This window comes from Chlamydotis macqueenii, chromosome 1, assembly GCF_036417535.1.
Source record: "Chlamydotis macqueenii isolate bChlMac1 chromosome 1, bChlMac1.mat, whole genome shotgun sequence".
In the NCBI taxonomy this organism is placed as follows: domain Eukaryota; kingdom Metazoa; phylum Chordata; class Aves; order Otidiformes; family Otididae; genus Chlamydotis; species Chlamydotis macqueenii.
Genome location: NC_141556.1, coordinates 38,060,219 through 38,132,307, shown reverse-complemented (window position 1 = coordinate 38,132,307; position 72,089 = coordinate 38,060,219). Strand labels below are relative to the sequence as shown.

At 40.7% G+C, this 72,089-nt stretch overlaps 1 protein-coding gene across 1 annotated transcript; it reads right to left on the bottom strand.

Annotated features, from left to right (window-relative positions):
* Window positions 1–38,082: 38,082 nt before the first annotated feature.
* CAND1 (cullin associated and neddylation dissociated 1) lies at window positions 38,083–65,382 on the bottom strand. Its single transcript, XM_086748895.1, has 15 exons — window positions 65,120–65,382; window positions 61,004–61,147; window positions 50,829–50,983; window positions 48,911–49,034; window positions 48,234–48,490; window positions 48,034–48,139; window positions 47,373–47,518; window positions 46,007–46,299; window positions 45,164–45,305; window positions 43,040–44,533; window positions 42,180–42,275; window positions 40,251–40,420; window positions 39,990–40,154; window positions 39,654–39,761; window positions 38,083–38,638 (listed from the first exon to the last, which is right to left on the bottom strand). Exons 1-15 carry the CDS (start codon window positions 65,185–65,187, stop codon window positions 38,414–38,416), a joined length of 3,693 nt encoding a protein of 1,230 aa, XP_086605021.1. The 5' UTR covers window positions 65,188–65,382; the 3' UTR covers window positions 38,083–38,413.
* Between the last annotated feature and the right edge of the window lie 6,707 nt (window positions 65,383–72,089).

The following is a 72,089-nucleotide window of genomic DNA, read 5'->3' as shown; positions in this document are numbered from 1 at the left end:
ACCAAGATCAAGGGAAGAGAAGGAAATAAAGAAGACAGATTTCCCTCCTAGCAGTCAGGAAAAGGAAAGAGATCAGCAATAGCTCACATCCTGCCTTCGTTTACCTCTTATCCTGTGGCTGTTGCCACAAAGAGATGCTTCACTGGGATTAGGTTACTGCGTCTCCTCTTTATTTAAACCTGGTGGACCCCTCCAGGATGAAGTGATGTAAGAACGGCTGGATTTGGTCTTGTGGTCTCCAGTGAAAAGTATTGCTGTGCATCACCCGAAATGTCCTCACAGTGCTCTTAGAGACTGCATCTTCACCAGCAGTACTGGCATTTTACCCCACATGGTTGTGTGATGAGGGTCTCCCTGGTGATGGGGCCTCCATCCAGACCTTTGAGGAGAAAACAATTGACTCCACTGACAAAGGTCAAAACCAGGTCTGGTGAGTGTTGCATACGCCTCTTACTGGAATTCCACGGTGAGTAAAAACCATCGACTTCTGTGAATTTTACCCCAAAATACAGGCAATTTTATGACGTTCATTTGTCTGACATGTTGTCCGTTTCTGTTGTCCTCTGCAGTTCAGACTACCACACTTGCCTGGTATCGTTTCTTCTCCACAGCTACCCCGTGTGATCCTGAGAGGCCATTAAGATGCCAGAGATACCAGTGTGAAATGAAGAGGGCTGACGTCTCTTCCAGCACGACTTCATGCACGCCCATAGCCCAGGGAATTGAGCTACACTAGGGAAGCATCTAAGATTTTAAGTTCGAGCTGCGTCCCCTTAGTGTCACAGACATGCTCTTTTTGCTTTCACAGCGAGTGACAAGTTGAAATGCCTGCCCTCAGGCATGTGACAACAACATGGGACACTATGAAAAGCTAAGCTCCTTCTGAAACCACGGCAATGATTTCGTTAAGTTAAAATCTCCAAGGACTCGTTTAAGCAGACACAGTAGTGAGAATGACAAAAGCCGTTATGCAGGAGACGTGCTGTGGACAGTAAATACAGCCAGAGCTAGGCAGGTGGTGGATATAGCATGGATTAAAACATTTGTGATGTCCTGTGCCAGGTCACCTTCCTCCTGCCACAGACCTTGGGGTATGTCCTTGAGCCTCTGCATGTGTTTTACAAATAGCTTTGCAGTGACTGATGTGCTCAGGCTTTCCTTCTGGGTCTAAAGCATCCCTGCATTTCAGCCATTTCTTTGTTGTTTGCTGCCTCCAACAGGATTACGGGGAAATTTTCCTCCATCGGTCACAAAAGGCTCACCACAATACAAGCAGCTGCTTTGATGCTCACAGAGGAGGGCGGAATGGTCCTGAGAAACAAGGAAGAGGTTGCAGAGAAGTCAGCTAGGAGTTAGCACAACTCCAGATTTAAAACTCTCTCTCTTTTCACAGTTGTTTAAGTATTAATGAAACTGCTGTTTAAAGGTTTATGAATAACAACAGTTTTGTTTAAAAAAAAAATAAAAATCAGTTGCTTTTTTGAAAATAAAGCAAGATGATACTTTCGTTCCTCCAAGGTCATTCTTGGAGGTTTTTATCTCTATGAAAGGGCAGAGAAAATAAGAGGAGATTGCTGTGGGCCACCTCTCAAGCCAAACCCTCAGGCGCTAAGCCATTTCCATATTCTTAGACACCTGCTAGCACAGGATCTCTGAACCCCAAGTGCAAAGTCTTGGTCGTAAGGTTCACTAGGACTAGTGAAACCTGAGCCTAAGTCCGAAATCTCAAGAAAGGTCAACCAGATTGCTGAGTGCTAGAAAAATACGAGAACACTGCTTGACTTGGAGGAGCGCAACTGCCAAACACAAGTTCAAGCACGAACGGGTTAACAAATGTGTGTGTGCTTGCACATATGCACACACGTGAAAGGGCAGGGACATGGGATACCCATTGTTCTTCTTGCGAGAAACAAGGCAAAGAGATAAAATTGAAGGGGATTTCTCAGAAGTGGAATATGAGCAGCAGTACAGAGTGGTCCCTGGATGGATGCGACCAGCTGCGAGCCTCAGCCTGAATCGCAACCATCCCCACCTCCCAGCAGCACAGCTCCCTGGCCTGCAAGACCCATCAGTCACTGCAATGATTTTCTTTCCAAAAAGGTGTTACATGAAGAAAAACAAAATCAGCAAGGGAATCTGAAAGGACTTCTTCATTTCTGCGTTTAACTCTGATTTTTCCATTGTGTAAGCAAGATTGAGCCTGGGGAGACACGCTGATCTCAGTATTAAGGTGCCTGAGAGCTGTGTGTTTATACAAAGCTGTATTTAGATTAAAACTTTATGACCTCTTAACATACACCAGTCTAAAAATAACATTAAGCACATGGTTTTTATCACACTTAAAGCTGTTGCAACAAATTCCTTTCCATCCAACATCACACCCAGCTGCTTGCTGTTATGTTGCGTAGTAACGATATTCAGCAAAAACAAAAATCACTTTTGGTCAAAGGAGATGGGGAATGAAAGGTCCAAAAGCTCCATGAAGTCCTTGAAGGAGGATACATAGCTGATGCTGTGGCATTTACCCTGCTGAGGGAGACACAGGAAAGAGGCAGATGCAAACTAGAACCCTGATACCCAGTCAGAGAATGGCATGGGAACACTCTGCCCTGAGGATTAGCAAACTTTTTTTTTTTAGTCCTTGGTGCAGCACAAGGCTGCACCCTGTTCCAGTCTGCTCCACTCAGCCAATGAAGTGAGATAAAGACAAGTGCATCAAGCGACCTCCAGCCTGGCCGTGCTCTGGTCCATCTTGCTGGGAGCTGGGAACCAGCAGAGGAGCCCTTATTTCAGGCTACAGTGTGCCTGGGATTTCTGGGACAAGGACATGAGTGAAGAGCAGAAGGAAGAAGAGCAGGTTCTGTCTACATGAGCAACTGAAGCAGCATGAGATTACATTAGTGCAATGAAGAATCAGTCCCCAGACACAAAAGCATCAAACCCTTGGAAATAACATGTCTATGACGAGCCCTGATGGCTGGCCTATGTTCTCAGTGTCATCCAGCTCATGCCCCTGACGCTGGTCACCTCCAACCTTTCAAACTCAGTTTTTCCTGTGTGGAAAAAGGGATTGACTCAGAGATCAGACACTCCAAAATGCCTCCAGTGACATGAACTTCAGCATCCAACCTACTTATTCGAAACCAAACCAACACTCCTCTTCAGCTAATAGGAGCAGAAAAACACTGTTCCTCACATCTTTCTGTTCAGCTTAGAGGCGACAGCACATGCATTTGGCACTTTGTCAGTCAAGCGATAAAAATAAGGAGTTTATAAAGATAACGCTGACGCAAATGCTGGCAGCACTACTGGGCATCCCTGTAAGACACATGAAGACCATGACCTGTTACTGCGATTGAACCCACCCTGGTGAAGGCAATGGCTGCTTATGCCCACATGTGAGGCACATTAGTGCAATCTTTGTGCTACTATCAGCTTTGAAGCCCACTGACAATATATTTGATCTTTGTCTATCCTAGGTTAGAAGCTAAACAGAAGCAGGTACCTAAAGGCTTGTGAGAGTGGAGGCTTAGTTACACCTCATTGCTGCCAAGGCAAAACTCCCAACATTAAGTCAGAGGTGGTTTTATACCTTTTCTGCATTTCTGAACATCACTGGTGCCACTCACAGTCCTCAAATAACCATTTAGAAACCAGCAGGTGAAAGTCAAGTAGCATCCTCCTTGCTGATGAAGAATTCTCTCTGTCCTCTATCAACACTGAGCTGAAATGTAATCATCAGGGCACGCTTCCCAGCATCCACACTGGAGTGCTCCTGGGAGATGTCCTGATTTTCCCCACCTGCCTGCTGCAGAAGAGCAGCTACCAGTATTGCAATGCATACGTTTTGAAGGCAATAAATACTACTCAATCAGCTACAGATGTAGCTGCTCTTCTATTCAGTTGGGTACCAGGCTGCTTTGTGTCCCTCCCTGTGTCGGTGCACCCAGGGTAGCACTCTGTGTGCTGCAGCAAAAGCAAACCTCTACCCACAGGGAAGTGGTCACTGCAGCCGCTGCCCCACGACGGCATAGAGGAGAGTTGCTGGAGGAAGAGACCGCCAAGGCAGGTGCACACAGAGAATTTGTTTCATTCATTCAGTCCAGAATTTGCTCCATCCTTCCCTCAGCATCTCTTAATCTCAGCTCCACATTGTTCCTGGCCATCCAACTTGCTCCACTTCATCTCCCTCCATTTCCTTTCCATGTTGCACATCTCTTTGTCTACCTTCACCTTCCCAGAAAAAGCCAGGGAAATAACCCAGCCTTTGCCGCTGTCCTGTGATCCACCTCACTTGGCTGCATCTCCCCACCCCAGCGTACAGTTTGTTGTTGCAAGGGCTACAGGACAGGAACTGTCTGCTGCGCTCTGCTTTTACAGTGGGGTGCATGCCCAGCCGCTCCTATTGTTGTACACAGAATAGGCTTTTGCCAGTGCTGGGGCTGGATTAGTGGCTTTGGAAACATCATTTGGGACAGTCAGCTTTTTTTTTTTTTTTTTTTTTCAGTCCAAAGGAATTCCAGCCCACCCATCCAAAGATCCAGTTTGTTGCACAGCTTCCCACACCGACCAAAGGCAGTCGCCGATTCCTGGGCCGTGTGAGTGGAAGATGTGCTGGAAACTACATGCTCTTTTTGCATCTGATTTTGTGTTTCCCGAGGAAAAAATCACTGATTTTGGTCATTTCTGTACATATGCAGAGAGGGCAGGACAATTCAATGAAGGGCCTCAAAACCACTCAGAGATCAGGCACAGCTGCTGCCTGCTCAGGAGCTGTTTCAACTTCTACCTACGAAGCTTTCAGTGTGGTTTTGTCCAGTGTGCCATCACCACCCGAGGGCCCAGCAGGATCCGGGGAAGCGGAGGAGGGAGCTGGGCTTTAGGGGCTGAGACAGTGCTCAGAGGCCAATGAGAGCGGCCCTGGGTCCAGCTGCTGTGAGGGCTGGGCATCAGATCCTGCCCACCTCACATGCGGGCCAAGAGTCTCGTTCCAGGAGCGGCTGAAGGTGGATCGGGCTGACTACAGAAATCCTTACAACCTCCATTTATTTAGTCTATTGTTTGTTAGGTTTTTTTCTCTGTGAATTCAGTTTTGTTTTCCTAATGAACTGCATGGTGCTTTCTCTTCCCTCACACTTCTGGGAGCAGATAACACTGGGGGTCTCCCAGTGCAGCAGAGACCAATGGCATGGCCGGGGGATTTGCCCAGTGCTGGGTTGGTGGCAAGGTGAGGCCCTTCCATGCCTCCGGCACTGTGGGGCTGCAGAGAGGTGCCCTCAACCTCACGGGTGCTCTGACGCAAGTGGTTGTGACAAAAAGCTGCAGTGAGCCATGGACCACTGCAGGGTGCCGGGGTGTTGCTCCCACGAGGGGTTTCAGCTGCGCGGTTTTGTGGCCCAGCCCTTGGTGTGTGCCATTTTCTGGTCCCCAGATTCTCAGTGAGATGCAGGTGGCTGCTTCTCATCCTGTCCGGCCCAACATGGCGGATAGGTGCCCTCACCTGTGACCATCCCACGGCTTAAATGGCAAACCTCTCGGTGATGAACAATGGCAGAAAAATAAGTCACAGAGCTCCCTGTGCTTTCAACGGATCTTTCAATGGAATAAAGGCTCTGGGCGTTTGCTGTAACCTCCCAGCACTTTTTGCTCTCTACAAAGGGGGGAAGAAGTGACTCCGCTGAAGTCCAGGCTCTTCCTCTTTAGTCAAGCTAAAGAGGTCAAACCATGAGGCAGAGGCCTGGGTATTAGCTCTCTCCCTGCTCTTTAAACATGACAAGTATCTGCTGCATCTTGAACATGTTTTCAAACCAAGGGAGAAATTTCTCCAGTGCTGTTTTCTCAAGTTAAATAACAAGGCTAAAGATGGAGACTGCCTGTCCCCTGTATTCCTCGGGTTCCTGTGCTGGAGCTATAACAACATTTGAAAGGAACATGCCAAATCTTTTATGGTCCACAGCAGCAGCAGTTCAGCAAGTGACTCCAAGGGACAGACCCACTGAAGATGCTCCTGATTCATGCACCTTTGCCGTGGCCAAACCATTTCCAAAGCAAACCAGGAGCATCCCTGCAAGACATCTGAGGGGGCAATGCTCATCTCCCACATCAAGGAGGAACCTGGCAAGGTCCCCTCACCCCAGCCGGACACACCTCGGCCTTGCACCACTCGCAGGCAGGTGGCCACACACCGTGCAGAGCAGGTGATCCTTCACCCACTCCATGCTGTACTGCAAAGCTAGGGATGCAACTTGGGGCTAGATCTCAAAACTAGGATCTGACTATACTCTTGGTTCCCTCAGGGCCCCTGTGTGCCCATAGCTCCCAGCCAGTGCCCAGCAAGAGGGCACCTGCCTCCATAGCCTCAAGGATGACACTGAAGAGAACAGGGATCTCCATTCTCTCCCAGTGCCAGAGCTGCTGCCATGCCCATGATCTTCCTCCACCCTCTCTTCTTGCTGCCCTTCAGACCCTTCAAGTCTCATGCACAAGGTGTCTTTCTCACCCCACGTCTGCTTGTAGCACAGACTGTCTCACATGTCTGTAGGGCAGTGCCACACTGCACCTTTAGATCTACAACCCAGTATCTCATGCACCAGTGACCAGTCCCACCTGTGATTCACTCGCTTGCTGAACCAGCCACATGGGGTTCCAAAATTGGAAAGAAGTTGTCAAACTTGGAAAGCAGATGATTTTCTACCACTGAAAATGCCCTTGCTCAGCGGTGCCTGTAGGATCAGCTGTCCTGTGACCCGGGAGCTCTGAGGGGTGTTAGTAGGCTCCCAACCTGTATTAGATTGCCGTCTGCAAGATGGACACCTCCCTGCTGAGAGCCTGAGCTGCACCCATCAGCTCAGTTCACACCAGCCACAAACAGCCCCCCCGGGAGCACAGATTTGCCATCACTTGACCTGGTTTCTAATCACCAGTCTGCGTTTGAAACACTCAGTAGGTTTTATTTCCTATGGAAACAAAACCAATTTGACTTTGTAAGACAGTACATGCCAGTGCAATACCGTACCTACCTCCTCTAATTAGGAGACATATTCAGAAACGGGGTGAAGCAAATGAGAACAGCAATTAGCTGAGAAACAACTTGAGTTGTTCTCTCAATTCCCCACGCACTGGGCTGAAATTGTATTCTGGCTTCCTACAAAATTACATGTACCACATCAAAAGTAAACAATCTAATATTCTGATTGTGTTTTTAGATAAACATCACGGTTATAAATCATTTTAATTAGTATATTAAAAAGAAGCAAATACCACATTAACTTTTCATTACCTTTTTAATGTCCCCCATGGATAACGCAATTCATTTACGGGTATAACAGCGACTTCTACTGTAGGTACACAGAGGGATGAAATAGTGTAGCTTTGGGGGTGGTTAAAGTGTTTTAGGATAAGAAATGGCTATAACTTGTTGATGCACTGCTTGTAAAAATAAAGGTTATGCACTCTAACAAAGAAGACTGGGACGGAAACATGGATAATTTGATCCATTAATTAAAAATAAGAGTTTTCTTAATTGCTTCCCCGATGCAGAAAAGGTTCTTACTCAAAGAAAAAGTGAACAGTAGAAAACTCTGAGGGAAGTCAACTTTTCTTGACAAGCTGTTAATCTAAAGACTCTCCTGTTACAGTCACATAATCAAATACATCCAAGAAAATCACAGTTAAAGCAAACTAAGCATCCCAATGGGTGGCAACTTCTTAGGCAATAGTAATTCAACTGCTTTCAGAAGTGTGGCCGTATGCTTTGGTAAAGAACAGAAACATCGGGGGAAAATAATGAAGTTCTGTAACTCAGCAGAATTTCAACATTGCCTTCAAATGTGGTCAGGCTTTGGGTGGTGTTGCCAGCCCTCTCTTTTAGGGAAAAGTCCCTCTTTAGAGCATTTGGTTGATAGTAATAGCCCAAACCCAGAAAATTTTGGTTATCTGAGCAAAATCAGTACGAAGCTTCCATTTCTGTGAAACGATGTAAGCAAATAATCCCACGAAGCCTTCCTACAACAGTATATCTGTTGTTTCTGATCTTACATAATTTCTTTATGTCTTGCTCTAAAATTTATATTGTAATATTTGTACAGGCAATAGGATTTCACACAGAGCGTTGCGGTAGCTGAATCAAATAATGGCAATGGTGAAGAAAATAAACTCTTTCACTGTATCCTAATTTATTACGCTTGACTGAAATGGTTTAGAGCCATCTCCGAGCTACACAGCCAGTAATTCTCTGCTTCACGGACAAGACATATTTTCCTAGACGTAAGCTAAATTATTTATATAATGTGTAGAGCATATGAACCATCCATTACCTGATACCTCTGAAACAATAGGATGGAAAGCAGCCAGCATTAATTGATCGTCCAACTGTCCAGTTACTCTGTGTGTGCAATTTATGTCAGATGCTATATAATCACACTTTGAAACATTTTCCAGAAATAAATCTTCCCTGTAGAGGGAGGCGGTTGTCTTTGGAAAAACTATTTATGCGCAGTGGTTTGCCAGCTGCAGCACTTGGGTAGGAATGTAGCCAAGCGCTCGTCCCCACCGAAGAACAGGGCTGGCGTCGGCGTACAAACACACCTGACGGAAGGGCTGGGTTAACTGCGTAATTTTTCTAAGACAGGTTTCTGGGACGTGTCAGAGGCGGTTTGGCTTGGCTTAGAGGAATCAGTTATTAAAATTACAGATAGCTTCCAAACCAATGGTTTGAAAACCGCCTTTGTTGGGCTTCTCCGCTACAGCTCCTGGCTCAGCAGGGCTTGGCAGGCAGGTTGGCTTGCTGGTCTGCTCCCCAGACCTGCTCCAGCTGAGCAGGAGCTTGCATGTCTGAACCAGACACCCTGGAAGAGGAACAACTCCAGGCCAAACAAAATAGCAAGGGCAGGGTGTCCCTATGCACCAGTGTAGCCAGGCCTCGGCCCTTACACTGAGCCACAGTGGCTGGTCCATGGCATCGTCTTGTGTGAATGTCATCCATGGTAAAATCAGCTCCAGTGGCATCAAAGCATCACCTTCCTATCCTGAGTCAGCATGGGAAATTTCATCTCATGCCAACAGAGTGATTAATCAATTAATCAAATAAGTTATTGTGGCAAATGAAAATGTTGAAAAACTATTTTTCTTCCTCGGATTAGGCCATCAGTTCTGAGAAACTTTCTGCTTTATCAGTTTTCTTGTCTCCTTTCAACTATGTGCCACTTATGAATGCTTGGGAAACCTTTCATACCTGTATCTGAACTTTCTACTCCACCAAAGCAAATATATTTGCATCAAAGACAAGCTGCCTCTTAAGTTTGCAGCCTTCAGTTCTCTTTTTTTTTTTATTTCACAGGAATTTTTCCTTTGGAAAAGTCAGCGTTGGAGCATTCTTCAAGCTATAAGGTGATGAAATGCTCTGCACTGTGCAAACTGGGGCAACAGATCAACCTTGTATGTTTTAATGGGCACTTACAGCACATCCACAGAAAGTTTCTGTTTTATCTGCTAGGATATTTGCACATAGTGGTTTTTTACTGCATATGGATGAATGCAGAAAAATCTAATTTGTTAAAACCAGAGTATAAACCTTCAGTTAGCCTCAGCAGGAGTGCCTGTGGGGGACACAGAAACTCTGTAATGCATGAAAAATAATTGCCTTTCTTCATCTTTTCCTTGCTGCTCCGCAAGATCCTGGTAACAGGTCGCCTTGATAGGGTGAACAATTCACAGCTAAGTCTTTGCAATGACAAACTTGTCTTTCCACGTGTGCTGCTAATCCCAGTTTGGGGAGCAGAGCCAGTCTGGGCAGCAAAGCTTCCTAATGCGAATCTTTTGGGATGCTCCACTGCCACCTACATAGGCAGAGCCAGCTGGCATGCACAGCCCCTGTTGCTCTGGGAGGGATTTCTTTCATTACCAGTGTCTCCCACAGTTGCTCTGTCCCTTTCTTCCATTTTCAAACCAGCCCACCTTTTTCTTTCTTCCTGCCTCTCTCTTTTCCTTGTTTTCCCAAGTCTTTCCATGGCTGTGTTTTTCATCTCTTTCCTCATCTAAACTTTCATTCTGTTCACTTCTTCCTTTATTCTCCTAAAAATCACTCTATGCCATGTACATCTGATCACCAGGAGAGGAGCTGACGGTGGCAAGACCATTATGCTCCTTCAAGACCTCTCCTCCACTGATTCTTCTTCCCCATAAAGATAATTTAAGTCCTACAGGAAATTATGATTATGGAGGTTATGGGTAAAATACAATGGTATCCCTTTTCCCTTTGTGTTAACATAGACAGGGGTTTCAACTTAGTAGGTGTTTTGCTAAAACGCAGGAAGATCTCTACCTTTTCTGGATTTCCCAAAGTAGAAAAGAATGCATTACACAAAATTACAGTCCCACAGCTCCAATGATACACACTTCAATATCGTTGTTAATAAGAAGTGCCACTCAAATCAGTACCTGGAGTCTGAAGAGTTTTACAGTGAACATGAGATCAGACCTGTCTATGCAGACATGTCTAAATACTTGAGCTCCCTCTCCCCCTCAGCGTGATTTAAAATGCTCAGGTTTCCATACGAATTTACCGTGCATGGAGCTCGCCCTGGTGGCAGGCAATATTCTGGAGTTAGTTCACTTCCCCTCCTTCTACCATCTCCATGGCAGACTGTTTGTCAAGTCTTCTCGTGATGGTTAAAAACAGAGGTGAAATACCTACAGCTGATGACCTGTTATTTTTTAACAGAAGGGATCAGACTCTGGTCTGAATCCTAATAGCAAATCATTGATTCAGCTGCGATTTTCACTCACTGTTGAAATACAAGTTGAGGCTCATGTGGCAGTGGTGGAGACCAAGAAAAGCCACCAGCTGAATCCTCTCCGTGTGCGGGAACAAGAACTGCAGCCAATTTTCCCACTGAGTAAACCTAACCAGCAGCCACCCTGGGACATAGGAGTCCTTCACAAAAGGCAGGTGGAGACTCAGCTCTCTGCTGAGCTGGGTGCAGGGAAGCTGCCAATACAGGCCCAGCTTTCCAGCCAGCCCCAGCAATGTGCAGGCCACCTTCACAGCGTGCTTTCACCGCTCCCACTCTGAGAAGACAAAGATCAGCGCTGGTTAAATCCCTTCTATGTGAGGGAAATCCTATCCAGTTTCCAATCCAGATATTCTATATGTGGTGGTCTGGACATGTCTGGGATCTTCTAATTGATTTGTTCCTGCAAGTGCTGAGAGAGCACAGAGGGTTCAACTGAAAGCCAGGCTCCTGTCTGTACCCAAAAGCAGATTTTGCACTTGAATTGCCCTGCAGACATGGTGAGACCTTTTGGTCTGAGTGAGGAAGTGGGATGTGGGGATCCGCCTGCCGTGTCCCTTCCTGGACACGACAGGCAGATCATGCACCTTCCCTCCACTTCCAGCAGTAGTACTGTGTGTGCATCCTCCTCTTGGCAGGGTCACAGGTGCAAATCCAGAAGTCTCCTGGAGAAGAAACCAGAGTGCGTGTTCACCATGGCACCAACAAGAAAGAGGAGGAAGGGTTTGTTCTTCATCCCTTTGCTTAGACCTGTCTTTTCCTGTCTCCTCACACAGTCCTGGAGAGCTCCAGAAAGTCATGAGAAGTGGATGCTTAACCACATAAGCTACATTTGATCCCAGATTCTTTCTAATTTTTTTTTTTCTTCACACTCCTTTCTACAGCAGAGGAATTTCTGTACTTTAACAGAGCCTCTTTATCTTTGCAGGAGAGCCCAACTATCTAACTGGCAAAATATAGGGCCATTACAAAGCAGGAGAATAACTGCTTGACTGCTTATCTCAATGATAATTTACTCTCTAACTAAAGAGGCATATAGCTGCGAGATGGGAATTTATTTGCAGTTCATGCCTGACCTTTTTAATGTGTGGTAAAATCATGTTATGGAACTGTTCGAAAATTTATTGTCCCCATTTAGCAACACTGACATTTTGTGATTATTGACTCTGGAAGATCTACTGGCACTGTCAGGCAGAGAAAGTTCAGAAATTGCTTCCAGGGAACAACAAAACCCTGATTTTTAAAGTGCTGAACACTAACAGATCCTCTTTATTGCATATTTTTAACATCCACAAAAAAATGAAAAACAAGCTGCAAAGCAAAGCTGAAAAAGGAAAGGAGAAAAATACTCTTGATTAAATGCAAATCAGAACAGGGCTTCACTCCCAGCTGGCTGAAGTCAATAGTAAAAAGCATCATTACTTCAAAGCGAAGATGATGAGGTCCAGGGATGCTCCAAGACCAGTTCTGTGACAGTTGGGACTGGCAGCAGGTGGAAAATAGCTCAGAGTGGTCCAGCTGACAGTGGAGCAGCCACGCATGAGCCCCAAACTTGTGGAGGGAGCTGCAGGCGAGGACCCTCAGCAATTAATGCTTGTGAAACTTTCCAAGCACTCGGGCCACACAAGCAGCCTGCGCACACCCGTGAAGGTGTGAGAATGGCACCACGGGGCTTTTTAAATTGCCAATGACAAATTATGCTTTTTGTACGCATCCCGAGGAGGTGCTCCTCCGTGGGTATCCAGCACCCAGCATTGATGAGGCTGGGCTGCTGCATGAGTAAAGCCTCTACAAGATCATCAGTAGGTACTGGCTTGACACGGTGCTCAGGATGGTGTTGAGAGAACCTTTGCCAAGACACTTCAATTGTGTTCATGTACGGCAGCAAAAAATAACTGCAGAATGATTCACAGTCTTTGTTAGAAGGTGTCATTTTTTTTCCTCACCTATCCTTTCTCTGTTTTGACCTTCCCTTTTCAAACATTCCAAACCATCCTTTGCAAAATCTTCCTTCCCCCTCTTAAATTTTTCCACCTGATGCTACAAAATAGTAGCATTATATTTGTAGAAACCAACACATTTTTGTACAGCAGTAAAAAACTAGCTGCTCTGTTAAAGTGCTCTTAAAATTCAGAGTGATACTGATTCATAAAACCCTTTCCGTTGACGAGATGAGACAGCAGACCTCAGCTCTTGGAACGCACGTGTTCGTGATGCATCAGCGTTTCTGAAGGGATTAGCGATGCAGTCTTGCAGCTGCTGTGGGCAAATGCATAGTTAGCCACCCAGTTTACCACTGAAGGACGTGGGTTTTCCAATCCACTTAGCTTGCTGTAAAATCTTTAATGAAAACAGATAAAAATTCTTTCAGAGTTGCAGCTACAAAGAGAGCCAAGAAGTAAAAAGATTTACAGCCTTTCAAAGATCTCCTTTTCAGGTCCGCTTTGCTGTCACAGTTGCAAACAAAACGACAGGGTACAGCAGAGATCATGGCTGTACGTGACATGAAATATGTAAAACTCTGCAAGTGGAAATGCTGAAAATTATGCTTTACATTGCTATGACAATCCTTAAACGCTGTTATTTAGAGCTACCTGAGCACTGCTGTGATTTCATTGAAGTATAATGGTCTTTACAACAGTTCTTCTAAATGTGGTGACTAATCTAACAGAATGATTTTACAAAGCGTATCGAGGTCATCGGAGGCCCAACGGCCTTGACCCAGCTGTGCATCCAGCCCATGTACAAGCTGCTGTGTCTTAAGTTGTATCTTTCTTTCTTCAGGTTTTGAGGAACTCTGAATGACTCTTCAGATACTTCTAACTTCTAATGCGTGCACACGAGCAGGGCTACGATCTTGTTGGCATCATGGAGACGTGGTGGGACGACTCGTATGACTGGAGCGTCAACATGGAGGGGTATAGGCTTTTTAGAAAGGACAGGAAGGGGAGACGAGGAGGGGGTGTCACTCTCTACGTCAGCAACCGGCTGGAGTGCGTGGAGCTCTGCCTGGGGATGGAGGAGGAGCTGACAGAGAGCTTATGGGTCAAGATTAGAGGACGGGGACGGACAGGGGACGTTACGGTGGGGGTCTGTTACAGGCTACCTGGCCAGGAGGACAGAGCAGATGAGGCACTCTGTAGCCAGATAGGAGCAGCCTCACAGTCACAGGCCCTGGTCCTCATGGACCATCCTTCAACCACCCTGACATCTGTTGGAGAGACAACACGGCAGGGCACAGGCAGTCCAGGAGGTTCCTGGAATGCATGGACGATAACTTCCTCCTGCAGGTGATAGAGGAGCCGACAAGGAGGGGTGCCATGCTCGACCTTGTGCTCACCAACAGGGAGGGACTGGTGGGGGATGTGAAACTGAAGGACATCCTTTGCTGCAGCAACCACAACATGGTGGAGTTCAAGATTCACGGGGCAGTGAGGAAACTACACAGCAAGCTCTCAGCCCTAGACTTCAGGAGGGCGAACTTCAGCCTCTTCAGGGACCTGATGGGCAAAGTACCATGGGAGGCAGCCCTGCAGGAAAGAGGGGCCCAGGAAAGTTGGTCCACATTCAAGGAGCACCTCCTCCAAGCTCAGCAGAGGTGCATCCCGATGAAGAACAAGTCGGGCAAAAAGGCCAGGAGGCCTGCATGGATAAGCAAGGAGCTCCTGGACCAACTGAAAGTGAAGTGGAAAGCCTATAGAGGGTGGAAGCGGAGACAGGTAGCCTGGGAGGACTACAAAGAGGCTGTGCAAGTGGCCAGGGATTGGGTGAAGAAGGCTAAAGCCCTGACTGAATTGAATCTGGCCACGGATATAAAAAGCGACAAGAAAAGCTTCTATAGGTATGTAGGGGACAAAAGAAAGTCCAAGGAGAATGTAGGCCCCCTCCAGAAGGAAACCAGTGTTCTGGTTACCCGGGACATAGAGAAGGCTGAGGTATTCAATTACTTTTTTGCCTCATTCTTCACCAATAAGGGCTCTTGTCTCACCACCCAAGCTGTGGAAGGTACAAGCAGGGACTGCGCCCATTGTACTCGAAGAGCAGGTTCAGGAACATCTGAGGAACTTGAAGGTGCAAAAGTCCATGGGACCTGATGAGATCCATCCACGGGTCCTGAGGGAACTGGCAGATGAAGTTGCCAAGCCACTGGCCATCATATCTGAGAAATCGTGGCGGTCTGGTGAGGTCCCCGATGACTGGAAGAGAGGGAACATAACCCCTGTTTTTAAAAAGGGGAACAACGAGGACCCGGGCAACTGCAGGCTGGTCAGCCTCACCTCTGTGCCTGGCAAGGTCATGGAGCAGATTCTCCTGGAAACCATGCTAAGGCACATGAGGAGCAAGGAGGTGGTTGGTGACAGCCAACATGGCTTCACCAAGGGCAGATCGTGCCTGACCAACTTGGTGGCCTTCTGTGATGGGGTGACAGCATCGGTGGACAAGGGACGAGCAACGGGTATCATCATCAAGCTTTTGACACTGTCCCACATGACATCCTTCTCTCTAAACTGGAGAGGCATGGGTTTGATGGACGGACCGCTCGGTGGATAAAGAATTGGCTGGATAGCCACACTCAGAGAGTGGCGGTCAACGGCTTGATGTCCATGTGGAGACTGGTCATGAGTGGCATCCCTCGGGGGTCCGTGTTGGGCCCAGCCCTGTTCAACATCTTTGTCGGCAACATGGACAGTAATGGTTTTAAAATAGAGGGAGGTAGATTCAGATTAGATATTAGGAAAAAAATTTTTACAATGCAAGTTGTAGAACACTGGAACAGGTTGCCCGGAGAGGTGGTAGAAGCCCCATCCCTGGAAACGTTCAAGGCCAGGCTGGATGAGACTCTGAGCAACCTGATCTAGTCGGGAATGTCCCTGCTCCTTGCAGGGGGGTTGGACTAGATGACCTTTGAAGGTCCCTTTCAACTCTAACCATTCTATGATTCTGTGTTTCTAATTTAATGTTGCTACACAGGATAAGACGCTATGAGTCTCCTTTCAGAGAAGGAAGCATTTGACTGCTGTGATTTTGGCATTTTAATGACATTTTAATACTTCTCATTATCACTCCAGAGCTCATGTGGATTAACAGAATTATTTTGGCATTTTAAGCAGATAAGAATTCTTTGACAGTCAAAGACTATGCAGATAGAGCATACAAGCACCTCCTTACAATATACTTTGTGGTAGAGTTGAATCTCAGTTGATTCTGTGTCTGGTCCAGGTCTGAGTTCAACTAATGGAAATGAGAAAATTACTGCAGTGGTGACAGGGTTAGATGTTAACACATTTCTCAGCACACTGGAATTGCCATGGAGATTTTTGCTCTTCCTGGGTGGGGAAGGCAGCTGGCACATCAGCATGACTCTGCTTAGTGGCATCACGGCATTTCAGCAAGCAACCAAGAACATGCCAAAGAGTCACTCTTAGGTTCAATATATACTAAATAATCCAAAGACTGGGTTCTCACTCTATTGCTGAATTAATATGGCTGCAGTCAACCGCACATTTTATTTCTTAGTGTGTGATTTTTGGTTTTGGGTCCTTGTACTCAGTCACTGGAGAGATGCTTTGCAGAAGGCAGGTTTGGGAGAACGGTTTTGACTGCACTGGCCTTACCCTTGCTCTCTGTCACCTCTGAGATGGGCACAATCACTTTCGTCCATCTTCTAAGTGGAGTATCCTGCTACCTCATGCTAGCTCGACTTTTTGAAAGAAAAGAAATTCTGAGTACAAAACCAAACTTAAATTCATTAAAATTTTCCTGACTAGCATGTAACCACCTCAACAGAATGTTCATTGGCAAAGGCTGTAGAGGTGGAAGCAACCACAACCCCAGCTTTGCAGTCAAAGCAGTTGCCCATGTACAACCAGGAAAGGATGCTGGGGGTGCCCTGAGGTGTCTCAGCGAGCATCACTGGGCTGGCAGACGTGCTGCAGGGTCAGGAGTAGACCCCAGAGGCTCTGAGATGGCCTAAGGCAACCCATCCTTTCCTGTCCTTATAGCTCCAGCATCACATTTGTCAGCCCTGCTTGGGTGGCTCTAGCAACAGTCACGCTCTGATTCTTCTTGACTGTGACAGGACCTGAAAATCAGACTCCACTGAAGTGCACGGCAGTGATGTTTCCGTATCACAGAATCATAGAATGGTTTAGGTTGGAAGGGACCTTCAAAGGTCATCTAGTCCAACCCCCTGTAAGGAGCAGGGACATCTTCGACTAGATCAGGTTGCTCAGAAGCATCTACAGTCTTCAGCACTGTTTCTGCCTTCGTTCCCCTGACCTGGCAAGGTAGTGCAGGGGCTGTTACCCAAGACCAGCAAGCAGATTTTATTTGCCTATAGAAAATAAAAAGGCAAAGGCTGCACTGTACTGTAACAGCCATGGCGTGATTGAATTAAAATGCAACAGCAGCTAAATAATTATCACTTTACTCCATTAGTCCACATTCATAAAGCAGAGTTATCAGCACTCAGTAACTTCCAACAATTATTTTAAATGTTTTTTAAATGTGGTAATGGGAAAATTTATGGAGTGTTTCTAAAGCAGCTTGCTTCTGAAGGACTTATTCATCAACTGTTCATTTATCCCCATATTAACATTTGCAAGTCAGCTTTTAAGGACATTTTGCATATTTCCACTCATAATAAATAGCGTTTTAAAATATGAACTGCTAATGACTAAATGTTGTTTAGAAGGGAGAAGCGTTTTGGGTAGTCATTCAAGAAAAATGCCTGTGTCAAAACGGAAAGTGCACTCCCTTTTTCAGGGAAAATGGTAAAAAGATTTGACTTTTTAATGCCGGGGTGGATTCAAACACAAGTGGCTGTGGGCAAGCAGACTTCTATTCTCAAAACGCCAGAAAGATGAGAGTTTCTCATCTCTGTATCCAAGGCGTAAGAACTTTACTGTGTTATTGCTGCTTTTAAAAACATCACTTCCACTATTCTGCTACATGTTAAAAGTGTTGCAGTGATGACCAGCCCACGGGAGACAGACAAGCAGGTTCTCCAGCTCCATGTATGAACACAGGAGATTAAATAGAGGTCAATGGGAGAGTAAGGTCCAAGGTTGCCTGCAATGCATTATTTACTGTCACTGCTCCGGGACCAAGAAAAGATGGTGATGGCATTACGGCTTTTCTCTGCTCACTACCGCATTAGAGGCAGGTGCTGACTGTTCAGGAAGCGCTTTGGAGTATGCTCAAGGCCCAAGGATCTGAAAGTGCACGGACTGCGTTATTTGCTTATTCTCTCTGATGAATATCCCTAATGAACCAGTGAACTGTTCGGAAATGGCCGTAATAAGAATGCATTAGAATAATAGCAGTTTAACAGGCAGCACGGGTGTGTAGAAGACTCATCCTCAGCCATGCGGGGAGGGTGGAAGAACAAACACTGCAGTACTAAAATTCAAGTGAATTCTAAGGGATATTCTTGACCAGTTTTTTCTTCAAAAAGGCTGAAAGGAGGTGATAAGTAGCAATTACGCACTGTAAGAGAGCTCAAAATGAATGCACAGAAACACTCACAGGGCCAGGTGACAAGGCTGATGTTCTCCACAGCAGCTGGAGGACACCCGTTGTTTATGAACACATTCAAGTCTTGCCTGTTCAGATTTTCTGACTCAAATGCTATTTTTATTTTATAAGCCAACAAACCTCTAGCTGGGTTGACATACACTGCAAAGTGTGACATACACTGCAGTATTGCTTTACTCTAAGGTCAATGGAAATCATTCAACTACTTTTCATAAAATATGGAATTTGCACTTTTGAAAAAAACACTTTCACGTGAAGCACATTACAACTGTCCATAAATACAGTAATATACCTGTGTGAGTTTTTCTTCATTCATGGTAGAATCTAATCTATTATCTCTCTATTTCTAACACATCAAAGCTATTGATCAAAATGAAACAGCCAGGAGAAATTTTGTCTCAGCTACTGTGAAGGTCTGGGTTTCAACATGTTCTATTGCTTGTGGACTACTAGCGTTATTTATACCACAATAGAAAACTTCAATTCTATTTAGCCATCCTGTTATGTCTGTGGCAGTGCAGAATCCCTATGGCTTTGTCTACACTTGAATAAACATTATCAATAGCTGTTGACTTGATGCAACAGCTCAAGAAGCTGTTAATTGTAGGCCATGCTCAGCATCTGTTCAGATACAGTAGTTTGGTCTGGGTCCCACTGAAAGCATTTTTTGTCAACATTTTTCAGCAGAGATAAAAGCTATATTCTCTGGTGATATTTTTCATAGTATCAGTGCTCCATTCTTTCTGCAAAATGCGCATCTCAAAATTGATTGCTCCATTATGAAGGATTGGAGAAGTAATACACAGTAATAAATCACTTATCCTATTCACAGCACAGAAGTAATTGTAACAGGCTTAAACACAGCTAGAGGAATGTGTCTAACTTCTGTGTAACTGAAAATTTAGAGGTACAATGTTGAGTAGAGTGACTGTTGTAAGAACTTGTCCTATTTTGGGGTGGAAAGTGATATGGATTTCAACCAGCCTACGCTTTTCTTTGCTGACTATTGTCAGCCCTGCATGCAAGCAACAGTGCAATGCCAATGTGGCCTCTGTGCCTGGCTGGTAAGGAGAAAATTAGGCATATTGTTTCAAATAAAATGTGATGGAGTCCCCAGAGCTAATCCGGTGTGGAAGGAACGTCCTTCTGACCCAACAGACACAAATGATGCAAGTTCATTTCTGCAAAGAGTCAGCGACTACTGACTGCAGTATTCATGGAGTATTCATGTCAGCCTGTATGTCTGCTGTTATTTAAAATACAATTAATGAAGTTGGTTGTGTCGTAAAGCAGCTGGCAGGTACAAGGAGCACTGCCAAAGTGTGGAGAGCCCTCCACACACATGCTGCTATGGGAGTCAGGTGTGCCTCAGTCAGCATCCTCGAAGATGTACACTTGGTACCACTTCATTGGTACAGACACACCAGCAGCACCCAGCATCTCTGAGCACGACAGCAGGAAGGGAAAAATGAAAGAAAACTGCAGCACAGTGCTACATGTACATTTAAGAGGAAGAGAGGCACTCAGGATGACGGAGTCTACACCTTGAAGATTTATTTGGTATAAATAAGAAAAAAAAAAAAAAAAAAAGAAATGCCCTGATAGCGAATACTGAACTATCCTCAAATGTAAGAGCTGAGTGGCTTTTAGCAATGGCTGCAGCAGAAGATAAATACCAATAATGTTTCTTATATCTTACCTTTTCATAACTATTTCCAATTTTGTGATCGAATACTTAATCCTCGATGCCATTTACTCCTAATTCTAAAGCTTTCTGGTTATAAGCATCACGTGTAAGCACAATTCCACAACACTGGAATTGCTGTTGGCTAGATTCCTGGGGCACATGTTGAGCACACATTGAGAGTGGGGTCCATACTCTCTACTGGCTTACAGGCACCAGCTGAAGGGCTGCTAACAATGCATCCCAGCCCAGGGATGACGTTCTGTCAATACAAGGGTGCATTTATCTCTGGTTTGAACTGTTCTACTTTCCAGAGTAATGAATACTCCCAGGACAGGAGAGACCATGCACCTCTTCTGCTGGGGCATTCAAAGGTTCAAGTCCCAGCTCCACTATATATCCAGTATTTAGTAGCTAAATAAAAGCATTTAAACAAAGCAGAACAGCTTTAATAAGGCACTTTGAGGGAGTCTCGCCTCAGACTAACCTACAGTCTCATGCTTAGGCCACTGAAACTCAATTTCCTGGTCTGAGTCAAGCAAAGAACAAAACCAGACTCAAGCTCTACAGGATGAAGCTGATGCTCTCGCTACTGGCTGCAATTTCTTTTTTGGAAATTAATAGAAACGTGAAGTGCTGTGGAGACATTAAGCATTATTGTAACGTATGCATTGTAATATAATGCATATGAACACACAGAAAATAATTAAGTTATATTTCATTGTCACTGCTGCTCACTATCTAGAACTTCCAATGATTGTTCTGGATTTTTAGCATTTTCCAGCAGAAACACTAAGACAGAAAAATATCACATCTGTTCTAGTATTCCAAGAGTCTTTGTGCAATTAAATGTGATATATTTTAATTTTATTTGTACAACTAATCATTTTTCATATGAGTGGAAACAGAAAATATGCTTTCTGCAAAAACATAAGAAATGAAAATCGTGTCATCAAACATGGCTCCCTGCTCACTTGGGCATGGGTAGGAAAGGGCTACATTTCATTTTTGGGTTTTCCCTTGTAGCCATCAACATTAGTTAACTATTAAAAAATTTTATCCCCAAACGTTTTTTCAACAAAGCAGCAAAACTCACTCCTTTTTTCTTTAAAGTCTGACATTAAATCAGCAGTGGGACCCTGATGTGGCAGATGCTACCTTACCTCTTGTCAGTGACATCTGAATGAGATTCTAGGCCCAGCGTTCATAATTCACTTACACGTGCAATTTGATAAATTCCTATCAAGCAGCTCCCTGGGTTTTGAAACAATAGTACTCTGAAGTGATTTGCAGAGAAATCTAGCAAGGAAATTGCAGTAGTAGCTCTACTAATCAATATTTCAATTTCACTAAAGAAAAAATGTCATCTTTGATTTTTGCGTAGAAAGCAATACTTTCAGTTTTACTATCATTTGCACATGAATTTAATTCTGGACAGGGCAGATCATTTTCACTCCTAGCCACGTAAAGGGAAATGTTGTTAGAAAAGGGCCTGGGGGTCCTGGTGGGCACCAAGTTGACCATGAGGCAGCAATGTGCCTGTGCAGCAAAGGTGGCAAAAAACCTCCTGGGCTGCATCAGGCAGAGCTCTGGCAGCAGGTCGAGGGAGATGGTCCTGCCCCTCTGCTCAGCACTGGTGAGACCACAGCTGGAGTGCTGGGTCCAGTCCTGGGCTCCCCAGTGCAAGACATGGACATACTGGAGCAGGTCTACCAAAGGGCCACAAAGATGATCGTGGGCTTGGAACACCTGACATACGGAGGAAGAGAGAGCTGGGGCTCTTCAGCCTGGAGAAGAGAAGGCTCTGGGCAGGGGAAATCTCGTCAATGTGTATAAATATCTGACAGCGGCTGGGGGAGTAAAGAAGACAGGGCCAGACCCTTCTCAGTGATGCTCAGTGACCAGGCAAGGGGCAATTCGTATGAATTCAAGTATAGATGATACATAAAGGAAAACCTTTCACAATAAGAGCGGTCAAGCGCTGGAACAGGTTGCCCAGAGACGTTGTGGGATTCCACCTTTGGAGATTCTCAAAACTCAACTGGACACAGCCCCAGGCAACCTGCTCTAGCTGACCCTGCTTTGGGCAGGAGGTTTCTTTCCACAAGCTTTGCTTTGCATCAGAAAGCTAGAAACAACACAGAAAGAAAATGACAAAACAGGGAAAAAACCCAACCAATCCATCAAAACCAAACAGAGCTTTCCTTATTAGCAATCTGGAATGGAGTATACAAACACAGACTTCATTAACATCACCAGTTACACAGACCTGCAAAGCCATACACACATGATGGGGCCAGGTCATCTGACCGGTCAAGACAGATGCAGGGACTTGTTGGGAAATGCTCTAAAAGATTTGATACTCCAGTGTGCCCAAACTCATCTTCTATGGCCCCTTTGGGGGGTTCCAGGGAATTATTCTTGACGTCCCAGTCCCAAAGGATTTTATGTCATTGGTACGGGGTAGATCTTTTGCTGGTAATTGGTGGCTGGCTTGTAACTGGAAGGATCAGAGAATGCCCCATCTCACAGCCATATACAGGAATTTATTAACCCCAGCCATGCACCTGTGTTTATTAAAGCCCTGAAAGCAGTAATCTGTGGCTCTGTAGCAGCCTCACACAATCTCACTGTTTCTCCTCCAGCTGCCTCTCTCCTGACAGTAACTCACTCCCAAATTCAGGATGCTTCTCCCTTCTTAAAAGATAATCTTTATTGTCAAGTTGGTGGTGCACAGTTGATAAAGCAGCCCAGACGGTAAGAGCTGAGCCAGATAACCTCTGCAAGGACAGAAAGGGGAACAGTCTTTTTGTCTCTAGCTTCTGCAGTGCCTATAACTGTTCTGAGGCTAAAGCAAATTACTTAATGTACAAGACAACATGAAAATATGATTTTTCAGACGTAACTGGCGTGACAGAGTCACAGAGGATGCTAGGTCCTTTTGTTACCCATTAATATGCATCTTGTGTGGCCACATTGAGACATAATCTGTTTAAAGACTCACTCCAGTTAAATCAAAATAGATGTATTAATGCTTGTCAACATACATTGAAACTTAAAAAATTATAAACACTTAGGGATTTTTTTCCTACCTAGATAAATGAAAAGGATTATGCACAAGGTAGATCAGAGCAGACTTATGCCCTCGGTTGTTCACTGGAATAAATATCAGCAAGGACCTGGATCTGAAAGTTCAAGCTGAGTTCTCACTTACACCCAGGAAACCACAATTCAGGCAGCAGAGCTGTAAAAACTGCAAATAAAGGCCCATTTTGGCCACAATGATGCAACGTCACCTCTTTGCATTAAAGAAGCAAGCTTCTTTCTAAAGCTTGCGATGCAGGCCCTGCCAGCGAGGATAACCAGCAAGCAGCTGGCCTTCTCTGACCATTACAGCAGCGCTGATGTTCCTGAGTGAAAGAGCAGAGAGGCTGTAAACGTGCAATCAAATCAGCCTTTATGTGTCTCCCATTCAGTTCCTAGCTGAATTGCATTCTATTGTTGCCACTGGTTACACCAGTACAAACCGTTTCAACATAAATTTCAGTTATTAGAAAATAATTTAAATTTTGAATAGATTTTCTTCCCATTGACTTTCAGCATTACATGAGCTTAGCAAGATCTTTATTGCATTGTGAGCTAGACACAGATTTTTTCTTTTAAGATGAACAATTTAAGCATATTCCAATATCTGCTGTATCATATTCGATCTCCAAAATAAAAGGATGTATTTCGAACCTGAAAAAAGCTCCTCTGCTTTTATATCTAAAATTGCCCAATCCATTCCTGATAACCGAGAGCACTCAAGCACAGCATGTTTATGACATTCCCTGTAGCTTTATATGCTTTGGTTCTTCTAGAAACATCACACACATGCTAATAAATACAGAACTTGTCCATAATAAGTACAGACCAGTTAACTAGTGAATATTTACAAATATAAATATTTTCCTTTTTTAAATTCCTTGAGCCTCAAGACACTCCAGTTAGTCCTTTCCCATTCCAGTGTGTCAAGGGCACAGTGGGGGCATCTCTTGCCTTAGAATCATAGAATGCTTAGAGTTGGAAGGGACCTTCAAAGGTCATCTAGTCCAACCCCCCTGCAAGGAGCAGGGACATCTCCAACCAGATCAGGTTGCTCAGAGCCTCATCCAGTCTGGCCTTGAACGTTTCCAGGGATGGGGCTTCCACCACCTCTCTGGGCAACCTGTTCCAGTGTTCTATAACTCGCATCGTAAAAAATTTTTTCCTAATATCCAATCTAAATCTATCTCCCTCTATTTTGAAACCATTACCCCTCATCGTATCACAACAGGCCCTACTGAACAGCATCTCCCCATCTTTCCTGTAGGCCCCCTTGAGGTACTGGAAGACCGCTATCAGGTCTCCCCGGAGCCTCCTCTTCTCCAGGCTGAGCAGCCCAAACTCTCTCAGCCTGTTCTCATAGGAAAGGTGCTCCAGCCCTCTTACCATCTTCGTGGCCCTCCTCTGGACCCTCTCCAACTGGTCCATGTCCTTCTTATGTTTGGGGCTCCAGAACTGGACACAGTACTCCAGGTGGGGTCTCACCAGGGCAGAGTAGAGGGGGAGAATCCCTCAACCTGCTGGCCACACTCGTCTTGATGCAGCCCAGGATGCAGTTGGCCTTCTGGGCCGCAAGAGCACATTGCCGGCTCATGTTGAGCTTCTCATCCACCAGCACTCCCAAGTCCTTCTCCTCCGAGCTGCTCTCGATCCATTCTCCACCCAGCCTGTGTTTGTGCCTGGGATTGCCATGACCCAGGTGCTGGACCTTGCACTTGGCCTGGTTGAACTTCATGAGATTGGCACGGGCCCACCTCTCCAGCCTGTCCAGGTCCCTCTGGATGGGTTCCCTTGATCATCTTCTGAGAAATCATCATCCCTCGATCATCTTCTGAGAAAAGGATGATATTTAAAGCATCACTCCATGAACGAGAAAAAGATATTGTTATCAAATTGACTTTTTTTTGGTTAACCGGTACGGTTTCAACAAAATTTCAGTTGGTATTTTACTTGGCACCATAAAAGTCATCCCTGAGAGGCTGTTGATATCCCCCCAAAACTGTCACCATCTTAGTAAAGTCATTGTAATTTTGATGCCTTAAATCCAGCCTGTTTCTGCCAGACAAAACTTGTAGCTGAAACCAGGTTCTGGCAAAAATAGCAAGTTCTGACAGCAGCTTAGCCAAACTGAGCATTAGTGTGCCCAGGTAGTAGGACATCTTAAGACTGCATTTGCAATTTTAGTTTTGAAGTGCATAAAAGTGCTGTTTTTCCTCCCCTTTTTTTTTTAGTTACATATCAATCTCTAAAAATTGTAGCCAAAACTACAGTTTCCTTCAGTTCTTCAGCCCAATATTTGGGCATATTAGCACCGAGTTTTATTACATTTAGACCACCAGCAAGCATACAGAGTCCAGTTTCCATAAGCATGCAAATAAAATCATTCTTAGGCCACACCATCTTCAAAAGCTTTTCCAGCAAGTGACTTCCATTTCAGTTTCATTCTGAAGGTGTTTTTCGGAGAGAGATATTGCTCCCTGCATTATGCATTGCAGGAGAAACCACCCAGTAAATTAATCTCTCAATTTAGATGAAATTCAGAAAAACAAGGTGGATCAGAGAGCCATCTCATCAGGCAAGAAAATTGTTGATCTGCCATGAAAATCTGGATGCCATGTACCTTTGCTGTGGAACATTGTAAAGGAGTAGCAGGGAATACCAACAGTTCTGGGCTCAAAGAGACCAAGCCAGCATAAGAACGACAAATTTAGATCCTGCAGAGTGAAGGGATCCCTCTGCAAGGGAAGAACAAAGTAGATCACCTGTGAACAGCACTGAACTGAACAGAGGCCCCAAAGAAGCCTTGCAGGAGGGTGGTGGGTACTCTGAGCACCATGGATGAAACCATTGAGGAGCACAGGCTTGTTAAGCTTAGGCACACAGTTTAAAATAGCAAGGAGAGCTGGGTGAGCTGGAAAATCGGAATCCACTTCAGTTCACCAAACTAGTCCTTCTGGGATGAGTCCTCTCTCAAGATCTCCTTGACTGAGAAGGAACAAACTCCTTCAGGTCATTGGAAAGGTAATGACGAAACCCTATGGGAAGTGGCAAAGGTGGCTCAGGACCGTGGCTGGGAGCAGGTGGTGCAGTACCAACCAGTCCACAGTTGTGCCTCATCCTTGGTTTCCCTGATACCTGGGTCCAACTCTTGCTGCTCTGCTTTTTTTTTTTTTCCATTAACAAGACCCTGAGACAATGTTCCTTTACAACTCCAGTACAATGTGATAGGCTTTGTACTATCCTAGTACAGATAGTACTAAGGGCAGAACATGCCCCTCAGTGAGACAATAAAGGCATACAGAAGACTGAACATTTTTTGGTCTGGGGCTGGTACAAGCTGTTGGCACCAAGTAGAACCAACAGCAGCATTTTGTCCCCAGCCGAGCATTGTGCCACAGCCAGTGCTGAGGACACATGAAGGCTAGAGAAAAGCCTTGTTCTGAGGGCACCTGAAGGCCAGGATGAAGGCTGAAATTTAAAAAAAAAAAAAAAACCAAAAAAAAAAAAAAAAAAAACCCCAAAAACAAAAAAAACCCCCAAAAACACAAAACAAAAAAAAAAACAAAACAAAACCACAAACCCATACAAATAAACCAAACAAAAACACCTACAAGACTGAAAATGCAAATTCAGTTAAAAGTGAGACACAACAAGCTTCAGTCAGACATCCAAATGATGCCACCTCCCTCAGCAGTGGCTGAAAAGAACTGCAGTCTCCAAGGATGCATTTTGGTCTGTGCCCACACTGGACTTGGAGGCTTTCTTTCCACCTCTCCTACTGCCTGCAACAGAAGGCAAGCCTCCAGCTCCAGCCATCGCAGCATGGATGAACAGATCATTCAAAGCACTAATCACTTGGTTTTAAGTGTTCAACACCAAGTTCAGAGATTTACTAAAATGATCAGCATTTAAGGGGTTTGGGCCTTTTTTTTTGTTTGTTTGTTTGGTTGGTTTTTTTTAATAACAATCCACACATCTGTGTAACACAAGCACAAACATAAGCTGGACAGAGAATGGATTGAGAGCAGCCCTGAGAAAGACTTGGGAGTGCTGGTGGATGAGAAGCTCAATGTGAGCTGGCAATGTGCACTTGCATGTTTGTTGCCCAGAAAACCAACCGCATCCTGGGCTGCATTAAGAGGAGCATGGCCAGCAGGTCGAGGGAGGGGATTCTCCTCCCCTACTCTGCCCTCATGAGACCCCACCTGGAGTACTGCGTCCAGCTCTGGAGCCCCCAACAGCAGAAGAACATGGACCTGTTGGAGAGGGTCCAGACAAGGACCACAAAGATGATGAGAGGGCTGGAGCACCTCTCCTGTGAGGACAGGCTGAGAGAGTTGGGGCTGTTCAGCCTGGAGAAGAGAAGGGTCTGGGGAGACCTTAGAGTGGTCTTCCAGTACCCTAAAGGGGGCTTACAAGAAAGACGGAAAGAGACTCCTCAGCTTGGCCTGTTGTAATAGTACAAGGGGTAATAGTTTTAAAATAGAGAGAGGAAGATTCAGAGTAAGGGGAAAAAAAACTGCAATGAGGGTGGTGGAACACTGAACCAGGGTGCCCAGAGGGGTGGTAGATGCCCCATCCCTGGAAACATTCAAGGCCAGGTTGGACAGGGCTCTGAGCAACCTGATCTGGTTGGAGATGTCCCTGCTTCTTGCAGGGGGCTTGGACTAGATGACCTTTGAAGGTCCCTTCCAACCCTAACTGGTCTATGATTCTATAATTTACTCCAAATAAAATATTATTTGCTTTGGCTCTTATTGAATCTTATTCCAAATATTATCTGATACAGCAGCAGTGTTTATTTTGGTACTTGCAGCATGCAGTGCAAGCCTGGCCCCAGGCCTACCACAACAACCTTGACAAGCTTATAAGCTCCTGAAGCTGCTGTTGGCTTACACACGTGTCCAGTGACAACTGCTGGGCAATTGCCTTCCCCAGTTTGTACAATTACGTTACAGGCTGTGGTTCATCAGAATTACATACAGTTTGTTCTGTGTTACTGCAGTTTTCCTCCTTTCAGTCAATGTTCTTGCCAGAATGGAAACCCCAGTTCTACAGCGCAATTCCAACTACAGTTGGAGTTGGGGACTTTGTTTCTTTTATGATCAAATTTGAAAAACAAATACCTGATGAGATGTTGTTGGTTTGCCCATTAAAATAAAGCCCTCAGTAGCCATGGTAACTTAGAATATAAATACAAATTTAAAAAGCACCATCTTTTTTTTTTTTTTCCCAACTCTAGACCTGAAGAGAAAACCAGTGCATTGTTACCTAGACATCTGCATTTTAGCACTTTCAGGTAAGAAATTAACGCACTCATTCAGAGGAAGGTAAACACTGCTGACACATCAGTCTGCTCACCAGAGCCTGATACCTAGTTTTGTTAGGCCTCTTCTGTTAAGGGCCACCATTCCCATTACAGCTGCCTGCTGAAAGCCTGGGAGAAGGGAAATCATTAGCAAGGTAGAAAGAAAATATGGAATTATGCTATGAAATCTGTTTTTCAGCTGTGTCACTCAGCCAGTGCAGCCCAGTGGTTTATTCCACTCCTTGAGCAGTGCCAAGCCACCCATGCCATACCACCACCACCACCAAACATCTAGTTGTAGGAGGAGCATTGCTGTGGTGATCACTCACCTGCACAAACTTCACCAAACTTCACCATATGGAAGAGACGTTTTGAAATTATTTGTAAAAGACTGAAGAGGAGCTTTGAAGAGAGTCAGGCATAACAGAAAGCTTCAGTATTTTGTCAAGAAAAATAAAATTAAAAAGTCCATTTCAAATCCATTCTCCAAATGTATGCAATTTCTTATCTGTGAAGAAATCTTCCTGGTTTTTCCCCCCCCAGTTTCTCTGGCATTTGTTCATGAGGTTGCAGCGCCATCTCCTGGAAGATAATCAGTTGCTGGAATTGCTTCTGAAATTTAATTTTCATTTATAACCGTGCTCATACAGCCAGTTAATACGCCAGATTCTGCCATGACAGTGCAACCAGGTGAAGTAACTGGATGGACAAAAACCTGTATTAATCCTTTTTTCCTTAGTAGACATACTGTAAATGGTTATCATGAATACGGGGGAAGAATGAAAAGGTTTATTTTGGCTATACCCCAGCCCTTTGAGAGGAACTATTTATGCTCTGTTTTCAAGAGGCAACAGTAGATTCACAGCTATAGAACCAGCCCTGGAGAGCACAGACCTGTGCAAACAGATCTGGCCTTTCATTGATCCAAACGGAAATTCAAGGGTTTCTGGTTCAAGCCAGAGGGTATAACATCAAAGGGTCCAAAAGGCTAATACTACAATGACATCAAAATATCACTAACAAATTAGATTTAAGTTTGATTTCTTTACAAAAACACTGAGAACTTCATAGTAATTTCAACTACTTTCATGTAAAAATGCTCCTGACAGAATTAATTTTAACTTTTAAAAATAAAACATTACTACATGGTTTTATTTAACAGTTAGCATCAGAAAAATATCAAAGAATTGCCATTTTTTTTCAGATGACTGAAACAATTTCCACAAAGACAATACTGAGTACTTGCATCTAGGAAGAATTGTAGCTTCAAAGAAATAAAAACATTGAAAGGTTTAAAAGAAAAAAAAAACCAAACAACAAAAACCCACAAACATAAAAACTCACCCATTCTCTCACACACAGCTATCTAGTGGAGATTTTCACGTGTTAAATTAGAGAGCCACTTGAAAGAACAGAAAACACAGCCACAGCTACAATTTAATGTTAATATTCTTAACCCTGCAGCTATCTATAACATTAATACTCTTAGATACTTCGCTATACTCGTGGTGCATTCTGAAAACTTCATCATGTGGCATTAGGAATGTATTTTTATTATCTGCAGTTACTACTGAAGTTATCACAAAGATATAATAGTTGTTCCAAGAGAATTAACGTTATTTGTGTGTTATCCCATTGAGTGGGATTGCACCCAGTGTGCTTGTTACCACATCCAATTGTACAGTTGTCAGAGGAAAAAAAAAAAAAAAATACAGTTACAGGATTAAAATACCTCAGTGATGTACAATTTCCTTTCTTTCATTAAAAGGTTTCAGGGCTTGATGTTTAAGAACCTTTCTGAAAAATGCAAAACCAGGGAAAATTACAGTTATTTTTATGATCTAATCAATGTAATAGAATAGTCTTGGGACATCATATTTCCCTCTGGAAAAAAAAAAATCATAGTAACTGCAATCACCAAAATTTTATTCATAAACCCCTGCCAAATGGGTAAGTTGAGGCTACAGGAATACCTTGTACACAATGCAGCATCTTGCTTTTGAGCACAAAAATAACCTTCAGCACTGCGCTGTGTTTACCGACATGTGATAGTGTATCAACAGATACAGTCAGGCAGAAAAATCTGGATTTTTCTTTAGCAAAGGCCATGGATGAGCAATGAAGACAGACTTCACTGTGAATCGACTCTTTCTTCAGCCACACCATCAACCAGCTGTAAGAACAGATTTATCAAAGATGCTTCTGATGCTGTCCTCAGATGCTGTACTTTCAATAAACCTATTTCCACTACTTTATCAAAGAAATATCTGGTCTGCAAAACGGAGTGCATTAACTATGACATCTTCATAGTCAAACAAACAATTTGTAGGCAGTCCTCAGACGTTTCCTAGGGCCTCACTGTCTCTGTAACATTAGCTTTGTCAGAAACAAATTCTGATTTTATTGCTATAGGCTGAACTCTGGATAAAACTACGGAAAAGTAGGCAAGATTTAATCAAGGCAAGCAAGACTGGGTTTTGTAGTGACATAAAGCAAACAAATATTTATAATAAAAGATGTCATCTGTTTACAGTCCTAAAGTGCATTGTGTTGGAACATTTCTCTTACAGAGTACAGCAGCAAAGAAACAATGTGGTGACATTTAAGGCTAAATTTGCGAATAAATACTTAAATCTTACATTATAGTCTTTGTGTTTTCAAAGCACTATCCAGAGAGATTGCTCCTTAATGTGTTCAAGTATCAGCTGTGGTCTACAACAGTGGCAGTCACTTTCACGAAAGAGAGAGGTGGTCTCCTTCAAAGCTTATTTAAACAGGTTGCCAAGGAAGTCTGCAAATTTTTTTTTTTTCTAACGCATAAGCATTCTTAATTTCAAATCACTTTTATCCACTGGACCATGTTAAAACTCAAATAAAGGAGATGAACATAGAGTAAATGTTCTCCCACTTGCTTTTTACCACTTCTGAAGGCAGGAGGTAGGAGGAACATCTGATTCAATTCCTGCAGAATGTTTTAGCTGCTCCTGGGAATTGTGCATTGTGAATGCTTCCTTTACTTCATTAGTTGACATAGTAGCATTTTAAAATTTCCTTTGTTGGAAACAGATTTCATTTATTGGAATGATTAGAAGTATTATGAACTCTTAGCTTCAGCTATTAAAAGCTGTCAGAGGAAATATTTAAAATTGCATTATTTGAGGTGAATTCTCCAAAAGCAGATCAGTGAAGCATGTCAATTTTTAGGATGAACCTTCCCTTGAAAACGTTATTGTGCACTTACTAAAATTACAATTAAAAATACATATAAAAAGGTAGAGTATTGTATCCTTTCAGCAAACTGGATAGACCTGCAAATCAGCATCACTCCACTATCTCGAGTAAAACAAAGTTCCCTTACACCTACTTACCTGTTGCAACATGAATTGAACGATGGAGTTAGATAGGACCAGATTTTTTTCTGCACCATATCTTCCCCATCTTACAACAGTATATTTTGCTCAGCATCCATACTACACACAACTACGGGCCCTCGCTGCACATCTGTAACAAGCACATTGGGAAACAGCTCCAACTTCTCTTCTTTCTATAGTACAGAAGGTACCTTGCTTATATGATGTAGCTAAGCATATAAAATTACATCTGTATCGTGACGGCAGCCTTTGGGTTGTTCTTAAACACGTCTGATTCTCTTCAGTAATTCCTATAGGCTTCAAGTTCTCTCAACTGCAAGGTCAGATCCCACACAGACACACAGAATTTTACCAAGTCTGTTGGATTAGCCATACTAGACTTTAATTTGCCCCTGGTGTGGATCCCAGGACCGTGAACAAGAAAATACTTTAACCAAATAAAAGTCATTATATTCTGCAGTGTTCTTCTTGACCTCCTTCTATAGAAGTGTCTAAACCTGCCAATAGACCTTTTTCTTTCCCATCCTTCCATATGTTAAAAGACACATGGGAAAAACAAAACAGAGTCCCATGGTTCTGCACAGTGGTTACCAATAACCCAAATCATCCTTCAAACTCATTCTCCCTTAATCAAAGGAAACTTGGATAACGTGTAGAATATTTTGTTGAAAGCTAACCTATCAAGTCTTGGAACAATAAATGCCTAACGACACCACTACTAAGAAAAAAACAGACCAACAAATATTAACTGTTTGCCAAACAGCAGATGTAAATTCACATTTCTATGTGGTAGCCTGCCCTTGCCCTCATTTTACCTTTAAGTTTCCTGAACCAGCCATTCAGTCACGTAACAGACCACAAAGAAATCATCCCTAGACAATCAGAATTTTTTTACAATTTCAGAATATTATCTGTCCTTACATATCACTTCATGATATCCAACTATTTCAACTTTAATACATCTATGGAAAACATTGAGAAAACATTTTCCTGTGAATATGTAATCTCTCTTCATTTCTCTTACAAAACTCTACACAGAATGATTGAAAGCACAAGGCTGAAAGCCACTCAACCGAATTTCCACTTGAGACTGGAAAGATTTAAAAGGGTAAAAAATAAAAATAAAAATAATAAAAACAATAAAAATAAAAACAATAAAAACAAAAACAAAAATAATGTATTTCTGCAGAAACCAAATACCAACATCACTACAAAATTACAGAATTGTGTTCCTTCTCTTCTTTTAAGAAGCTGGGAGCAAAGGAGGAGAATTGGAATAAAAAATTTTTCAACTTCTTAGAAAGCGATCTGCAACTAATGTCACTGTATCTACATATATACTCTGAAAAAGTCAAAACAGAACAGTGTATAATCTTCCATGTCAAATAACTTTTAAATCTTTCATATCCGCTACTTGGAGGTACAAATATTCTACCATTTTATTAGAGATGAATTCAATCCACTTTATATGCCAAAATTGGTACTGTGTGAGAAAGCAGCACAGAGTTCAGCGTTTTTCTTTGGCTGCCCTCCGCCATGGTACTAAAATCAACCATCTCATCCATCTGCAGCTTCAGTTCCACATTTCTAATGTTGATTTTGAGATTTTTTTATTTTTTTTTTTTTTTACAAACTTCCTCAAAAATGACAGCCAGTTGCATTTAAGCATAGCATCTCCCAGAAATTCCTCTGTAAAATGGATCCTGCATGCAACTTATTAAAGAACTGTCTTCACACACAATGGAAATGTAGATATGGGAGATAAACCTGAGCCTTCTAGCAAAAAACCTTAGTAAGGACTGGAGAAAGAAAAGAAGTCTTCTAGAGGACCTGGGATTACAACATCAAGAATCATCAGGAAGGGTGGCTTCAAAGTAACAATAAACAGATGATTAAGAGTTCAGTACTTGTTCAGTTGAAGAGAAGAAAGGCTGCAGGTTGAATGGAAACTACAGTCACATGTGAACCGATTTTTTCTATCTATTAATGAAAGAACACTGGGAAAGAGGAGTATCTTTACTGCACTGAACCAAGTGACACAGCTTATTTCTTAAAGTCTGCAGCAGCCGACTGCCTCCAAATTGTCAGGTGGGAGAAGGGAAAGAATTTCTTCAGAATAGAAGAAAAAAATAACGAAAATATAATAAAAAACTTTTAACTCCATCAGAATAAAAATATTTTCATTTCATTATTATTATATACTTTTATCAAAATATCTCTGGGTTTTGTTTTGTTTTTTTAAGGAAACAGCAGCAAATATAAATCAAACCCTTAAGTTCTGGGATCACAGAAGTTCACAGCTTGCTAGTTACATTTTTTTCCCCATTTCCTTCTTCAAAAATATGATCAAAGGCAGAACACAAAAGAAAGGAGAATTATTTTAAATGAAAATATCCTTCCCTTAAAATTTCATTTTCTCTTTCTCACTCAGTGCTACATTTCAGGTAACATCCATCTTCCAGCCAGTATCTGCGTGGTTCTCAGAAACACTCTTTCTTCTCTGGTTCAGCATTATGTTCTAAACCACAGCATACAGACTAAAATCAACAGAAACCCTTTTGTTTGTTTTGAGGGATGAATGACCTTTCTGAAGACAGTTTTCTCCTCATCAAAGATTATGTGGAAACACTAAAGCCTCATGGGGTGGAAAGCCAAAGAAGCCTAACTCCCTACCAAGACAAAATTGCCTGATCCTCACAAAAGCACCTCTTACAGAAAACTTCCCCGCTTCACCAACACTGGTCATGAAAGATTAATTTACTTCATTATTCTCAAGAACTCCAGTTTCCTTCTCCTCCCCCTAACTCAGATACAATGAAAAAGTACAAATGGTACTGATGAAAAAGGTCAGTTTTAGTGTAAGAGCTATAACTCTATACTGAAGAGCAGCTGGCAACGTTCACTGTCCCATGTCTGCCTGTTCATGTTCAATAGCACAGCAAGCAAATCCTTCCATCTCATAGCAAGGAGGAAAAAAGGAGAAAAATAAAGTAATAAACTGACTAGTATTTTTCATTTAACCAAAATTAATTTTAAGAACAGTAACAATAAAAAGAAGGACTTTTTAACTGAAGTTTAGAGCAAGATGGAAATAAAACCCAGAGGCTGCAGGCTTACTAGTTGGTATTTGACAGAAATAGGTGTAATTTCAGTCAGAATTATCAGGATTAACAAAACCAAAAAAAACCAAAACCCCACACACTTCCAAGGCCACATGTTGCTTTGTTTTTAAAGTCATCTCAGGGGGAGGTAAGGAAGGGGAAGTACCAGTAAATATGAGAACAGTTGCTAAATCACTGCTACTAACTGGTCCACCAGAGCAGGGTGAACTTGCTCCCAGCATCATTACTGAGCATATCTGTTAAGCCAAATAAACAGTAGCAGATACGATCTTTTAATTCATATTTCCAATTTGAGTTGATGAAACGTTAAAATAATCCTTCATTTGAGAGAAGCAATGCTGCTTACATGCTTACATGCTTTGTTCACCTCAAAAATACCACCTGGAAGTAGTTCAGCTCTTTTTATTTTGTCAACTGCTACACTAGATGTAACATTTCAAAGGAAAACTGTATTTTAAAAAAATCAATATACATAACTGAAGTGCAGCATTCTTCAGGTACTTGTAGTTTTCAATTTATAATTTCAGAAAATACCTCCCTGGCAAGGATGGCAAGATTTTTCATGGAAAATCAGAGCATTAAGTACTTTTGAGATACAAAAATATTTAAAGGTAAGAGTCTACAACACAAGAACTAGTCAATCATTTCTATGTTATGTGCAAGCTTATTAATTGGTCTCAATTGCCAGAGAGAAAGTTCTAATTATACCAAAAATCTTTAAGAGTAGCCTTTCAGAATTCTGGTTTTGTTTTTGTGAGAGCACTGTCGTATTTTAGTTTCAGATATTTAGCATTTAAAGAACAGCTACAGGTATTCCTGACATCATCTGTAACAGAAATTACCTGAACCTAATTGCACTGAAAGCCTAAATACACCAGATTAACCCAAACACTTGGCTATACGGGGCACAGGCAGAGGAGAAACCAACCTTTCAATCAAGCGATACAGTGAAAGTCAGTGGAAAGTTGGAATTTGAACATCCAACCCGGTTAGATTTTATAAAACTAATAAATTATTTCAGTAACCATGCAGTTACAACCTTTATGACCATGTCATCCTGAATCACTGAAATAACAAACTGCTACTTGGAGAGAACCACGCCCTTAGAATTTCTGTAATTTACAGGAAAGACTTAATTCTTATGGTCCCACCTGCTTCAGCAGTGGTCAAATTGAAAGTTACTTTTGCAAGGAAGCATTCACTATGTAATACAGCTCAACCTCCTCTTGCTCCACTGTCATGTACTGTAAAACAAAGTGAGGACTATTTGCATCCACCACGTTAGGTGCTACCGTAATGCCTAAAGACACACAAATCTCTCAACTATGAATTCAAGTATTCTGCTTACTTACCGTGGTCACCTACTCCATTTACGTGTTGTAGCCTCACATTTCGTGTTTATCATACCATTCTCACACCTAGCTTCAGATGTATAAAACATTTTTAATGCACTCTGAAAACTTAATACAAAAGTTCTAAGATTAGTTTGACAACTAATTAGCACAACAGATTCTTAATTAGGAGGCTTGTATATTGCTGTAATTGAAGTAGATGAATTATACAGCCAGATAAAATGCACCTAATTCACAGCGCTTTTTCTACCATATGGTTTCTCCCTAGAGTCATTCCATTCTTTTTCATGACATTTAGATAGGTTGGTACATTTAATCTCATTTATTTCTACTTCTAGAAGACAATTGTTACATTAGTATGAAGACTTTGGAGACAGAGAAAGCTACAATTTCAAAAATTTCTACAGCATTAAAATTGTTACTACTGAATGAGTTCATAGATCTCTTTGTTCAGGTCCTTTTATTAAAGTAAAATGCACCAGTATCTCTCCTCCTTTTCCCAAGCTGCAAGCATGTGAAGTGAAGAATTTGCCTCTGAACTCCAATGCTCACAGGAAACTGTCTCAGAGGTCATAAAAATGTATGCTTTTTTAGTTACGTAGCAGCTTTTGCCACCTATCCATGTAACAGGTTTCCAAAATATCAAACTAGCTAAAAAAAAAAAAAAAAACCAGTTAACAAGAGAAAAATCAAATTCAGATCTGACTTTAAAAAAAAAAAAAAAAAAAAAAAAAAAAGACAGAAAACTAAGTAATTGCATTAACCAAGTAATGACAATTCTAAATTTCAGGCAGTCGTTCCCCATCTTTTACTATTAAATTCCCAAATCCAGTTCATTGCAGGACTACCAGCTATCTCCTTCTCATCCATTTTTAGATTACCTCAGCATATTCACGGCAGATTTTATTTTTCTTTTATCTCTTTGTTTTTTATCGCTTTCCAGTCTTAAGACCATTCCTGGTTTCCTATCTTGCCAGAATACTGTACGACGCTTGCAGCACTGCAATCTACTGGTAGTTCCATGTACCAGAAAATATTCTGACTCACAAAATGATGGTCTGGCAATACTTATCTAGGTAACACGGTATATTAGTGCCTTAACAAAAGCTGTTGGATGAAGAATAGGAGGTAGAAGCTACTGAAGAAACCTCATTTCACACTTTTATAACAAAAGCAAAGTTGAATCCAGAATTCAGCAGCCACTGAGCAGCTACTGTTGTTCTCTGCTTATTTTACCTCCATTTCATCCTATTTCCCTCTGATCTTCTGGTTTGTCCACCTCAATTCCAGAGGATCCAGCTTTTGAGCATGAAAAACCGTGAAAACTGCAGGAGTTGTCACATTTACTGTAAGGACATCTGCAGGGTCATACTACTGGCATTTTAAAAAGCCATGTTCAGATAACCAATCTTAATTTGTCCCTTCCTGTATGAACGCTCCGTATGTTAAAATACCTGAAAACTGCACTGATACAGTAGAACTTATTTTAACTTGCATTATGAATAAAATGCACATGCTGTTTTACAGACAATATATATTTGTAAACTTGCTCATGCAAAATTAGTGTGCACAACAGGGATCTTTGTTTTCTAATCCCCACACCTTTAAAAATGACATTTATGTCTGCTTTTTTTTTTTGAACTGTGCCCAAACCTTCTCTTTAATATAATAAATCTTACACAGAATTAATCTGCCAGCCAGACCAATTTATGAAGCTGAAACAAAAAAGAATAAAAACTTATACAAAACTATGGTGCACCTGGATGCTTGACTCCCCCCCCCCCCCTTTTTTTTGTTTACAAGTAGAAAGAGTGAATAAAAGAAAAAAAAAAAAATCATGGTCACAAAATGTCGACATTTTAATCCTAAACATTACAGGGCAAATAGATGTTGGAACCTATTTTCCATACACCATGCGTCAACTTTTTAATTCCCAAATGTGGCCAAATCCACTAAAACAAGAGTGGTTAACAAACTCTGGATTATGGAAATACATTTCTGGAATAAATGCTAGAAAAGCAACAATGGGAAAAGCCAACTGTCTCCATCAAGGTAAATAAAGTGAAACAATGTGTAGATTAGATACTTTTTCTGTTTCTTACTCATAACCTGTCAATTCAGTGCATCATATGGTTCAACATAATGGTCCCCATTTTGGACAAACATCTAACTAGTGTCCATTGATTCCAAGTTAGTGGATGATGAATCTTTTTGGATACTTTCAAAGATGGCTGCCAGCTCAGGGTTAGAGCTTATCTGTGACTGAAATTCACTCATTAATGGACTCTTCTCTGCTTCTGGAATGGTTAGAAGCGCTGCTACTGCCCTCATAGCAGATCGTTTCAGTTCGTCTTGCTTTTCAAACTCCTGTTTCACCGAGTTTGCCTTTACCTAGGGGAAAAAAAAAAAAAGAAAATGTATTTGAAACTTTTGCTTAACCCTCCCTCTACACTCAACTTAAAATTAAAAAAAAGAAAAAAATAAAAAAACCGACAACAAACAAAAAAACACCAAAAAAAAGGACCAACAACAACAAGCAAAGAAAGACTGAAACTTGAATACTGCATGGTAAGCAGGAAAAGGTTGTAAGCTACCAAATCAAAACAATTATAGCAGCCAACCTCCAGCTAGTAAGGTCAGTAAACAACATTAAAATGATATTATCACAATACTTCCAGCTTCCAGAGAATAGAAATTTTTAAAAAGTTGACCTTCATTAGAATAACTGTTTATCCTTCTGTTATAATTCTCAAAAGATGTTTTGGTGATACAACCACAAATTATCAATAAAAGCAGTCAAATTTCTTGATGTGAAATACAACAGATTACAGCACCGGAAAAGCAAGGTAAATCAGGCATTAAGTGACAGTCAGAGCATGCAGCTGGAGCAGGAAGGGAAGACAACTAACAGTGCCAAGACCCAAGAATCTTGTAATATAAATTAAAAAGGGAAAAAAACCAAAACAAAAATTCCAGTAAAAATAGGAGCGCTTCACACTGCCTCCATCCTTTATCATCTAAATGATTGTCTGCAACAACGAATCATTAGAAGTCAGAAAAACTCTCAGTATTCCAGTTTCACTATTTATAATGAAATGAGACTTACAAGTTGCCCAAGTGGCAACTAGATTTTTAAGTAACAAAAGGAATGGCGTCAAGGAGACGGGATTTTTAAAAAGAAGCCAAGAAGTCTACTCTTCCATTTGTAATTTAAAGAAATTTAATGCATATATAAGGGCCCACGTATTAATATTGCCATATTGCAGCTTACGAACTATCACTCAGGAAATACTGCAGCAATACACCTAGATTCTCAGAAGTATTCTTCATATACGAGTTTATTTATACTTCTGTAAGACAAGACAAAATAATTAACTTAAAATAAGTTTTAAATTTAAAACAATACCTTAGTTGTACATGTAGCACGTAAAGGTTCAACAAGCCTATCCAACCTCTGCAGCACTGCGCTTGGACAAAGGGTAGACAACCTCACCAACATTAAAAAGGTTAGCATCTAGGTTAAGAGAAAAGCAATTCAACAATCAGTTATGCTCAGCACATAGGTAGAGAAATATTTCCTACAATACTGTATAACCTTTTCAAAAGCAACACTTTAACAAAAATGGCAAATACAGTGAAGTACTTAAGCATATGAAATTATTTTTTTTTCCACTTCAGTCTATTCATGATTTAAAATATTTTGGCGAAGTCACTGCTTACACAGAGAAAACTGACAGCAAACCTTAATATCATAGTGATCCTTCAGGCCATCTTCAACGTGGTTTAAGAATTCAAATATATCTAGTCTATCCAAACAGCTATCCAAAAGAGTATACATGCACTCAAAAGCTGCTTTCCTTATATCCAACCCATCATCAACTGTATGCTTAAATGGTCCCATTTCCACCTGTCAGCAAATAAACAAAGACAAGAAGTAATATATTTAGAAAAACAAAAGAATCTACTTACATATATTTAGCACTGTTTTTCTTAGTTAACATACCTCTCTGATTAATTCCTTTCTGACTTTTGTTTCGTTGTAAAGATGAGGAAGCACAGTATCTAAGAGGTCCCTTATTAATGATGGTTTATTGTGTGCAGCCGAGTTAAATGTCACTAGGGCTACTCTCCTGACATTGAGATCCGGGTCCTCCAGTGTTTTCAGAAAATCACCTGCAATCATGCACAGAAATAAATCAACCTATGAGGATCTTTTTCATTTGCTACCTTAGAAGTATCTTTCCTCAGTTTTAACCTTTCAAAAGGACATATTTAGTGCAGGACTTATTTGAATGCAACACAGACCAATACCTGCTATTTTAGCATGATTACACAAATAAATCTATTTGGTTATAATCATATGAAAAGTATTATATAAATGAGATATATGGCATTTCAAATAATGAAACAGAAATAGAAAAACACCACCAAAATAAATGGCTATCACTTAATGATATTTCAACTTTTTTTTAAAGGTATAGCATGTAAATTAAGGAACATTATATTCAACACAATCTTTCCTTTTCTCTATTAAAGTCTCTCAGAATAATACATTAGAAAACCAATTTAAATTCTGCAGTTCAAGAATTAGAGAACACCTTTTAAGGAACCTATCGATATATTGATTTTTAACGCCTAAATTGGCATATATTGAGAATTCCTAAATTACTGTAAAATAAGACCACCCAGTATATATTAGTGTAGCAACTCCTCTCTCATTCCATCCCACCTCATCACACTCTCTGGGTATTTTAAATTTACAATGTCTATAGTTCTATAAACATAGCCTTGTTAAAATAAATGCCTGCAGGAATACTTCATATTTTTCCTCAATGTTTGTGAGGTTTTACTAGCAGCTTCCAAGAGGCAGGAAATTTTTTAAAAAGAGAAGAACAAAAGGGTGTACATATCGAAGTGACTTCTACACAAAAAAATAAAAAAATCCAAACCCTGAGTAACAAACTAAAGATGACTGAGATTTCTTAACTACAAGATACCAATAGTTTTTTTTAATTGGATAATCCATAATTACTTCCAGAAACCAAAGAGGCAAGGCAGCTTCAGTAAGAGGGACAGCAGGGGAAGAAAACCACAAGTACAGTCAATTCCTTAACATATTGTTAAAAAATTTTAAGCTTAGTGATGAAAATAACACCTAAGAACTAACACCACTTCCCCATGAATAAAAACCTTGCTCTCTACAAAACTGTGTTTTCAAAGATTAACTTTTCCCCCTATTAGTTTTAGCAGTATACACATTTTTTACAGATCTTTAAACCCACAATCAAGCCACTACACAACATTCACTATCGCGTATTAAACAGATCTACAATACTTCAAAAAGATCAAAAAGACACAGCATTGCAAAGCTCTTCATCATACTGTTATACTGAAAGCTCTGATTACTTTATCCCTGCAAAAATATACACAGTTCCAATAACTTCCAGATTTCAGAGCATTATAGAATCCTAAGGACCTGAATTTACTATTTGCCACCTGGTAATACTCAGCACTCACATGTGCAAACATATTTCAAATGACTGAACATCAAATATTTCCAAGACCACCCTTCAGGGTAAAGGCAGTACCGTACTACATCGAACTAACATAATTTGGCAAGAACATGGCAAAGGAAACCAGCTTTTGGGTACCATCTTCCTAAAAGCCCTAGCTCCTCATATTTGTTGCCCATCACAGCTTCCAATACATACCCTTTTTATCACACAACTTTTACTGCTCGTCATTCAAACAAGCCAGGATTAATAAAAATAGTTGGCTAGTATGGAAACATTTTATAACTGTTCCGACAGTTACCATTAGCAGCTAATTCTGGTACCTGCAAAATATTTTTTCTGAAAACACAGCAAACAATTTTTAAGTGCAATTCTATTGCTTGAAAATGTAGCAGCTGTCACTAAAGTAAAGAACTTACCTATGCAGTTCTTCAAGAGTGGGTCTATGGGTTGTGGATGATCAGAAATAGTGAACTTGACAGCAGTAACCACCGAACTTCGAGCATATGAGGACCCTAATATGAAACAAAAGTGTAAATATGTAACATTAAAACAGTACAACTACAGAATTTAAATCATGTTCAGTTCCATTCTTTTTAAACTTCCAATACTCTTAAGAACACTAGAGAGGAAATGTTACTTATTACTAGCAATGCAATTTTCTCCGTAGATATACTTGTGTTACATTTTAAACGGGAAAAGAGACCATAGCATTTGTAATAAACATTTAACATTATCTGCTACAGAACATTCAAGCAATAAGCCTATTAGGACAAATTTTTTAATTCACCACATAGGTCTACAAACACTCTCCTCTTTAAAGCAGAAGAGCATGGAGAAAATATCTCAATATTCTTGATATGAAACTGATTAATGAATTATGCACAATGACCCTTCCTAATCCTTAAAAACTTCAGAATTCTTATCTAAAAATTAGGAATACTGTAATTTACACCAAAATGCCATCATGTTGCAACTAGTTGGTCAAGTAGTGCTGTCCCTTTGTTGTATATGCTCCTTCTCCTTTAAGTGTGTAACTCTTAGTTAAATATAACATCATTAATTGAAATATCATTGTCTGAAAGCAGAACATAAAATTAATTCATGTTATGTATGACTATCTTCTAGTAAAAACAGAACCATCTAAGCTTCGCACTGTTAGGGCGGGAAGAAAGAGTATCACAAAATCTAAGCAAATAATTTGCAAAACTAGATCAATTTATTAATAAATAGCATAAGGCCATTAGCTGCAATATGTACATGAGTTACTACAACTCACCTGATGCCAAGTATCCCTTGAGTCGTGGAAGGAGAGTCTCTGGGTCTATTAATGTAAGCTTGCCCAAGCATTCAGCAACAACATTCCTCGTACCCTCTTCTGCACATTCGCAGTGTTTCAGGAGTAAGGCCCAGATGTTCTCAACATATGGTTTGAGGCCAATGACTGATGCAGAGCTAATTATTTCTTTCAAAGAATGAAGAAGAAGGTATTGCCTCTTAGGTTGACTAGTTATTTCTTGTAAGACAAATGGCAGATACTCAGGAAGATTGCCAACACTAATACTGCCTAACGCGTAAGATGCCGCCGATTTGACTTCTTCACTAGGAGAAGAGAATGCTTCTAATATTACAGACTTCAGCTCAATTTGTCCACTTAAGTCAATGTGATGCCCAACTTCCCCAAGAGAAAGCAAAGCTAAAAGCCGAATGGAATCCGTGGACCTTGAGTTCTTGACATCCTGAATGAACTGACCTACAACAGCTGGTCCTTCCTTAGGGCAGGCTCGAGTAAGGGCAGCAACACATTTGGCAATGGAATAATAAGACTGCTTGTGAGTAAGTGCTGTGCTCTGTGAGTACACTGGACCCGTTAACATGCGCAGTAAATCCATATAGCCTAAATTATTTGTACCAGTCACAACCAAAGCTTGGAAAAATTCTAGCATGGCACTAAGTGCTCCACCCTGAAGTAGAGGCGATCTCACCAGGCCAATAAGTTCATTAAGAATGGACCCACTAATCTTTGACAGGGAGGAAGGATATACTTTAGCCAGTGTTGTTAGAAAACTGATGGCCATCTGCGATACATGCATATCACTTTCACTAATCAGAGGTGGAAGCTCATCCAGGACAGCATCAATCATGGCAGCTGTCAAGCTGTCACTGTAATTCTTAATCAAAATATCTAGAGCAGAAAGAGTGCCCAGTTTCAAAGCTCGCTGGTTCTTTCTCAAAAAAGAAGCAAGAATAGGAACTCCTTCCCCAAGGATTGGTCTCAAATCTATCTTCAGAGGAGAACCAGCAATCAATGTCATGGCCTTCACTGTAGTTAACCGAGTGATCTCATTCTTCAGTCTCTCTAGGAAGATCTGAAGTGTACTAGGCAGGTCTGTGCCTAGGCTGTCACCAAGGCTACAAATTATTTGACCCATGCAAGATATTGCCCTTTCTTTCACCTCCTGATCAATGTCAGCAGCCTTTAATCTCTTTATTGTACAAGTAAACAAATCTTTGATGTAAGGAGTAGCATCAAAGGAAGAAGGCTGGTCTAAAGGACGAATGACTTTCACAAGTTGTTGGGTAACCAAAAGCGCCTCTGATGTTATCTTGTAAAATGGGTCTCCAACACAAGCTACAACTGGAGGTACCAAGGCTTGAACATGAGGATGAAAGACTTGGGGAGAATGATTGCAGAGGATCACATACAAACAGGACAAAGCATCTATCTTCAGGTTAGAAGAGCTTGATTTGTCATTGAGTGAAAAAATTATTCCTGGAAGAAAAAAGAAAAATGTATTTTTAGGTTACATATTCATATTCTGTTAGAACACTTCAAAATTTCTGAAGGCAGGCAGCTATCCTCAATTTACGTTTTCCTGCTCTCAGCCTTTCTACAATGCTTCCAAGCCCCTTTCACCATTTTATTCAATTAATCAGTTTTCAAGCTTCCTGTACACAGAGGACATGGGCCATTTGATGGCTTGTGATGTATTTTCTTCATTATAATGGGATTCTGAATGTTTACCTTTTCCAAACTTACTTTTCCATGTTACTTCAAAATTCAACATTTTAGGTCTCAAAAGCTAAAATATGGGAAGTATTTAACTCTGTTGAGATGAGAAAGGCAGCCATTTGATGTTGCAATTAAGAAGCAAAATTAACTTTTTTTAGATGTAGAAAAAAAAAAAAAATCATAGAGCCAATCCTTGCTTTCAAGATTAATGGAAATACATCACTAAAATATTTATATGGATCCACATAGTAGCTGATTATTTTGCCAATTTCTTTAAATAGAAGCAACGCTTCAAAGCTTCTGCAAAAAGCACAGTCAAGACTTAAAGATTTCAAAACTTCACATCCAATCTACTAACAAATCTTTACGTTAATAATGTGTTTCTCATACCTGGTACAAGTACAGGAACATGTTGTGTTAGGGCTCCAGGTAATACATTCACTAGCTCAGTCAGCATGTTAAAGCAACACTGACGAGTCTTCACACTTTTCTCCTTCATCTGCTTGTGCAAGGCTTTAACTATGTTGGGGACCTGTAATCATCACATATCTGTTAACTGATTCAATAGCTGACATTTCTTTCATCTTTGATCACTGGAAGGATATAAAGAAAGATGTGTGTCCTATCCCTCTATTTCTGATTTCTCCACAGAACTAAAGAAGTTATAAACACTGGAAAATGAGATGCAAAAGACCTGCTATCCAAAAAACCCAGTAATTTAACTTTAAAAGGTGAAATGAAACAGAATATAACTAGATTTGCATTGAAAGTGTAGATTTAACTGTAAATTTTCAACAATTGAAAAGTCACCCAAATAACTCACTTGCGAAAGTTTTTCAGCACTATCCTTTTTGTTCTGCAAATAAACTACGTTGTAGCAAATCAAGTTTTATCTTGATCATTTGAGCTTACGTCTGCGTTACAGAATGCACAAAATAGTTATTTTGCTTTGGTAATTTGGCTAAACTCATAGGACACGCAACTTTTACAGGCAACAATAAACAACTGAAGTCACTTAGGCACATTTGCATGAGTTGGTAATTTCAGTTTCCAAGACTGCTGCACTTTTCTGGTCCTGTTTACTTGGCTTGCTCTCTATGTTAGCACTAGAGTAATAAACCACAATCTGTGTACGAAGAAAATACGACACGGTATATTTCAAGAACTATCCTTATGAACAGGGCACAACTTCAATGTGTCTTCTCAAATAGAACAAAAATCTTGACAAATAACCTGACTCTGAAGCATTGTCAAAGGTGTCTCTCCTTGTTCCATTGCATCAGGATCACAAAGCCAGCTTTGCACAGGTCGAGTTTGTTTTAAAAGAGAAAGATATGCATGAAAAACATCTGCTTTAACATTCTCTTCACGTTCTTTGAATCTGGCTATTAATGCAGGAGACACAGTTTTGTAGAATTCTGGAAGCATTTCATGTCGTGTGCTAACCACAGCATCCAGACATTTAGCAGCTGCACGCCTCACTTTCCAGCTCATGTCATCGTCATCACTATATTCATCATCACTCCCTTGAAAAAAACAAATTATGCATATGTTCAAGTCTAGACAATCAAAGCATCAAGTTTTATATTAAATTAATAGGAATACACTTGAGTTCTTTGTGCAAGACACACCAAAGAAATCAGTTCAGAAGCATGTTAAAAATCATACATAAAAAGCCTTCTAAACTGCCTAAATCATAAACCTAATTATTTTTTCTGCCAATTTTTTCATGCTAGTCTTACACATGTATTAAACTGCAAACAGGACAAGGTGGTTCCTATCACATTTACAGGCTGACTACTGATTTAAAGCATATGTCTCTTTTTTCATGATATAAGTGACAATGCAACAACCATTACTAGCTGATCAAGATTCAACAAATTATTCTGTCTGTTTTTTTCTAGGAGTAAATCAAACCATACTCTGCCCCCTAAAAGTACAACAAAAAATATACAATAAGCAATATAAATTGACTTTTAAAGTGCTAAAGCAGCAATTATGCAGCTCATTCATCTAAAAATAATGAGAATGTTATGCCCTGGGTTCCAATAACTTGTGTGTCCAAGTTTTCACAAAGCTTACATGTGGCAAGGTGTTGTCACCATATTAACAATAAATACCTTATGCCTTTGAGTCTAAAACATTTCTCATCCTACAGAAAAATACAGACTACTTTGCAATTTTCAATCTATTCTGATTTTATGCATTAAATAACAACACATTATAGTGGAAAGTAGTGAGAAGCCTTTCTCACGCTGAATAGGTATTTTCAGTTCATTAACTGATTTTCTTCTCAATTTAGTTATATCATCCCACATGCCTCTGCCTTTTTCCACCTTGTAAGTATTTTAAAATATTTGTATTTAAAATACTTCATGCTCACCCTTGGAACTATTTATCACCAGCAATAACATCCTATACTTTTATTCCAGGAAGTGAGTTTATAAGGTATGTTTAAAAACAGTATGAAAATTGAATACAAAAGTATACCAGTCATTCAAATGCTGGTACTGAGTAGCAATGCCACCCATATCAATTTTCTCAGATGACTGCAGGTCCACAAGCTCTTCCTCTCTCCCGAACCAAAAACAGAGCATACCTTGATCATCATCATCACCACCATCAGCATCCATTGCATTTTCATCTTCATCTTCATCATCATAATTGTAATTAGGATCATAGGTAAGATATTTAAGACAAATGTTTATAATAGTAGACACATGAGGATAAACTTCTTTAGGACATCTGTGTAATACAAAAATACAATCCATGTCACATTACTTTGAAGAATTAAAATATCTCTAAGACTTTGTGCCACATACTGTACTTTGGAGACATTAGCCAAACCAAGTACCATCAATACATCCATATGCTTTACAGAAATTGAGAAGGGAAGTTCAGAAAGGGCAATACTACTATGTAACTGGATCTGCTAGACTGGAAGATTGTAGAGGACCAAGATAGGCCTTTAGATATAATTTTTTTTTTGTCATCACTATTGGACAAGTATTATTGGAATACTTCCCTCCTCCTGTTTCACAAGCAGCAACAGCACAGTGACATTGTACTTCAGTGTTCCTGAAGTACAGACATAATACATAGCTTAACAGTTAAGTTACAAGACAGAGTTATAGGATAGTTCGAGCTCAAAGCTTGCAAAAATATTTTGTACCAAAGACTGTCTCTTGACAGTTTACAACCAAATGGCATGCTCTTAAGATCTTAAGAAAGCCTGAAATAGGTAGCCAAGAATAACTTACCTCCTAACAAAGGATTCAAAGGCTTGAATGCAATACTCTCTTAGTTCATCATCATCTACATTACAAAACTTTACAACCAAAGGAATTATTTTCTCCAGATATTCACCTGGTAAGAGAGGAAAAAAAAAAAAAAATCAGCAAAGTAATTACTCTTATCTGAAAACTTTTAAAGTTACAGATAACGTATATATTTTTCTTACCTATTCTATGACCTGCTTGCCTACTGATAGCAGCAATACACTGTATATAGGTCCTAGTTGTTGACATGGAATCATTTTTAGACAGCTCTGTCAACAGATGTTCAATGAGGTCAACAAAAACCATATTGCCACAACTCATAACCAGGTGACCAAGAGCAATGATGGTTCTTTTCCTCACAGCAAGTCTGGGGCTAGTCAGCTGGGGGAGCAGACAGGTCAGAATTGAAGGATGGAAGTTAACAAGCAGTCCTCCTTGCCTTAAAACAGACAGAACACAAACTCAAACCAATTGAATGTAGATAACTTTGTTCATATACTGTACAACAATTCCTTTAAATATTCCCAAAACATCACAAAGATTCCAATTAAATTTAAGCTTTTGGAACTTTAAAAACAAGAAATGAGTTTAATATATACCCTCAAAGCAATAAGTACTAAAATAAGCTTAAAACTACAGTTTTCAGAAGATTAAATAATAAAAGTAATGGATCCATCAATCAACTTATCTTCAATACATTTACTTCTTTTTCCTGTAAATTAAGTTTCACCTATACTTAATACCTTACCATATTATATCACATAACTTAAAGTCATTTAAATTTAACATTTCAAAAATCAAAGTTCAAGCTTTAAGCTCTTACGACCATTCACCAGTGTTTTGGAAGAGGGATGTTTACCTGCTCAGCATATCAGCCATGATATCCAGTGCTTCCAGTTGAACAGACACATCTTCCTGCTTAGCTATAGCACTAGTGAGACGCCCTGTGATCTTTTTGCAAACATTAGCTGCTAATGCAGAACCTGAAAGTACAACAAAACCTCAGCATTTTCATAATTTAAAAAATACCATTTTTAACACCAAAGATCATGGTTGTGACTATGGAAAGCAACTTGATATCAACATAAAGAAGCTCTTCCCACCCAACAAGACAAGCTTGAACAGCTAGTTTGTTTCCTAACATAATGTACTCTCTGCATTAGAGCTGACGGACTAGCTATGTAAAAATATACTCAGAAGAAGGGCTTCTTAATTGTCCCATAAGGTATATACAACAGAAAGGATACTGCTTTTGGCAGGGCAAGCAATGGAAAGTGAAGGTCAAGACAAGACTACAGCAATAAATGAAAGGACTATAGGTAGAAATAAAGGAATAACTAAAAGGTGAGGGGAAGCACAGAAGTAGACAGAGCCACCTCTAAAGAATAGCAGTATAACGAAACAGCAAAATAAAATTATTTTGCACAAGAAGCTACTTAAATAAGTACCTGAAATACTGCTGAAACATTTAAGAAAGGGGAAAAGACGTATGCCCAAAGCATTTTAAAAACACAGTAAAAATGTCTGTACCGCAAGTCCATAGATACCCCTTTCCCCCAAATGTCTAATGTTGTAATTCTGAGAAGAAACTCCCGTCATGGTAACAGCTAACCACTGACTAGCACTCTCTTTCAGCTGCATGAAGTTTTTTTAATCACACTTTAGGAATTCCTATGTGAAATTAATATCATTCCAACCTATATTAAGTATAGTTTAAGTATTTATGGCTTATTCTTAACTATATGACTAAAATCAAGTTCCTGACTAAAACTAAACATAACAATTGGACAGTCAAATATGTTATCACAGAGGGTAATAAAAAAGACAACAATCTATATTCAAGTTAAGATCAAGAAATACCACCTAGGTTCCTTTTGCATTAGAAACATTAATTACATTGACAGATTTTGCTACACTTTTGTTTGAGCTTTGCCCCCACCCCAAAATCGCCTGTCTGTGTCAGCAAACAAAAGAATAAAAGCTTAAACTGATTTACTTAAAATTAGTTATTTATTTAAAGTTTACGCATCTCACTACTGCTTGATAAAAGCAAGACTTATATGTGGACTTTCAACAAAGGATGTCAATATTTTTTTTTAATTCAAGAAACCTCAGTCTCCAAAAATTGCATTTCCAAAGCCTTTTTAATCATTTCTCTATTCTCATTCATATTGTACCCTACAATATCTGAAAATCATTTTAATAATAAAGTAATGTTGTTAACTGATGAGCCATTCATCATTACTATCTCTTTTGGATGAAAGACTGCCTTCATGTAAAACTGCAGGTAAGCACTTCAGTAATTTAACAGGCAACTGTTGGAAACACAAGGTACTTTCCAAAACACCAGAAACTGAGACAAGAAATCAGATCATTAAAGAAAAATACCCTAATTATAATCAATTTTAAAGTATACTGCCAATCAAAAAGTAACATGAGATTTAGCTATTACTACAACCTAGAAATGTTCCACAAGATAATTATTAAAATAGAAGCTTTTACACTCAATTTGTTATACTGAAGTTATGCACTGTAAGTTTGTTTTTTACATTAATGCAATTCTTCAGTTAAAAAAAGTTTTTAAACTAATAAAATCTGGAAATACAGTCTGAGAAGAAGAAACTAAAAGATTATTTGTGCCATATTTTTCCTTTGACAGAAATTGGTTCCAGTGTTAAGTGACCTGAATCCTCTTCACTGAAGGACCTAGCTTTTGCATCTTTTAAATTAGTAATGAAAAAATAAAACTAGATAGTCCTGAGTACAAAACGCCTTACCACTGGAAGCTGGGGGAAGTTCTCCAATCACAGTTTTAAGGCCAATGCTTGAAATGTCACGTAACTGTTCTTTATCTGAAAGCATGTTTGTACAGAGGGTATCTACAATGGTCTCCACTTGATACTCCTTCACTTTGCTCACCAAAGGGCCAAGGCTGTAGCAACAGAAAAAAAAAAGTATTAAGTCTGCAACCTTGAATAAAACCCATTATTTTATTTCAGTATTTTGTACTCAAGTCACAAACCTACAGTTGGTTTTGGTACCAATCCAAAGCAGGATTTCAAAATCTGAAAACCTTCAGGTGGTTGGGTTGATAACCCGTCTCCATAAATGTAGTAACAAAATACTGGTTCAGTACACATTTTTTATCTAGTTGCGGAAACAGTTTTTGCTTGACTGTTCTGCTTCAGTCTCAAAATCAGAGTCCCTCTTACTTCTCACTTAAATGCCAAGATTTATACTGAAAGTTACCTAGCCAGAGTCATCAGTTTATGTGCATGATCATCAGTGCCTGCTTAGTTCACAGACAAGTAGGTAACCTTCTTAATTACTGCATCTTTATTCTATACAACGCTCAGGTTCAATCTGATATACACTCACTCATTCTATACCTTAAGAGAATGCAAATGCTAAAATAAAAACCAACATGGTATGCCCCACTTCGCATAGACTCCAAGCACCACTATACACATAGCACACAGTAATGTTTCCTCTCTTTCTGCTGAATTTTGAGTTTTCAGTCATTCTAACTGTTTTGAGGATCATAACAATCTTTTATTCCTTTGTCAGATGCTCCCATTTGATCAAAATACTAAAACCAACTATGCCCTAATAAAGTCTAGTTCATTGCTAAGAAATATAGAATCCTTCATCATCTTCCTAGCCCTATCACCAACTTCCAGCATCTCTCCATTGTTACTGATCTGTTTCACCTGTGAAAAAGCTCCAGAAGAACTCCAAGAACTTATTCTTTCTCCTACTTCCCCTCCCACTTCTCACTCCAAATCTGCTTTATCTAGTGTCTCCCTTTTTTTTAAAACACCTGCCTTCAGACAAAACATCTCAGAAAAAGGAAATTAACTTTGAAAGACTTTAAGTTACAAAATCTTTTAATCTAATTCAACTCCCTCAAACATGTTACATTAACAACAAACACACCAACTTCGAAAAAAATGAGTGTTATAAGCTGCGTTATAGGCATTCCTACCACATACCATCAAAAAACAGTCGTTAGCCTATGCATGCAGTAATTACTTTGAAAGACATAGCTCAATTGGTTTTTAAGCTTCTGCTCTTTGTACGTCAACCAGCTACTCTCTCTTTAATTCTCTGTGGTGACATCCATAATATTACTACTCAGTCAAGAAAACATGCTTTCTAATGAGACATCAACACTAGAGGCGAGATGTTACATGAAGCTGAAGTTCTACCAAACTTAGGTCTTGCACCAACCCTGACAGAAGCGAGGGCAAGAGGACAAGGAGCTGTACGGAACAGTCACATAAGAGCAAAAGCAACGACTTGAGGCAAAAATGGCGACAGTAGTAGCAAGGACCATCTACAGAAAATGTGAGAATCGTGAACTAGAAGTGCAGTCAACGGTACAATTAACAGACACACAGATGTATCTCCAGAAAACTACTATTTCTTTTCTCTTCCTTCTGAATTAAAGGGACAATGGACATAATTTTGACTTGGCCTTGTGTTCAGACCTTCCCATTACATTTTGCAGCTGCTCCAGATGTCCCACCAAGGAAATGCTACAGTCTGATTCTCAACAACTTATCCTCTTGTAACACATGCTTCAAGTTATACACATCACCATCAAATTCAACTTTGACCAGAGTGAGAAAGCACAGAAGTTTTTGAAGAGATTCTACATGAGTGTTCTCAGTGTGAGCTTTGATGAGCAGTAAAGTGTGAGGACTTTATTAAGCAAGCCCTTTGTATCAAAACAACCAGACTAAGATTTTGTGGAGTGGAAAGACATGCGCAAGGCTGTTAATTTTTAGAAAGCATTTCTTAAAAGCTCAAGTTTTGCTGCTTTTTTCATGAAAGCCGGGGCCCAACTTGCAGTAGAGAAATCAAAGCCAGTGCATGCAATGGTTCCATCAGATTTCTGTTGGAAGGACAGAGAACATTTAAGTGGCTTCAAGTGCTGGGCTAACAGGTGGTGTCTCCTACTGCAACTCATACAGCCAAGCAGTATGGATCAGAAATCATAGGTGTTTCTGTGGCTTACGAGGGAGGGTGCAAATCTTTTATCTCCCATTCAACATTGTACACAATGTACAGTATTTGCCTAGTTTAGCTCCTTGTCAAGTGCAAAGGGAGAATGCTGTCCAAAGATGGACTGTTTTCCCATGCTTAGGAAAAAAAATAGTAGTATTTGGAAAGTTGTAATACATAACTTCGCATTTAAATTTTCATTGATTTGAAACAAATAGCAATTATCAAACTTTTAAAACAGTTCAGCCACAAGTTAGTTTGATACTCAATGGTAAATATTCCCCCTCCCTCAAAAGTAGCCTTTCAAAGCACTTCACAAAAACAAAAAAGCTCCAGACACTATTAAAAAGGTGGGAAAAGAACTTCCAACTTCATACTATTATTCTGAAAGCAAATAGTTGAAAATCCAAATTAAGTTATGCTACACCAGTAAAAACTTACTTTACACCTAGTATGTAAATCATCTAATTCCCACATTATTGTATTACAGAAACCCACAAGTGTGTTAAGGCAGAAAAAGCGCTCTTGAGCACACAATGTACAAGATAAAAAGCAAAACAGTTTTTCTTATTTTACTGGAAATGGCTCTGGAGCTTTAGTCTAACTCTCCCAAAACACAGCTAGATCCTGGGTCACTACTAGCTAATAAAACTGTCAGCCAGGCAGCTGTGAGAGAACACACAGGTCACAGATCACTATTCAGCTGAGAAGGGTCAAGGCTATGACATTCAACATGAAGGCACTGAAGTTAGTTTTGGAATTCAGTACTGTATTTGCCAAGAATGACAGCAAAACAGCTGCACATGTTTACTATCTTGTTGGTGCTGCTGGAGAAAAAAAAAAAGACAAATTCCTGCATTGCTTTAGCAGTAGAGATCTGTGGACATGTAGCTTAATTCCAAAGTGCTGTTAACACAGAAATGTTATCTTGTATTAATTTTACTTGTTGTCCTATGCATGCTTTGTATTATCTCATCACTTTTTTTAAAGTCACTTGACACCTTGGACCATACTGAATTCACTTCCAAATGTATAGTCAAATTTGACAATGAAGTTATCCATTTTGAACAAGTCACTTTATCAATCTCCCCTTCTGGACAGAGCTATTGTCCTTTCAAGTGCGCAGGGGGCGGGGAGGAGAGAAGGAACAGTCTGGTCAAACACAGTTTACAAGCACCTACAGGGTAAACGCAAACCCATGCGTTCCAAATTCCTCCAAAACTTAGTCTACTCATCTGTCTCACAGCATCAAGCTTTCCATTCCTCCTGCCACAAAGGCTCCCAAACACACTTGGAGTTCCCCACACCTTTCATGCTTCCTGCCTTAGAAATCCTCTCAGTCATTCCAAAGCCATCCCTCTCCACCAGCTATATGCTCACACCACAGAACAAGTGCAGACTCTCAAAATTATTTGTTCCACCTGATCTGCTCACCCATTTTCTCTGCTCCTGAAAATAAAGGACAGAGCTCCAACAGCTCAAACTAAACCACTACACATAGCTGTCGGATGGAGCTAGACTGGAGGACTATGCTCAGACTTGGAAGGCTGCAAGCCAGTAGTCAAAGGACCTTCACTCTCAGACAGCTAGCAAACATAAGCTCTATACAGTAGGACAAAACCAGAATACATCTTCCATCCCAAACCCTGTTGTGTGTACCCCTTTGCTGCTACCCTTCTGTCCCAGGTCCCAGAATTCAAAGCGGCAATAGCTAACAATCATCAAAAATGCCCAACAGAAGCCAAAGGCAGCAGGCAAGAAGAGCAGACAGGAGGAGGACATGGACAAAAGAGAGGCATCTATTATACAAAGCAAGCCCTTCGCATTCAAGCACTAAGTGTGACTTACAACACAATACTAACCAGAGTAAGGTTCAAAGTTTTGGCATTAATGGTCTGTCACTATGTGGCAAACTTAGGAGCTTCTCCTTCAATGGCTATGTTCGTAATGCCTTACATCCCATGAAATCAGAACAGCGTTTGCACTCGAGGCACAGTGCTTAGATTAGCACCCAGGAATATGCCATTCCAAAGACAATCACACCTTCCACTTTCCATGCCTTCCTTCACAAACTGTAACCTGCTTTTGGTTTCCTTCTCTCCTTACCCACCATCATCCTATTTGTGTGATAAAACCTGCTGAAAATACTGGCAATTTGGGAATTTAAAAAAAAAATAATAATAAAGTAGCAAAGGCAAAACATATTTACCAAAATCATGCACTGAAATATCACATACAACTCAGTTTTGTTAATGCACAAAACTAAACTAATTTGACATTAGTCAAAATTAGGTCACCTACATCTGAAATCAATGCATTATGATCACTCAAATGCCACAAATTCAGGAAGATTGCAATTTACTCATTTTGCAGAGTATTTTACAGAGCTGTGCAGATATCTTAAAAATAACTACACAAAACCAACTTTGGTAAAACATTTCTAGAAGACTCCGCATACAGATGATCTCAAGAGAATGGTTAACTGAGATACTGACTGGTATCGAAAGGCATAGAAAGCAGCCTTTTAAGTGCACAGAAACAAAGACGTAAAGGAATGGTTTCTCACTTCCTTCAGCAGGTACTCAGCCCTGCAGAAATGAACAGCTCTAACAGAGCACCCTTTGTCAAAAGCAGCCAAACCTTAGGTCTCAACCTGACACTGCACTTTGATTTACGAAGAGGGCACTGTACTGGAACCTTTAGATTCCAGCAAATCATCTCCACAGCTACTAAAGCCCTGAGAACAGGGGTTTAGAGGACCATATCCACAATCTAATTTGGTCATTTTACTGCTTCAATTGTGTTAAATTAATACTGCAATCTTATTAAAATAATTTCTGGACACTGACACCAATAAAGACCTTTTTCCTCCAACAGATAAACTCCTGATAAATTTGTCCACAAGCATTTGCCAACACATAGATTATCATGAAGAATTGTCTCCTAGACTCAAATACATCAAGCCATCCCTGACTGCATTCCTACAAGTTGAAACATTTTCTCCAGTTGCTCAAAAAGCTCACAGCTTTCTCAACAAATTGATTTCACTCTTCAGCCAAGCTTTCTTCTTCAGTGTTTCATTGACATATCACTAGCTTCTCTTCAAATACACACCACTGTCAGCCAGCAGCTACTCACAGCGTCATTGCACTCTACTACCCTTGGCGCATAGTAACTTGTTTTGCAACAATGCAAGCACAAATCACCTAGAACAGAAAAAAAATCACAATTCCAAGGCATGATTACTGTCCACAGTAGTATGGAGACAGGGAATTCCTACAGAGTTTCAATCAAGAGACTACAGAATACAAAATATAAGTGTAAAATCTGTAGAAACCATTTCCCAACTGTAATGTTGTGTGCTCCAACAGAAGTACTGTAAACAGAAGCACTGAGAAGCAGAAATAAGCACATGTCCATTATGGAAGTGTATAAAACTAAACAACAGTATGCTTTCAAAAATACAGCAAGCCTTTAGATTAGCAATTCTGAAAGTTTGCTTTTGAACAACAGCGAGTGAGTTTGCTTTCTGATTGGTGAGATTCCAGGTGGCAATGTCATCCCACCTTATTATTAGTCCCAGATTACAAACTAAGATTATCAGAAGTTGAAAATAAACCATCACTTTCTCATTCAGTTGTCTATGGAAATAAAGAGTGACTATAACACTCTGTCTCCTTTAAGTTACATACATTTGAAGATAAAGGTGTTCATAGTGTAGCTCCTTATTAGGAAGGGGGACACTAACTCAAAATCAATTATAGTCTCAAACGGGCATATTTTGTTTATCAAATAAGCACATTTACTTACAGGGAAGAGTTAAAATTCACAAACGGAAAAAAAAAAAACAACCAACATTTGACTCAGATCACCAGTATAGCGTGATGTGCAGCAGTGTATTACCACAGCATCCAAAAGGCTTTAAAGTTGCTGAACCGGATCAGCCACACAACAGCCAATATGTGCATCATCCTGTTCACACTAATGACTCACACTCACAGCATCAAGCAGGGTTCCCTGCATTGAACCACTGCCCAGAGAAGTCACACTAATAAATGCAGACAAACTACAGGTTCATAGAGGAGGAATCACTGAAAATACTTACTTTAATCCTGTTATATATATATATATATATGTATGTATGTATGTATGTCTGCATGTGTGCACGTGTTTGGGTTTTTACAGGTTTCAGGAAACATTTCACAGTGTAAAACAATAGAAATTCTTAAGTATAGGTTTAAATTGTAGTTAATCGAACCATAGATAACTGCTCAAAATGAGCAGCAGTTCATCCTTATACTGCAACAGTGAATATACGAAACAATTAATGTGCAATTTGGGCCAGCAGAACGTTACCAGCAATGAAGAACAAACAGTCCATCCAACACAATACCTATGCTTAGACAAACCATAATGCTTGTCTAATCCAGAGCACATACTCTTGGACAGAGCTACAGGCAGTGTAACTACTAGCGCCATAAGGTGCACAGGATGCCGTGCTGGACTACAGGAACGGCCTTAACCCACAAATATTCTGTAAGAATGTCCAACAGCATTTTCTACATTGACTGACTGTAAAACAGCCTATGACTATCAGAGAAAAAAAAAAACAGCTCTTCCAGAAAAAAACACAGACAGCAAGAATACATTTAAAATTTCACATGCTCTTAAGAAAAACAAGGTAAACAACCTGCAGTTACTGACCTAGTTTGCATCTACTCTCTGCAACAACAGAAGCTTCATGAATACACTCCTTTCCCTTCTGTAGGGTCAAAGCTTAGAGCAGGTTGACTTTTACTTCAAGAGCATTAAAGCAGTTCATTAATTTTCATTTTTATTCAGAAATGAACTGCACAGTCATCTTGCAAGGCAGTTACACAAATATCCATGAATTCTCAACCTAACAGGTGCTAACCAAAGAACAACATGTTTATCCTGTCCAAAACCAGCATAATATAATTGAAAGTATCAAGAACAAAATCACTAGTGTGCTTTAAAGAGATAAGAAGAAACAAGTTAATCAGCATTTTAAGCAATAGAGCCCTTCCTACCCCAACATGAAAGGAAGCAGCAGGTAAGGCAAAACCAGGAACTCTGCTTACTTGTTGCTACGCTTGCCTAAAAATAAATGCTGCTTTATGTCTGCTCCAAGTTGTTTTAAATATGCTCTGTTCAGTGACCTCAAGAATCAAACCTTGAAAGAGTGATCCTCGCACAAGAGACTCTTACCTGCTCAAAAAGGATCAATACCTTTACCATTCACAGTGTTTCCATTGATCAATCTGTAAAGGAAGCTCCCTTAACACACTGCAAATCTTTCCTCCCTTCCTTAAGGAAAAAGTCTGTCTCAAATACAGATTCAAAGGTACACAGGGTTGTCTTAAATGCTTTTTCTATGAGAGGGAATCTATACTTAAATGGGTCATCAAGTACCAGCCTGATGGAAGTTCCTGCTCATAGTCTCTAAAGTTCACCAGAGTATTTAAATTAATAAAGATATCTAAACACAGTTTATGCTTTCCTCAGCTGCAACTGCCAGCAAATCCATAACAGAAATACACAAGTTAAAGAATGACAACACAAAATATTTTAAAACCAAAACATCAAGAAAAATATGCTGCCCGAATTTAACTTCCCAACTAATTGAACTTAGACCCAGTGTTGCAGTAGATCCAAGACTTTACATCAGCTTGCACTGTCTTTGAAAAACTACAGCTTAACAGTGCTTAACCTCTCCCATCCTTCACCCTCACTACTGTGTCTAACAATGCTCATCTAATTACAGGAAAGCACTAAGCCAGAAAAAAAATACATCCCCAGACCAGTCTACAACAAAATCAGAGAAGCAACAGCACAAGAAAAGGGACAAGGAGGGCAAGAAGAGCAGAGCAGCAGCAGCATTAGCTTAGACTGGCTTAAAACTGTCATGGAACAATACCATGAGTATAAGCTGCCTTAAGAGGAGAAGACTCTTTTAGGGCACTGGGTTTTTGTGCCTAAAACATATCTGCAAGGGATTGGGATGGCAAAAAAAAAAAAAACCAACAACCAAAAAAAACCCCAAACAACAAAAAACTTGATACTTTCAAGAACATTCTAGATGAATGTTCACAATTTACCTGAAAACTCTTCCATTATGTTTCTTGTCCCATTACAGTAAATTTCACACTGTTCTTTAGCATTATTTGGATTTCTCAAAAAGACTCCACACTTTAAACAGAGCCTGTCACTTTAATTAAATCCAAGAATTTTATCAGTATGTCAAAGTAAACTTTAGAAACAGAAGAACAGTTAATAAGCAAAGAGCAGGGCATGTGCACATACACAGGCAGCCATCTCTTCTCTCATTATCTGTCCTTTGAAATCTTTCTTTAATGTGTTAATAAACATTATCTGTACTTTAGGTCCAAAATTCTAGTCCCATCACTAAACACTGTGACATACAAACTGTGCACATGTGCATTAACCTAAACTTCAGGATAACTTTAGGATGTACGTTAAAGATGAGTACTGCATGTATGCTGCAATGTCGCTGTTACACAAAATGCTATTTCACACAAAGACAATTAATTATAAGTCTGAGACAAGTTTCCTAATTATCTACTCTTCTGATTGAGTGCAAGCAATCTGCTTCAAAACCACAGAACTTAAACTGCACCACAAGGAACTTTGACATTTCAGAAGTTTGAATTAAAAAGAAACATGGCATTCCATGTTGTTTGTAAAAAAGGAGGATGGGGAAGACACTTTTTAACACCCTGCAACCCTGGTGAGAGTAGTGAAAAAGTAGTGATAATTATATTATTACACTGCTATGTTAAACTTTGGCTTGAAACTTGCTATTTCTACACTAGTTTCTCTGTGCAACGTTTTTGTTACCATCACTTAAAACATTTCAGAAGTTGAAGCAAGCATTACTTCTAAGTACAGAAGCAGATGTACACACAGGCTTTAATTTTCTGCTTTGCTGGTCTGAAAGGGCAAATTGTAAAGAATAACAAGCTGAAACAAACTAACTCAGCTAGTCACAACACAAAACTCCTCTTCAAAGCTCTCCCATGTTCTTCTGTAGAAAGTCTACTTCAACCCACATCTCATAGAATATAAGTAGCTTACATGGAATATTAAAAAAAAAAAAAAAAAAAAACACACAAAAAAAAAAACCTACAAAAACCCAAACCAAAAAGGAGCGAATGAACAAGAAACATTCTCAGGAATGCTAGAAGCTTAACAGAGCAGCCCTCCTTAAAGGGCACAAAGACAGTCAGAAGGGCCAAGAACAAAAAGTCAGTTATAATGAATGTCGCACCTCTTCAAAGGGTGCTCTGGAAAAGCCACACCACATGTGAAGTTAACTAGAGGAAGAGGGGGTACTTAAGCAACAAGTCTCTGAAATGCAAGTAACTGCACCATGACCCCATAAAGCATTTACAGTTCCTGTAAAGCATGTAAAACCATTAACACAGTATTTTGTGTGTTAGTGAAGACATAAGGTCCATATTTGATAACCAAGACCATATATTTACCTTTTTATGCTTTTATTCCCGCTTGAAAACTACAATATTGCAATTCTTCTTCTGCACATCAGCTACCTTCTCATAGTCAAATATCAATGTGGCAATTACCAATTAATTATAATCTTTTAAAAATCTATTTAGCATTCAAGAATTATCATTGAAGAATAAGCACATTATTCATATACTTTGAGCATACTGCATGCACTACTTGTCACGTGAAACCCCAAATGTTAATCCGCAATGTCAACAAGAGCCAGTTCTGTAAGAAACCACAACTAAGGAAGGTAGCCTACAAGTACAAGGGTTCCTTTGTGGACATCAATTGCACAACTATTTTGTATAGCAGTGGTCCTTTACGTTTTTTCAAAAGTGCTTTATGTTGCTTAGTCATTAAACAATTCTTTACCCCATAGAAAAAGAATACCTACCATTTGACAGCTAAGTTTTGCACCTCACCATTTTTATCTTCCAGTAATTTCAAAATCATCTTCACCACCTTTCTTTCGCTGTCATCATCCAGCTTGATAGAATCTTTCTGTAGTTCTGTCATCAAGTCATTAGTAGCCATAAACCTGATAAAAGATAGTCAGATAATTATTTCTAAAAGGATATGGGTTATTCACAGTGCTCAAAATTCAAGATTCTCGTTTTCCACCATTTGTTATCAAATAAATCACATTTAACATTGGATTACTGTTACCTGTTTTGTGATGCAAGTAGTATTTATTTTAGTTGTAGAATAAAAAGGACAAAACTTGTATTTAAAAATGATAATAACTTTTAGTTAGGTCATCATCCTTCCTCGCGAGAAGTACAGCTACATATTTTACTTCCACCGCTTACACTATATTCCAAATGATCTCCACAAAGTAAAAGTGACACTTTCATGGACTTCAAGCAGTCCTTTCATTAGCTATGCTGATGTTGTAAAAAAAAAAAAAAAAAAAAAAAAAAAAAAAAAAAAAAGCCTGTTTTTTAAGTTTGTTAAAAAAAAAAGGTAATCTCTGCTCTGAGTTTATTTTAAAACAACTTTTAAGCAAGAAGAAGAAGAATGAAGAGTTTTTCAAATATTTTCCTACAAAATTTGCAAAAGCCAAACATTAATGGAGAAATGAAAGTGAAGCTACATTCTATGTGTTTTTCATTTACTTCTCCCGTGCAGACTAGTTTGTTTTTAGTCCAGACAACGGCCGATAAATTTATCCAGCTCCCAATCCGGGGTGCCACATTAAACACAAAGACTAATTATTTTGTTTGCTTGATCTCTCAGGAATCTTTGATATCTATTAAGTTATTATTCAATAACACTGTCATATCCACCAATACATGAACATACTGAGAAATGACTTTCCAAAAATATTGCTTTTATGCCTTTTGTTTCTTTTCCTTCTGAAGTCTGTTTCCTCATCTGTTCTTCTTTTGTAAGCGTCTTCTCTCCTCAGCAGAGGTAATACAGATGTATTACTCAACTACAAATCCCACAGGCTTTGGTACCAATCACAACCCCAGGCAAAAAAGATTTGTACTTAAACAGTTAAAGTTGACATTTGGACTTCGTGCTCATCAGCCTCAAGCAGACATCACTTAAGCTGGGGTCATACTTGGAAGGTTATCTCCACAGCCTGACATGCCAGATACTTTTTTTTATTGAAAATGAAAGCCAAGATTCTGCATAATCTTAATATGCATCACAGATGCTTGCCCCTCACATAATGGACCCCAACTTGTCCTGGCTTTTAACACAGTAATTCCAGTCTAATCGTCTCAAGGTAAGACCTCACTCATTTTTCATTCACTCCAACAGTCCCACTGAAGCAAGCCTGTAATCTGACAGGACCCAGATGTGCAACATAAACAGGTGTATACAGCTGCTGTATACAGCACCAGCTTTTAAGCAGAGCAAGGAAAAAAGCTACTTGGTAAGTAAAGGTAACGAACAGATAGGATAAGGATAAGGATATACACAAAGTCACACAGTACTAGAACATCTTTAAACTGTCTCTATGTTACCGCTGTATTTACCTCCTTTTCTTAAACCTTAATAGTCTCCTCTCACTTCCTTGGTCAATAGCTCTCATTTCCTAGCCTTACGACTTCCATGTGCTCATCACCTACTTGTGACAAGTTCCTAAACTAAGCAGAGCTTGAACATCCTCAGTGTATCAGCAGCTTCTGCACTCAACTACAATTAAAGAGCCTTCCTGGCAGACTTCTCTATTCCAAACCCCACAATGGTGTGGGGATGCCTGGTAACTTTAGTTTATAGTAGCTGGTATTTAGAAACATGGTTTTGAGTAGTTTAGATGCGACCCCTCAGTCACAACTGCCTCCTCCTCAGGCACATCAGAGTTCAATTGGTGCAAAGCAGCAGCATGTCAACAGCTCCTCATACCTTGTATTAAGCACACAGTAAACTGCCACCTTACAATATTGCCCATTTTAGAAGTTAAGTCCAAGTTTCCAGACAATAAATGCCACAAACACTTGCTTCAGACAAGACAAGTTATTCAGAAAATGGAGGATTAAATTTTACAGTAAAGTGCTTACTTGAACTGTGGTTTATACTCAGCTCCTTGATATCAACAAGTTAACTGCACTGTATCTCCTCAAATAGAAATGATCAAAGAATAAATGCACAATTACTAGTACTAAATACTGTTTTATCCATTATGCAAATGCACTATACAAAAGTTTCTTAAAACGTGTCATTGCTAACAGACAGTTTGTAAGATCTATCATCACTCATTTTTACGGTTTGTGAAGTCAGATCTTAACCTACACTAAGGATTTTTTTTTTAATACTCAAGAATTCTAAAGTTCTTCAAAGCTCCTAGAATAGGTAATTTCTAAAGTGTTCTTTCCTAAAGCAACTACAAAACAAGTTTCAACTACATGTAGCTGTGAAAAAAGTGCTTGCTACAGGTGCATTTGACAGGTGTGACCTACCCCTTTTATGCAGAAAGTTTTAAAATTTTTTGTAAGTCATCCTCCTCATAAGCGCAAAATGGAAAGCTCACTTAATCAGAAACAAACTAGCATATAAAAGTTAAAAAATCCTCAGTAATATTTAGAGGGAAAAAGTTTGAATCTATCTTTAGTACAATTTAAATAAATCAGGCAATTCTAGACTGTCTCTTTTTAGACTAATCGATATTTTTTTCTACTTCCAAAATTTCTAGCCTAAATTCTCCAGCTAATACCATGCTACTAAAATCTGAAAGAAACTGACATTAAAAAAAAAACATGAGTATATCACATCTGTGTCCAGTGCTACAACAGTTTGTCAAAAGTAAACAAGATTATTTAAAATCCAACTCTATTGTTATTTAATCATCACCATCTCCTTTCATTTAGATTTCAATATATTAAACAAGAGACTTGTCTGGATGTCAACATCTTCTTTAACTATAAACTACGCGCCGTAATGCAAAGCAAAAAAACCCAAGGTATTTTATGCCTTTTCCCTGTCTGTATTCATGTACCCTCTTTGACAAATAAAGGTGTCAAATGTGAATTTCTGGTTGCTCACAAAACAAAGAAATGTAATTATTTTTAACCTAAGGCTTAGCTGGAACTGCTGTGTAAATGTACCATCTCTGCTGTTTTTCAATAGCTTACTCTAAAACATTTAACTTTCTGATACTCAAATACTTGCATTTTATCTGCTATTAGTTTACTACAAAGCAACCAAATGATCCAATAAAAAGTAGTGTTCTTGTGAAAGACCCTAAGCTCAAAATTACATACACCAGTCCTGTCCCCGTAAGACTTAACTGGACTTTTCTCTCTGGATGCACAGACTTTTAGAGGCAGTACCAAATTATGTGAGGAGCACAAAACCCCTCTGTCTACAAGACGCAGCATCCAGGAAGCATGTGAGCTTTGGATGGTCAAGCCCACTGCGCTGGATGGCCCTCCCTGCTTCTATTCACAGAAATCACAGGATCTGTGTTTTGTGATGTTGGGAAGGAACCCGGCGAGGTCATCTCATCCACCCCTCCTCCTCAAAGCAGGGTCAGCTACAGCTGGTTGCTCAGGGCTTCGCCCATTCAGCTTCTGAGCATCTGCGAGGATGGAAATGGAACCGCTGACCTCCTTCCTCGCCTAACCCCACGAAAACCTGAGCATGGCTTGGCTCCTCCCGGCTGCCTGGGATCTCTGCCCACGATGCGTGGAGGCCGCGGCTTTTCGGCCATCGCCGTGCCCCGTCCTTCACGGGGCAGCGAGAAGAGGCGCTCCCCTCCCGGGAACTTTCTTCCCCGGGTAGCAGCAGCTTCGCGCCCAGCCCGGGGAGGAGGGGAGCCTCTCCCACCCCGAGAGGCACCGCGGCGGGCACAGCCCGGGCCCGTAGAGGCCTCTCCGCCGCCCGGCACCTGCCGCCGCCCTGTCAGCCGCGGCACCAGGCCCGGGGCCGGCGCGGAGGCGGCCGTTGGGGGCAGGGCGGCGCGGGGCCTGCGGGCGCGGGGCCGCCGGGCGCGGCGGGACGGGACGGGACGGGGCGGGGGCCGGGTGGGCGAGGTAGGGCGCGGGGCGGCGGGTCCCACCTGAAGTCCTTGTCGCTGGATGTCATTTTCTCCAGCAGGTTGGAGATGTGGTACGAGGCGCTCGCCATGTTGACGGACGCGGCCGGGGAGGGAGGGCGAGGAGAAGGAGGAGAGAAGGAGGAGGAGGAGGCGGCGTCTTCCTGGCCTCGCCGGCTCCACTTCGCCCGCTGCTGAGGACGGCGCTCGGCAGGGCGAACCGGTGCCGGCGGCGGGGCCGAGAGCGGCGAGGTGAGGCGGGCGCTCCGCCGCCTCCTGCGGCTGCGGCTGACACGGCGGGAGGGGAGGGGCGGGCGGGCAGCCGCTGGCGCTCAGCGCCGGGTCAAAGGTCGACTGGGCGCTCCCCCCCACCTTCACGCTCGCGCTGCCGGGGCTCCCCATTGGCTCTGCGAGCGGGCGGGAGGTGCCCGCCGCAGCGTGACGCCAGAGCGTACGTGGCGCAGAGCGTGCGCGGGAAGTTTAGGCCGCCGTTAGAGAGTGGCGGGAGGAGGTGGGGGAGGAGCCCGCCGACGGCGGCGAGGCTGATGAGGACTACACTTCCCAGCGTCCACCGCGCCCAGGCGGTGCCTGGAGCTATTAGCGGTGCACGTCGGAATTTGTAGTTTAGAGGGACCGCAGGGCCTCCGCCGCGAGGTGCCCGCCGGGATGTGCAGCCTCGTTTTGGTGGCAGGCTGGAGCGCTGGGCGGCGGGATGTGGTGGCGGTTGGTCTGCTTGAGGGCAGGGCTGTGCCGGGCTGGGCTCTTCTTGAGGGGCAGCTGGCTGAGAGGGAGTCTTAAATAAATTTCTCCTCCCACCTAGGTACTGTCTGCACCAAAAGGGTCCACCAGCGCCGTGGGTGCCCGTCAGTGCCCTGATTGGGGTACCGGATGCTGTGTTTCTGGTACAGTGGCCTTTGCAAACCCACGATCGGCCCTGGTGCTACAGCTTTTACCGCATCGCCATCAGCTTCTGCTCCAGGCCCTCTCGTATGTGTGCAATGACTCCCGCCATAGCTGAGCACACTGAAAAATGTCAGATAGAAGCCAAAAATGATTATGTGAAAATTACTTTTCTTGGTGAATAACGGTGTGCTCCCATCAGTTGTGGTTTGCAGAAAGCAGCTTGAAAATATGACGTGAGTGCTTTCAGAGGCCTTGGAAGCCAAAGAGCCACTTTTAGAGAACATTTTTTTTCGTGTACGTCATTACTTCTCATGTCAGTCTCTTTCGTTTCCTGGGCCTAACCTGTGATCTGTCTGTGCGTGAGTAGCTGATAAGGAGCAGTAGGAGAACTGAGGAAATATTTTCGCATGTTACATCTTCCTTAAGGTTCATATTACAATACAAGAAAGTTAAATAGCCTGAATCCTTCACAGTTAGATGTGTGGGCAGCAAAAGTCTTGAAGAAATGCTTTTTGATCCCTTTATGTATTTTTTTTTTAAAGACATGAACTAGAAAGATAATTTCTTTAAGATAGGCATTTGTTAGATACAATTTGCAGGCAGCCTTGCACAGCAGGTAATGGAAAGCAGATGCTCTTTACTCAGCTGATGGAGAGAAATCATGTGTGTCACCACCATGGCCTGTCACCCAGCCACAGTGTACAAGAAACTATTCTGGAGGATACCCATGCTGTAATTGTCTGGCTGCTGTGTTGGAGAGAGAGCATGTATGGTTTCATTCATACATGCTGGTTTTATTCCCCAGAGCAACTCGGTGGTAGGTTAGCACTGTGCGGCAAAGTGATGGACAGGATAAGAAGGAGGTGGGCAGTGTGATGTTGAATTAGTGGCATTGTGGTGGGGTGTGATATAAGGATGGAGTAAGGAAGATGGGAGTAGTCAGGAGGGGGATGGGTATCCTGAGAAGAAATGGGTAGAGAAACTGCAGTGAGGGGAAGCATTCAGAAGGAGAAGTGGCCCAATGATGACTGATTGTCAAATAGGCCATTCACTCCTTTGATTTGGGAATACTTAATTCAGAGGTTACCTTTAGAGAGGGAAATTCTTTACTTCATTTTTCTTGAACACTTGTGTTGGATATTCAAGGAAGCCAGCTGGAACAATACCAATGGAGATAGACTCACTCATACTTGTGACAGCTGAAAATGGTTTATAACGTCTGAATTGTGGTGATATTATACCACACACAGAAAGACTGTGTATTTCCCCTTTGAAGTACTGAGACATAAAAAGTTGAAGGACAAATATTTGACATTTGGCACATTGATTCATATTTTGCCGTGAACGTTAGCGCTATTCTAAATCATTTTGGTGACTGTGGCTTTTGAGCATCTTGCAGTTCCCAAGAACAATTTGTTTCCAAGATGTCAGCGTGGCATTATCAGTTCCCACATACTGCAGGAAAAGACTGTTCTAACCTATTCTATTTACATTTATAACTTTGGTACTAAATGAGGATCGAGTGGTCATGGGCTGGTAAAAGATCGTCCATTCCAAAAATGTTCTGCCCTCATGATGCATTCTACTGGACAAGCATGTTAGACCAACCAAACGGTAGAAAATTATCTCTGGTAGGTGAGGTCTTTATGTTGATTGCTCTTGTGGAGTAAAGCATTGCTAATGGTTCCTGTAAGCAGATCCACTCAAGTTGGGATTTAACTTTTTAAATCCTTACCATCTCCAGTTAGACACTAAACCAAGCTATCTCCTACTTTGGGAATACTAGATGCATGTGCTTATAATAAGAGAGTCAGTGAGAGGAAAAAAAAATCAGAACAGTTACAGAACAATTTTGCTCTGATCTACTATACAACTTTGAACACTTTTAAAATGATTTTAAAATAATTTAACATTGTCCTGTACCTCAGCCGGCTTACCCTGCCACTGCTGAAACCTGATTTCCTATTACTACCAGAAACATAGGCCATCAGGGAGGAAGTCAAAGCATTTTTTTGTTCAAGTACATTTATTACAATTGGGATTCAGCTATAGTAGATGCAATGTTCCAGGGGAAGTTAGACACAGAGAGAAGCTAATTGAGAAGAGATTTTTTCCAGCAGATAGCAAACAACTTCACAGATGGAGTGGTACTCCTGATCTGTTCCCTGTAGACATGCATATTAGATGCTCTTGGTTCATTCACAGAGATAGACGAAAGCTTAATTAAATGCTGGAACCTGAAAGGATTTATCTTACTTTACACTTGCAAATATATTCCCCAACTGCTGAAGGCGAGAGAAGAGTAAAGTTAGTGTAGAGATGCATTCACAGCACTAGAACTTGAACCCTCACCAATTTGCCCTTTCCCTTCACGCGGGAGTTGTGAGCCCGCTGATCGGCAGAGGACATCGGGAATGTGCTGTGTCTTCATCTGTCAGCTTGGAAAGAACTGTACCATACAGCTTTACTCAACTTAAAGGGAATCCTTTAGGATGACAACTTTAAAGCTGGTTATCATTTTTTTTACAGCCATTTTTGGGGAAATAAAAGGAAAATTGCAGCTCTAAGTCAAAAGCTGTTCACTGCGGCAAGCAGATATTTGAACCAGAGAACCTTGCAGTCATGGTTTATCATTTAGATACGTGACTGACTTTGTACATCTGAACTTTGAATTTTTCAAAAGATGCCTGGAAAGAAAGTATTTACAAATTTTATTAGCTAATTATATTAACAAACCACAAATGGTATCAAAGATTTAAATATGAAAGAAACAAAAATTAATGGTATGGCAATCTTTAACTGAAAGCAAACAAACTGAAAAAGCAGCATAACCTACACTAGAAGAGGCACACGGTAAATGTGTGTTTCAAGGCATTGAGGTTATCACTGCATTGCACTGCGGCAAGGGGGTGGTAACTCGATGGTCTTTAAGGTCACTTCCAACCCAAACCATTCTACGATTCTGTGATTCTATGATTCTGTGATTAAGTTCCAAGAGATGAGGGTGAGTTAACTGGAGAACTAAAAACTTAGCTTTGAAATCTTAATCATAGAATCATAGAATGGTTAGGGTTGGAAGGGACCTTCAAAGGTCATCTAGTCCAACCCCCCTGCAAGGAGCAGGGACATCCCTGACTAGGTCAGGTTGCTCAGAGCCTCATCCAGCCTGGCCTTGAACGTTTCCAGAGATGGGGCCTCCACCACCTTTCTGGGCAACCTGTTCCAGTGTTCTATAACTCGCATGGTAAAAAATTTTTTCCTAATTTCTAATCTAAATCTACCCCCCTCTATTTTAAAACCATTACCTCTCGTCCTATCGCAACAGGCCCTAGTAAACAGCCTTTCCCCAATCATAACAATACTCTCTGAGGGATGGGGTTTTTTCTTCCTTATTTACTGTTTTCCATATTTTTAAAGTTATATGACATTCCATAGCAAATAATAGCAATATCCAAAGTAGGGCATAGTTGGAACTAAATAAATCATCAGCTGCCTCTCACCTCATAAGCCCAAGTTTTGTGTTAAGTTTTTCTTTCTTCCTAAAGCTGAAAAAAATTGTTCACATGCAAGTTTATTAAGAATCCCAAAGCATCTTTCCAACAGCATTTGGTGCTACCGTGCTGAATCTCACTTAAGACTGATTCATTTCTGGACAACAGAAGATGGTCTTGGTCTCATTTAGTAGAGATTTCTACACACTTACCAAGAAGAATAAATACTATGTACAGCTGTGAAATGCCTGGCCTTTCCTTTCTAACTCAGATAATCCGCTTGTGTAAAGCAAAGTAAAGCATAGCAAACTGGGTGTCTACTTCCATCAGCTTTAAAGAGAGAAAGATCAGGAAAACAATGCTGAAAACAATACATGCATCTGGTTAAGTAATGGACTGAAGCAACTGTCAAATGGGCTGAAATTGCCTCTCTAAAAGAACAGAGCTCCAATAGTACCCTCATCATAAGATTAAGTTTCAGGAAACATAATATCTTGGAAAAAAAATATAAAAATATTTTAATTAAAAGAAAAAAAGACACAAAAATGCTAAAATAAATCTCCTTTCTGGTTGCTAACCACTGCACAGCTTTTTGCAGCATCTGTGGTCAAAACTTTTCAAATATGTATCACAATCACCCAAAAATAAAAAAAAATAAAACTGATCTTCCAAATGAAATCCAATTTGAAATACGAGTGAGAAATTTAGATTCAAAGGTTTTTATCATTGTATTCTTTGCCAAATGAACTCAGTTTACAGAACAAAAGATTTTTTTTCTTCCTTAATACTGCAGTCCAGGTTGTTTTTCTTTTTGCTTGACCATTTGCATTTTCATTCCTTATCAGAACTCTAAATCTGCAACTCCTTCAGAACCAATTTTGTTTCCTTTTCCTTTGTCAGCGCACCCAGCGTTCTTCATATAACTGTCTCAGCAGTGCGTGCACCAGGGACGCTTGTCTCCAGGAAACTTAAAAGCGCTTGTTTAATTGGACCTTCTGATATTGAGCAATACTCTTTGTGTTTCAGAAGTCATAAAAATATGAATTATTTTAACTGTTTGGACTGTTTAGGCTTATGAGAACCAGAGGTAGCTGTGCTATGGATTTTGTTTATTCTGGATCCCATGTTTCAGGAAAGCCTTGACCATACTGATAGTTTAGAAATTTCAATGTTAGTACGTTGGCTAATTACAATATGAGTCGATGTTTGTCACAGCAGACGTAAGGGCTAATCTGTTTCATTTCGTAGCATTTTAAAGCACTGCTGTTGTTTTGTTGATTTTTGCTTAACAGTGCTTCATTTCAGCCCAATAGAAATGTGCTATTTCCTTCTCTGTTTATGAGATCGTCAGCAACAGCAAAGATGAAAAAATACAAATATAATTATTCTTCCATGAATCAAGGTGAACAGTGAGGGCTAAAACTAAATTGAAATGAATGAATCTATGGAACAGAGTGTAACTTTGCAGAGTCTGATTTCTTGGAGCAAAACTGACTCATCCACAGGATCGTCCAAGGTGAAGTGACTCAGTGACTCTCCTCTTGGAGCAGATGATGCCCATTGCCAGCCCACCATCACTTGAACAACGAACCTAGTCTGCTGTGTGTCAAGATGTGTCTCTGCTGGCTGCCACAAACTGACTCATGTTTTGATCTTTTTCATACTCTGTGGATGTTTTACTGAAGGGCTCTATTAGTCTTTAACTTGCATGCTGGAGCTGAACAGCTCTTAATATTTGATATATTCTTTTATTTTACATTTAGTATTTGAGAAATAAATTAATAGTAATGACTCAGTACACTCTGTCACCCACATTCTCACAGCAGAATAATCTAAAAACGTCCCCTGACTTCCATACACTCTGCAAGAGAGACTTCTCCAGGCATCCTTATGTAGTTGACTGCAGTTCTTAGACCCCACATGTAATACCTGTACTGTTCAGATCCTCCTGAGCAGGAACACACACTTGCTGGTCTTTATTAGAGGCTCTTCTGGGACTGAGAAGCTCTACGTTTGATCAACTAAAAAATTCTTTGATTTTTTTTTTTGTGAACTGAAGTGTATTTAACACATATTAAGTGGTTATTATCCACAAAATCTTGTCAGAGGAGAACTAAGTTCAAGTACTAATTAGAGCCTGTCTGTGTCATTTCCTCTTGTTACTTATTTTTGCAAAGAGAACAAGGGCATGGCACGGTAACAGACTGGAAAACTGCTGTCAGATTGCTTTTGCCGTTTGCACCGACAGAACCACCACTTCTCCCTTCAAAATGTTTGAATGCTTTGAATTGAAACCTTTAAAAGGACAGAAGTCAAGATCCAACCCCCAGAACATATAAATCTGCTAACGTGTGAGAAAGCTATGTACTTCCTTGCCCTCATTAGAATTTTACCCAAACGTAGTTAACTCAGCCCTTGCTCAGTGGTGCCATGACTGTTTCCATTTTGCCCTGGAGAGGGGGCCGGGGTCTCCAGGGTTTTTGCATTTTCTGGCTGTCCTGCACGCAGGTGGTGGTACCAGAGAAGAGACAACAACTGATCTCGTCAGCTCTGCACTGAAGGGCTTTGGGGATGTCAACAGCCATTTGAACTGAAACAAG

Bases quoted from the DNA above. Each gene is read 5' to 3' on its own strand.
- CAND1 (XM_086748895.1), bottom strand. From the start codon at position 65,187: ATGGCGAGCGCCTCGTACCACATCTCCAACCTGCTGGAGAAAATGACA. The intron at 49,035-50,828 runs GTAAGGCGTTTT...TTGTACTTTCAG, and splicing joins ACTTCCCCCAGCTTCCAGTG to GTTCTGCATTAGCAGCTAAT. The intron at 45,306-46,006 runs GTTATTTGTCAA...TGATGATTACAG, and splicing joins TGACAATGCTTCAGAGTCAG to GTCCCCAACATAGTTAAAGC.